Raw genomic sequence first — 72,089 nt, forward strand, 5'->3', positions numbered from 1 at the left:
TTTAAACTAAAGTTTCAATTATTATTAACCACATTCACAGTTGATTAATTTTGAAAATTTCAGGTTAATAAAATTAAACAATTTATTCATGATTTTTATTGACTTTAATGAGCTAATTTGTTTTATGAATCTCCAGGAAATACACAAAATATGTAGTTTACCTGGATGTATTTGAGCATAGAATACATTTTGGGCAATTTTTCATAGGAAAAATGTTCTCCAGAAAATGACAGGCTAAATTAATCCAAATAAATGGTGAAATAAAAAAATAAAAGACATAATAAAACATCAGCATACATTCCTGTACATAAAATGATGTACAATTTTTAAAAAGCTTTTATTTTGATTGGGTTGGCTTAAAACAGAATATTTTTAAATCTAAAATCAACAGCATTTACATTAAAAGAGCAAATCAATATAGAATAAAAAGTGTTTCTGAATGTTGAAACGAAATTATTTCTGGAAAAGGACAGACTTACTCTAAGTTTTCTTAATTCTATTTTGTAAGAATCTTACTCTCTGAATGCTGTTCCATCTTTCACACTGTCTGAATTCATTTTATTTCTACATAAGCTTACATCAAATATCTGGCAGGATGATTCTATTTACATGTAGATAAATGTAAGTGGAAACACCTGAAATGAATAGAGTGAACTCTTAAAATTCTATTAAGTTCAAAATGTACAAGATTAGCTGGTAATTTCTGGAATCTCTTGATTTAAATTCATTTTTACCTATGGATAAGTGTAAATCTGTTGGGTTTAGCCTATATCTACTCTTAAGTGCAGCTTCATCAATATTTATACTTTTGAAGAAGAAATGGGTTCCAAAGATTCCATGATCCTTATTCAAATATAAAATGACTGAGCAAGCGCAGAATGCAATTTTCTCTACCAAAGTGTTTCTAAACATATTTAGGTAGGTGGAATGATTATGTTTTAAAGTCAAGTTTATTACACTTGAGGGTCTTCCTTCTGGGTCTTATTGATTCACTGGAGATATGCAACTGATAAAAATTTCCAAAAAAAACAGGGATTATTTAATTCTCCATAGTGATGGCTGAGTCTATGTAGCTTCTGATAAACTGAAAGACCTCTGCAGAATTTGAAATTATTGTGCTTTTAAAATGGCATAAAATTCCACAGTATAGCTGTGCCCAACAAAAGCAAATCAATAGATCTATATTTATTAATGTATGTCCATTTATCCCAAATCAGAAAATAAACAAATAAACAAACAAAACCCCTGAAAGTCCAAGTGGTTTACTTTTCTATATCAGTACTTTAAAATGAGAATTGAAACATGTAATTATGGCACCAAGTGTCTGATATCTCCTGAAGTGACAAATGAATTTTGGTTATACATAGTGTCACTGTTCAATACTGTATTGTATCCTAGTGCAATGAAAACTGAGTTATACTATGCTAAATATTGAATATACTCAGTACCATATAAATTACTGCTATAATAAATAATTGCTATCCGTGGAATCAACTTGTGCCTGAGTCTCCTGAACCTTCAGACAGAATTACCTTTGTAGTAGACAGAATTCTAAGATGACTCCCCAAATTCCTACCCCTGGGTGTGCAAGCCCATATAATGGTCTCCTTACGAGTGCAGGTAGGTTAATCTGATGAGTCCTTTTAAAAGAGAGTCTATATGTTACTTATTTCTTTCTCCTTACACCTCAAAGAAGGGCCTCTTTAGTGGATATTTTGGTCAGTCTGATAACTGCATGACGTGGTGTCTTCATATTTGGTATGAATCTCCCAGGGGTTCTTTGAGCTTCTTGAACCTGTATATCTAGAGTTTTGGCAAGGCCTGGGAAATTTTCCTCAATTATATCTTCAAATAGCTTATCCAACCCTTGCTTATTGTCTTCTTCACCCTCAGGAATGCCGATAACTCTCACGTTACGCTTCTTCACATAATCCCACATTTCTTGTAGACTCTGCTCTTTTCTCTTATTTCTTTGCTCCATCTCTGTGACTGACTTATTTAATTGGAAAGTATTATCTTCTATCTCTGAGATTCTTCTGTTTGATCTACCCCACTCTTGAGACTTTCCACTGTGTTTTGTAGCTCCCTGAATAAATTCTTCATTTCCAGGAGTTCAGTTTGATTTTGCTTCAATATTTCAATTTCTTTAGTGAATTTTTCTTCCAAGTCCTGGATCTTTTTTGTGGTTTCTTTGTGTTGGTTATCCATTTTTTCTTGCATAATATTCAGCTTATTTATGATCCATGTTTGAAATTCTTCCTGTGACATGTTGCTATTTTGAATCTGCTTTGTGTCAATTGGTAGAGAACTAGTAATCCTCTTTGAGGGCAAGGTTTCAGCTTGATTCTTTATACTCCCAGAGTTCTTTCTATTAGAGATTCAAGTCAAAGAGATTCAAATCTGCAACAAATACTGTCCTTTTGGCCTTGACAGAGCAAACTGCCATGTTGTCAACAGGGCCACATGGCAAGGAATGATAGGCAGTCTCTAGGATTTGAAAATGGACAGCCAGAAAGCCAATGGCGGCTTGGGTCCCACAATTACAAGTAAGATAGGGAACTGGCAGGTCCTGCTCCACAAGGAAGCATAAGACCAAAACCAAGTTCTCTGATACAAGAGGTGGTAGAAAAGCCAGCCCAAACCATCTAGAACCAAGATGGCCATGAAAAATGACCTCAGGTTACCCTCACTATTCATTACACCCTGCTTATAATGTATTAGCACACTATAAGAAACTCCCACCGGCACCATGACAGTTTACAAATGCCATGGCAACTCCCAGAAGTTACCCTACATGGTTCAAAAAGAGGAGGAAACCTCAGTTCCAGGAACAACCACCTCTTTCCCAGAAATCTTATGAATAATTCTCCCTCTGTTTAACATAAAATTAAATAGAAGATATAAAATGAGACTCTAGAAACTCACAAGGTGCTATTCTCTGTTGCTTTGAGAGATAGCCATTGCTCTGCCTATGGAGCAAGCCTTCCATCTGTTTCTTTCTTACTTTAATAAACTTGCTTTTGCTTTACTCTGTCAGCTTGCCCTAGAATTCTTTCCTGTGTGAAGCCAAGAACCCACTTGGCCTTCAGGCTGGACTCCAGTTTTGGAATCCACTTTCCTGTATCACAAGGACCTGAATTTGACCAACCAGTGAGGTTGGAAGGGGATGAATTTTCAGATGAGCTCACAGCCATGGCTATATTGATTTCTTCTCGGTGAAACCCTGAACAGAGGTTTAGCTCACCCAAGCCTGTACTCCTGAACTACAGAAATGGACACACAATAAATAGATGCTGTTTTAAGTTGCTAAGTTTATGATAATTTGTTTGACAGCAATAGAAAAATAATATAATTTTGATATAAGGTTTCAAATGATTTGAAGAAAAAAAATACATTTGAAAACAAGAATAAAATGCTATCAATCATCCTGAAATAATAATAAAGAGGAGATTTATATTCTCTTCTTTTTTCTATTTTTTTAGACTCTCCATCTATATATATAAGTAATGTTGCATCTCTCACCATCTCATTATTCCACGTTTATGATTATCCATTCTAAAAAAAATTAATAATTTTACTTACATTTCTTTACACATTCTTTTTCAGTTTAATTATCCATATCAAACCCTGACTCAGCTAAAATAGATGAACAGTTATCCAATTAAAATATCCTCTATAATTTCTAGGAAAATTGCCCCCCAAAAATTCCATGTGGAAATATATTTTGTATTTCTGTTTAATTTGAAATGTTTTAAAATGGCGAGTTAATATAAAAATCCTCTAAAGTTAGTGGCTGTACAATATTAAAATGTGTAATTCAAATGAATAAAAATTTGGTGATAGTTTCTTTTAGAATAAAAGATTTCAAATGTTATGTATCTTTGAGTAAATATGAAAGGGTTTTTTAAAATATACTTAATGTATTGAAATAGGTAATTTTTATTATGTATATATAAAAATGCATACATTTTTGCAATTCATGAGAGATTCCTGTTCCATCAAATGAGAAAAGGTATTAGAAAATATAATTCAGTAAAGATGTTCAAATGGCAAATAAGCATATGAAAAGATACACTATATTATATGTCACAAGGGAAATTCAGACTAAAATAACAATGAGAAACCACTACATACCTATTAAAATGGTCAAAATCCAAAACAATGATACTACCAAATGTTGATGAGGAGTAACATTCTCATTCATTGCAAAATGGTCCAGCCACATTGGAAATTTTTTGGCAGTATCTTGTATAACTAAACATAATCTTACCATATGATCCAGTAATCAATCATCTTGTTATTTGCCCAAAGAGTTGAAATCTTATGACCACATGAAAATGTGTACATGGATGTTTACAGTAGCTTTATTCATAATTGCCAAAATTGGAGGCAACCATGATGTCCTTCAGTAGGTGATTGGATATATAATCTGTGGTACACCCAGCAATGGAATATTATTCAGTGCTAAAAAGAAATGAATTATCAAGTCATTAAAAGACAGGGGGGAATCATAAATTGATATTATTAACTGAAAGAAACCAGTCTTAAAAGTCTACATACTTTATGATTCCAACTATATGACATTCTGGAAAAGAAAAAAACTATGAAAACTATAAAAAGGTCAGTGGTTGTCAGGACTTAGAGGATAGCAAGGGATGACTAGGTAGAGCACAGATAATTTTCAGGGTAGTGAAATAACTCTGAATGACACTATAATGGTGAATTAATGTTGTTATTCATTTGTCCAAACCCATAGAATCTACAACATCAAGAGTCAATCCTAATGTAAGTTACAGATTTGGGATGACAATGACTTATTAATGTAAATTCTTCAGTTCTAATAAATGTACCATTCTGGTGAAAAATATTGATAATAGGGGAGGCTATCTATGCATATGTATGGAAGGTGTTAGATGAGAAATCTCAATTTTGCTATGACATTAAAGAGGAAGAATACACAGGAGACTCAAAAATGTTTAGCTGGAAAGATTCACAATGATGGACAGTAGAGGGAAGGTGGGAGTATATGGCTTATGAAGGAAGCCTGTCTCTTGAGTTTAGACCTCAGGAGTTTGAGATGGCAGCAGAATTTGAATTCAATTTATTTATACACTTCTATTCATTCATTCAACAAACATTTATCTTGCAATGTTGTGTAAGATGCTGAGCATGTGGCCCTGAACAAGACTGATATAATCTATTTATTCATGAAGTTTCCATCACCTGGACAGGCAGATATTACATAAATAATTATGCAATTAGTTATTGAATTTCATATAATAAACTTAGAAAAATTCTGTTATTGAGGAAGCCTTTTTATGAGAAAGAGATATTTTAGCTGAACCTCCAAATGGCATTAAAGTAAGTAAAGAGGAGATTAAAAAATAAACATAACTATGAAAACAAGGAGGAAAGAAACATTAAATGAGTATTAGAATATAAATGGCCTCAGATTATACAGAACCCTTAGACCATGTTTAGATTTTGGCCATTAACATAAAAATATTGTGAATCTATTAAAAGAGCTTTAAACAGATGAATGTTACAAGAATATTTTGATGACATTGACATATTTACTCCAGTAAATACGAAAGAGCAGATTGGAGGTGGAAAATGAATGTAGGAATACTATTGAATAGTTTATCTTATTCCTCCAGATGAAAGATGATGGTATCTTAGCCTAGATAACTAGGTGGATGGTGGCACCATTCTTTGATAGACAGATACTGGAGAATACATGGTTTAGAAGAAAAATCTACTTGTCATAAGTGTGGAATGTGTCGAATACTATATTCCTGTGAAGTACCAGGGAAGCTATTTAATAGTTTGATATGTGACATAAGATACAATGCAAAGCTTCCCATGTGTACAAAAATTATAAAGTATAGTTGGTACTGCTGACAACTCTGTCATTTATCTAGAAGAGACAAATGAAGCTGCTGAATGACCCTTGGGGCAATGACAAAATTAAGATGGAAATCAAAAAGTTTTTCATACTGAACAGAAAACATGACACAAGCATCCAAAAATCTATGGGCTACAGCAAAAGCAGTGTTAAGAAGAAAGTTTATAACCTTAAATGCTTACATCAAAAAGACAAGGAGATCACAAATTAATAAAGTAATGTTACTCCTCAAGGAACTATAAAAAGAACAAATCAAACCCAAATTAGCAGAAGAAAAGCTACACAAGCAGAAAATGAAATAACAAATCTCAGAGTAGAACTAAATGAAATGGAAACCAAAAAAGCATTACAAAGAATCAAGAAAACAAACAAACAAAAAAAGGCATTTGAAAAGATAAACAAAATTGATAGGCCACTAGCTAGGATAACCAGAAATAGAAGAGAAAGGACCCAAATAAACTCTGTCAGAAGTGAAAAGGGAGACATTACAACTGATACTACAGAAATACAAAATATCATCTGTGGCTACTATAAAAATCTCGGCACACATGAACTATTAATAGAAAATCTAAAGCAAATGAATAAATTTTTGGAAACACGCAACTTCCCAAGTTTGAACCAGGAAGAAATAGAAATTATGAACAGACTAATAATGAGTAATGAGATCAAAACATTAATAAGTACTTTCCCAACAACAATAACGTCAACAAAAGCTCAAACCATATGGATTCACAGCTGAATTCTGCCAGACATACAAAGAAGAATTGATACCCATTCTACTGAAACCATTCCATACAAGGAGGGAATCTTCCCTAACTGATCCTAAGAAGGTAGTATCACCCTCATACCAAATCCAGGAAAGGAAGCAATACAAAAAGAAAACTACAGACCAATAGTCCTTATGAAAATAGATGCAAAAATCCACAATAAAATACTAGCAAACTGAATTCAAAAGCACATTAAAAAAAATTATTCTTGGCTAGGCACTGTGGCTCACACCTGTAATCCTAGTACTCTGGGAGGCTGAGATGGCTCAGGAGTTCAAGAACAGCCTGAGCAAGAGCAAGACTCTGTCTCTATTAAAATAGAAAAAATTAGCTGGGGGTGGTGGTGCATGCCTATAGTCCCAGCTACTTGGGAGGCTGAGGCAGCAAGACTGCTTGAGCCCAGGAGTTTAAGGTTGCTATGAGGTAGGCTGATACCACAGCACTCTAGGCCAGGCAACAGAGTGAGGCTCTGTCTAAAAACAAAAATAATAATAATCCATCATGATCAGGAGGGAATAATCTTAGGAATAGAAGGATGATTCAGTATATGCAAATCAATAAATGTGATTAACCACATAAACAGAATTAAAAACAAAGACCATATAATCACTTAAAAGCAGAAAAAACATTCAATAAAATCCAACTTCCCTTTCATGGTAAAAACTCTCAAGAAACTAGTCATAAAAGGAACATACCTCAAAATAATAATAAAAAAAAATCAACAAAAAAGACAAATGCACAGCCCAACATTATACTGAATAGAAAAAAGCTGAAAGCATTCCTCCTAAGAACTAGAATAAGACAAGGGTGCCCACAGTCTCCACTTCTATTCAACATAGTGCTGGAATTCCTATCCAGAGCAATCAGGCAAGAGAAAGAAATAAAGAGCATCCAAAAAGGGAAAGAGAAGGTCAAGCTATTGCTGATGATATGATTTTATATCTAGAAAACACTAAAAACTCCACCAAAAGACTCCTACAATTGGTAAATAAATAAATAAATAAATAAAAAGAAATTATAAGTAAGATCCCAAAAGCAAATATAGCAACAACAAAAATAAATAAATAATACTTGATGAAACTAAAAAAGTTTCTGCACAGCAAAGGAAATAATCAACAGAATAAATATACAACCTACAGAGTAAGAGAAAATATTTGCAAACTACACATCTGACAAAGGGCTAATGTTGACAATCTACAAAGAACTCAAATAAATCAGCAAGTAAAAAAAAAACATGAAAAAGTTTTTCATGAAACTCATGAAATAGACAAAACTCATGAATAGACTATTCTCAAAAGAAGATGGACAAGTGGTCAAAAATCATATAAAAATGCCCAACATCACTAATTATCAGGGAAAGAAAATTAAAACCACAATGAGACACCATTTTACCCCTGTCAGAACCCCATTATTAAAAACTCAAAAAACAGTAGATGTTGGTGTTGATGTGGTGAAAAGGGAAAACTTAAATACTGTTGGTGGGAATGTAACTTTGTTCAACCACTATGGAAAGCAGTATGGACATTCCTCAGAGAACTAAAGGGAGACCTATCATTTGATACAGTTATCCCACTATTGGATATCTACTCAAAGAAAGTAAGTCATTTTATCAAAAAGACAGCTGTATCCAAATGTTCATTGCAGCACAATTCACAATAGCAAAGATATGGAATCAACCTAAGTGCCATCAACTGATGAGTGGATAAAGAAAATGTGGTGATATGGTGTATAGTATATATAGAACACACACAACATGGAAGGCTACTCAGCCATAAAAAGGAATGAAATAATGCCTTTTGGAGCAACTTGGATGGAACTGGAGACCATTACCCTAAGAGAAGTATCTCAGGAATGGAAAAACAGATACCTCATGTTCTCACTTTTAAGTGGAAGATGAACAAAAGATATATATGTTCATAAAGAGCAGTAATGGACATTGGAAACTAAGAGGGACGAGGGTAGGGGAAAGGGGAGCGAGGGATAAGAACGTACCTATCAAGTACAGGATACACTATCCTGGTGATGGGTACACTGTAAGCCCTGACTTAAGCATGGTACAATTTATCCACATAACAAAAAACACTAATACTCCCTAAATTGTTGGAAATAATAAAAGTTGACATAAGTATTTCCAAAGCCATGAGCTTTCTAAAATGTTTGTGGAAAATTATATTAATATTATTTAGCTTTCATTCAAAAGTTCTTTTTAATTCTATACTTTAGTCCAAAAAGATGTTAGACACACAGTGTAATATAATAAAAATTAATAATTAGAATATAGAAAGCAGGTAGAGTGGGGAATCAACTTGTATTGTGCAGTCAGAGAAAAAGCTAGTAAGAAAAAAATGCATGTCAAACTATCCTTCATAAGGATAACTGAATCCTGCTAGATCATATGCTAGGTCCAAATAACCAAAACAAAGCAAAACAAAACAAAACAAAAATATGATTTATATTTCAATAGATAAAAGTTGACAATATATAAAATGCATATATAAATTTAATATACTATTATGTTAGAAACCTTAGTGTAGGTATACAACAGAGAGAAAACTGGAAAAAGCGATTATTTAAGAAATTGGGGTAAATTGAGAAGAAAGCAGTCAAAATCTGTCAAAGTGTATACACATCTAAATATCTGGCTTAATTCAGAAATAAAATCAAGGATCAAGAACAATGGCCTATAATGGTCTGGAATGCACTCAGATATTTTCAGGATCCATCAAGCAGTAAATGTGTAAAATTTCCTGCTACAAAAAAGTGTTGAAAGATGAAGACTGTGATCAATAGTAGAGTACGTATTTTTACATTTAAAAATAATAAGCCCTGGGTGACTAAAACCAAAATCAAACCTAAATAGTGAAACAAATCACAAAACAACAAACAGATCTGGAAGCCAAATGAGGCTGTTGGACTTATAACATCTCCTGCTTTAGAAATGAGGCATAGCTCAAAAAAGAATTCAAGGTTATATTTACTAATAACATTCCTTTGTCTATATATGTTCTGCTTTTCAATTAGGGAAGAATCTACCCTTTAGTAATGTGAATGTGATTTATATAGTTGTCCCATTAAATTAATTACACCAATTGAGAACTCTTTATACAAATATTTGCTTTACAAAACCATCATCCAAATAATTATGGTAAAGTGTGTATTACCTTTTCTTTTTCCCTACATAACTTTTAAAATTTTCCCATATTCGATTTGATAAGGACTTGGCAGATATCTACATTTAATTTTAAGCTTGCAGAAAATTGGCTTCTAAGTATGTAAGCCATCAGGCAGCAACAAAGCATTATTTATGATTCTTGAAAAACTGCTGTGCTTTTGAGTCACAAATCATAGAACTATTGAAACTCCCAGCTGGAGCAAACCTTGGAGATACTCTAATCATTTTATAGATGAAGAAATAGCTACCTAGAAAGATCAAGAAATTGACAAATGGCTGTGCAGTTTAGTAGTGAAGGCAGGATTAGAATTTAAGTCTCCCAACTCCAGAATGAAAACTTCACCACTATCTTCCCATATGACTTATTGCTTCTCATAATATATAACAGGTTAACACCAAGACAATTTTTTGTATTATGTTCTGCTAGATATGTATTCAAAGGTTCTACTGAACTGAATATCTTAACTCTAGGAAATGTAGTTGATTTTCTCTTATGGGAAATCATAGCAATGCTATTTGTAAAGCTTATGTTTATTTCATTACAATATGTTTTTTTAAAAATTTGGAGGGTGAAAAAGCCAAATATTTTCTTCATATGATAGAATAACATATCAATTTGGGACAACACTCCTAAAGCCAAAACTAAATTATTGGTACTTTTTGTTCCCCAAATTCAGCTTCTTTGAGTCACAATGTTTATGTGTTTATATTTCAGGTAAATTTATAAAGGCATTGTGAACATATGGAACATACCAGTATGAAATTTATAGAGCAAAATATCAGAAAAGCAATAATTTAAAATCATTAGTTAAAAGATTTTTTTCTCTCTTTATTCTTTAAAAAAATTTCTAAGCTATAAACATTTTGCTCCTAATCTTAAAAGTCTAACTTCTTACTGAAAGACTTGATCAGCTAATTTCTGATAAATCTAGATTTGGGGGGTTTGTTCTGATTATGTAGCTTTTAAAATTTATTTATACTTGTAAGAAAATTGTTCAAAATTCAAAAGCATAAACAACATAGAACAGGAGAAAATAAATTTTCCTTCCATTTGTACCCCAAACTATTTAATTCTCCTCCCTAAGTCAAACATTCATTTAGTATCTTGATTATTTTTAGAGAGTTTGAATGCATTTGTAAGCATACATATTCATTTATTTTGTATGTTAATAGCACCATAAATTGACATTTTTCTCCTTAATATTTATTGTCTCAAAAACTGTTTTGGAGAGAAAAACATCTGATACACTCTTTTCTATCTTAGACATTAACAAAGTCAATATGTGCTCCTGAATATCTCCCATGTGCAAGGTAATGTAGGATATGTACACACAAATCAGACAGAATGTTCACATCAATTCTTTCTTTTTCTTTATTTCAAAAGAGTATTATAAAAACACTGCTTTGATACTAAGAGACCATCTGTCCTTATACATTTTCATCTGATATTAAAATAAAAATGTCATTTGGGCAAAATTAATTACATTTTTAGGGGTTTATCTACATGTTTTGAAAATTGTTCTTACATTCAGCAAAGATATGGTGGGACCTTAAAAACCCCAGTTTGGGCCTTTTTATGGCAAATAAGCAGATTTGTTAAATTTTTGTCTTCCTTAGTGCAAAGTTTTCATAAACTCACCTCTTTTATTAGGTTCAAATCCAAAACTTCACTAGATTAAGTTATGTATTTGCTACCTGCATGTTCATGAGAATCAGATGGAACCTTAGAAATTATGATATTATTAGAACCTAGAGGAGACTGAATATTAAATATTAATTCATTTACTCAAGGAAAGAATATAGGCCAGATAAATGCAACCCACACAGTTTTATTGGTGACTGAAAAATCTCTGAAACAGTGGCCATTTTTAAGGAAATTTGGAGATAGAGCTTACAACACACTAATCCCACAGTTAGTGTGCTTATGAATGCCTAATATCAGAACTCTCTTTGAGGGGGAAAACATTTTGAGAAGGGTTGAAAAATGTTTTCATCTACTTTGAGAAACTTTAAGAAGAGGCAATAAAAGGGGGTGCTGGAAATGAGAGGAAATAATTTCACAGACGACTAGCCCATTGTCTTAAAGCAAAATGGTGTTTATGAGTACACTGACTAGTAGAAATTTAAATGATATTTTCTTATAAAAGTCTCGGGAATTACTAATTAGACACTGTTAACCTGGCTACTTTATTTTAATGTTTCTAATTTAACTTAATAAGGTATTTTGCATTGTATTCTCTGTGATCGGGACCTAGAATACATTTGTCCTACAAATTCTTTTGTCATTACAGGCCATCCTTGTGGGATTAATGTTCCTAGAATGGACTTCATGAGATGTGGCTCAAGACAGTGTTTGAAACCTGGATTACAGCTACAGAATCATCCTACAGGCAGCTAACACATAGTACTCTAAGGGTTCCCACTTTGATTTTTGCAGACCATCTTTCTTCCCCTAGGTCAGTGACTAACAGGCATTTGAGAATCCTTACAATGAACATAGGGGAGAAAACTGCTGGTTTATCCTTGCTCAGAAACCACAGAGAGCCTTTTATTTTAAGAACCTTGACACCTTTTGTAAATACAATTGACAGTTGGAAGAATGAAGTGTATTAAATTTAAAGATTGTTTTCTAACCACAAGGGTTCAGGCCAAGCCACTGGAAGAATTAGTATATCCCAGTTCTTCAGACTTTTGGTTCAGTGTTTTATCATCCTCAGTCACTTGCTTTCCCAAAGCAGAAAGAATAGGGGGAGAAGTAATTAAATACAATTTTTTCCTCCTCTACAGGAAACCAATATGACAATAGTAATTTGTTAACTTCTGGAAATAAGGGAGAAATTAAGGGAAAAATAAATCTTTGAGGATTTTCCTAAATCTTTCATTCGTTTTACAGCAGCCTATTACCAAGTGCCGGTGTGTGTATACTGGCTTCATTTGGAACGTTGTGTTACCCATATTTGACACATAATAACTTTGGTGATTAATTAGTTGACTAAACAACATTGTCAAAAAGAGGAATAAGGAATAAAAATTAATAGCTGAGCAGATTCCAAGACAGTGTGATTGATATTCTTTGCAGAAACTTAGAGTAGCCAATAGTCCATGTTCATAGAAATGTGAGAAACAAATGAAATAAATAAAAATATAAGAAAAGGCTTATGTTTGCTATAGTCAGGCTTTGACTCAGTTACCTAGGTGTCTATGTTGTGCATCTGTCTTACTGATGATTTCACATCCCTTGTACAAATTCTTGTAGTCAGTTCTGGTAATAAAATCTAAACTTGTTTCCCTCTGCTTGAAAACTGATCCTCTATCTGTCTAGTGTTCTCTAGTATCAATTATGACTTGTTTTTGCTATACACTTTTGCTTTCAATTCATGATTAGAATGTTATATCATATTAAAGATATTTTAAAAAAACTGAAAGAAACAAATATCAGAAATGTTTGGAAATAAGCAAGCATAATTACATCCCAGTCTATAAAACAGATGGATAATGTTTGAGAAAGTAAGTTGTATAATATTTGGATCTTTATATGTGGTGGAATTTAATGGTGAATAAGCATTCTATTATAACTGCATACTTTTTATTAAAATAATATTTTACATTAATACATAGGAATGGAAATAATAGTAGCTATAAATCTTGCTATTTCTTGGCATTTTCTCTATTTACGAGTATGCTTTATATATTTGTATAAACAGAAGACATTTAGACTCTTTTATTATTAACTCTAGATTATTACAAGACCATTATTTTGAGCAATACTTTATGTATAGAGAATCCCATTGAAACTTCAACTAATTTCCTCATCTCCCTCAATTATACTTAAATAAAAAATGTATTAAAACATTGAAATATTTACAATTCACATTTCACATGCAAAAGTTTATATTATTTCCTTTAAACCAAGTGTACTCAAAGGGTAGATTGAAGACTCCTTGGGTTTCTTGATATTCTTTTAAGGTGTATTCAAAGGCAAAATAATTCCAAAATATTAATAAGATGATATTTTCTTTTCTCACTGCCATTCGTTCAAGAGTGACAGTTTCCTGAGGATTCGTAGTGTGTAATGATTTGGTATAATAAAATATTTCAACATATGAAATATCTGTGATTAATGTTTTCCAAATGACTTATGTATGATGTTATAAAAATCATTCAAGTTAAGAGATCCAGTCAAATTACAAGATTGATGGGTACATTTTAAGAAAACAATATAAAAAGTTTTTGTCTGTGGTTTCATACATACTCATTGCAACTACCTTTAAGAAAACACCATTTGATGACTTTTGGTACAGTATCTAAGAATAATATTCTCTATTATCCAAAGGGCTACTAAATGTTCCTTTTTTTTCAACTATAAGTCTGTGGAAGGCTAAATTTATTTCATATACCTCAAAAAAAAAAAAAGTAACAGACTGAATGCAGAAGCATATATGAGAATCTAGGTGTCTTCCCTTAAGTTAGATTTTCCCCACTATTGTTTTGAAAATATCATTTTTTCATTAAAGTATATTATTTATGTTAATAAATAACAGGTTTAGTATTATCATTAAATTAATAGTTATTATAAAAGTTTGTGATTTAAATTTTTCATCTAGTTAATATAGATATGTATAGCCCTCACAAACAAAATTCTTTGGGTTCTTCAATAACTTTTAAGAATGTAAATGTCCTGAGACTAATAAGGTTGAGAACTGTCACCTTGAAAAGAAAGTTGTCATGCAATTTCAGGTGTGTATATCAGTATTCTAATGTGGTTATTTCCCTTGTGTTTAAAAAACACAATTGTTTACATCCAAAAATTTTTGAATTATTACTTTCTGTCAGGCATTTGTACAGCTTTCTTTCAAAAAGAATCTTCAAAAACATACCTATATCTTTTATTTGCTTGTATTGTCAGAATTCAGATTTATAAACTACTGAGCAACCTTCAAATTTTAAGCTACCTAAAAAGTACACTTTTTCATCTCATCCATGTAGATAATTATCTCTACTCTCTATACTACTTGGCTTCTGTAAGCCTTGCTTTATGTAGGCTTCTTTAACCACTCAACAATCAAAAATTAAAGGAAACAATTTCAAGTGGTCGGACTATTGCCTTTTTGCATAGCAACATCTGCCTGATTTTCCCTTGGATACTGCACAAGGCTATTAAAAGCATTTTTTTTTCCTAGTAGCTTTACAGCATCTGCAAATCATACAGTTGTTAACTTTTTACCACTCAACTCTTCTCTATAAATTTTAGGATCTATTGGCAAAAAGAAGAATCAGAGGTAATAAGTTCTTTATAGGAACATTTGACCAGATGCCTTGGGATTCATAATATTTGATATCTAGTGCTTTGTGACTGCAAGTTAAGATAAAATTTAAAATAATCAGATAGATCATCCATTCTAGAGAATAATGACTTTAGAATTTTTTGTGAATTTGATCACATGGGCTATGTATTTCAATAACCGCTCCTGTGTAATTTCATATCAGCTAAGGGGGACTATATAAATTGCTACCAACTACAATTACTCAAATTTAAAATGACACTAAAAAGTTGATGATTGTCTCCACAATGAGTACAGCATAGAAGAACAAATCCTGAGAAGACAAATGAAACTCAGAAAGAAATATTATAGAAATAAAGCTAAATTAACTTGCTAAAGAACTACTAAGGGTATGGGAAAGAGACAAAGGATATAAATAAAGAGGTTGAAGAAAAGTAGTTTAACAAGATTTTAGAGGTAAGAAAGAGGTGAAGGTGAAAAATTCATAAAAACTAGCAAGTCAAATTTAATAGTCAAATGCCAGCAAACTCCTTCAGGTAACATTTTACTTGTGAATTGGTCAACATCAATCTTTGTTACTGTTTGCTTGTTTTACCTACAGAAGAAAGCAGAATATAAACTGACAAAATATTAACTATTTTTAGCATTTGGGTCCTAATAGCTTTTAGTACCTTAGGATCCATTATTCTGGCCCAAAATTTTTGAGTTGAGAAGGGAATTTGGTACATTTCTGTACATGTATTTAACTTAGTTCAAAATAAATATTACTCTTTCCATATGTGTTATGCCACATTCTAATTTACTTGGAACACTTGTTTAAATTAGCTCTATTTTTTAAAAAGTCAAACAACAAAGTTTGGTAATGTGAACAGAAAGGTAAAAGAGGCAAGGGATGGTTATAGTTAGGTAAATTATTCCTTCCTCTATTATTTCACAGTGCTGCACTCTCCAACAAAATGGCTACCAGTTACATGTGGCTACTGAGCTCTTGAAATGTGGTTGTAAGAATCTGAAAGTCATAGCACGTAAAAATAATGTAAAATATCTCATTAATAGTGTTTATAATACATGTTGAAATGATAATATTTTGGATATTTGAGTTATATACATCTGTTCTTAAAATGTATTTCACCTATTTATTTTACCTTTTTTTAAAAAGGGAGCCAATAGAAATTTTAAAATTACATATATATCTCATAATACATTTCTGTTGGGCAGTGCTTTTGTAGGGCTTTATGCATATCCTTTGTAAATATTCATCTTATTGTAAGATGAAAAAGTGTATGTGTTTCTTCTAATACCTCAGAAAGCGATGAGTTTTTTGAGTCATTGATTGCGGCTTATTTATTATTCCCAAAGCACAGCCATATGCCTGGCACAAAATGGATACTCAATAAATGCTCTTGAAGTGGTTTTTCATTAGCTTCTCTTTTAAGGTATCAAAATAAATATAAATACCCATCAAAGCAATTAGTTAATTTCCATCAAAACTATTTCTAAAAACATCTTTAAATTGATATCTTTAAACAAATAAAACTCAGAATTTTAAATTTAATTGCAGACTTCCATTAAGTAGTTGTTTTATGTTAAATGTCCCTGCTTTTGCTAGATTGTACATATTAACTCCCATTGCCACTCTAATGTATTCCATTGGTTTGAAATTATAAAAACAATTTGGCCTAGATTTGGAGCCATCATTCACCCAGAGAAGAAAAATGCATTGCAGGATTCTGAAATGTAGAGTAGATTGATTTTAGAGCACAGTTTGCACTAAAATAGAAAGGTATAGGAAACAGTGAACATATTTGGATTTTTGTATTGTGAGTTTATGCAAGGAAAGTAAAATTATGATTCATATAGAATATTGTAAATATCTCATAATTCTGACAAATAAATGGATTTTACAAAAAGATTTTTATTATAAACCCTGAAGCCAACTAACTCATCTATGAACAGTAAGTGAAGATATGTTTCATTTCCTAGGTAAGTTATTCTCATCATAATTTTCATAATAGAAAAAGTCACTAGATAGATAAATAATCTGAGGACAAACATTTATTCAAGGTTCAGGCTTATATATTAATATATTAAAGACTTTAAATTGTTCATCTATCATATTAAATCATGTTATCAAAATATGCATTGTAATATCCTTCAATTTAAAACAAAATGGCCCATAAAGAAGTCTACTTTTGGCTTCCATGTATTTCTTATTGTAAATTAAATGACTTTTTATTGATGGCATATTAAAAAATGTCAAACCCATCTAAACTTCCAAAGCCCAAAGAAATACGGCCTTTACAATTTGGCAGACAATATAATTTTTCCTGAATTAAAATACATTCAGGAATATAGCTTGCTCTTTTAAAATAGTTTTGTATTATGGAATCAAAGTAACTCCTAAATTTGTCTTCATAATTTCACTATTCATCACTGCAGAATTAAGGTGAAATCAATAACGTGGTGACAGCAAGCAGCACAGGAAATCAGAGAGAAAAGCAAACTAGAGGTGAGACCTTCAGCATTTGTATGATTGACAGAGTTTTGCAAAATAGCTAATCATCCTGAGAAGACTCTATTTCATGAAAATGAGTCTTTAGATTGAGAGCTGTCACGATCAATGAATATGAATTTTAAATTTATAGTCAACCTAATTCCATGTGCAATTTATTTAGAATTATTTCCTTCTAAGATATTCAGTGTCCCTCACTTAATGGCACTACTAAGTTATAATGAATGGCTCTGGATTGATATATATTTTTGTTGCTAATCAACAAGACAGTGGTTGTATTCAACTAATAAATTAGCTATTAAACTTTCTAAGTATTGACTTATTAGGGATAATTAATATGGTTCTAATTTATTCATCTATTTTTATAAAAATTAGTATCATTATGAAATTTAAGACACATTCATCTGTGTACGTTCAATACTTAGAAAACAGGATATGTTTGATAAATCTTTGTGGATTTAATGGATGACAAATCTCAAAATATTATTAGCATCTTTAATCAAATACTTACACAGTGATTTATTTTTCACTTGTCATTTAATTTGCAACTGGCCCTGGAATACGATAATTAATATTTACCTCTGCCTCCTCAATATTTGGCAAGGTTCTTTTTAAATATTTCTTTTTAGCACATATTACTGTGGGACTTTCCCTAAAATACAAAATTATGTTATACATGAATGCTTTCCATCTAGCAGTGTTTTCTCATCTTCTACTCAAATACATCTTTCCACAACTCTGTTATTATTGATTCAGGCTCTTTGACAAACTACCATACTCAACACAATCAGGTTTATAATCTATAATTATATATATAATCTTTAATGTGTCATTAAAACCTGTCGCTAGATTCTTTCTAACTTGTCATTTTCTAATTAAAGCTTCATAAGGGAATACTTGTAGAGTTCAAAGGAAAGGACTTACAACCTTTCAAATTAGATATTAAGCTACAAAAGCCATATAATTCAAATGAGTTAGATATTGCTAAAAATCTTCTATTACTACTGCTAGGTTATATTTCCAAGCACATGAAGTGGCAGGGCAAATTTGTAACACTTGCCTATACATTATCTACCTGGTTTTATGGTGTATGTAGAATAAATACTGCCACTGGCAAGCATTGCTTTATTTAGCATAAATGGTTTAGTTAATACAGGTTTTGATTCTGTTTTGATCTGTTTGCACTTCAATTGAGCCAAAGGAGCTAGATAGGAATTTTTCTACAAGTTAAAATTTGAAGCAGAAAGCAATTAAACATAGAATAGATTCATTTTAAAATGACATTGTGCATGTGTGTATTAGTTTCCTAGGACTGCCATAACAAAGTATGGCAAATTGGGTGGCTTAGAACCAGAGAAATGCATTGTCTCACAGTTCTGGAGGCTAGAAATCCAAGATCAAGGTGTCAGCAGAGTTGGTTCCTTCTGAATTCTGTAACAAAGAATCAGTTCCATGCCTCTTAGATTTTGATGGTTTGCTGGTGGTCTTTGATATTCTTTGGCTCGTAGATGATGCATCATCCTGACTTCAGCCTTCATTTTCACAGAGCATTGTTCCTATGAGGTGTCTAGGTCTAAATTAACCTTTTTTATAAAGACTCCAGTTATTATGGTTTAGGGAGCCACCCTACTGCAGTATGACTTCGTCTTAATAACTAATTACATCTTCTATAACTTATTTCAAATGAGGTGACTTTCTGAGGTACCGGTGGTAAGAGGGACACTATTCAACCCATAACAATATGAAAATAAGAACATATCTGAATGTTCTCTTTTATTAAATAAAATTTATAAAGAGAAAGAGAAGAAAAGCAAAATAAAACAAAAATTTTGCTTTTATGTATGACTTGAATTCAATGTTTTGGCATGCTAACAATCCTTCAACTACTGTAAATGTATTTTTTAAAGTGCACCCTTCATTGAAGAAAATCAAAATAAAATATTTGATATTTGGATAATAGATTTTTTTCTTTTGACTATGAGATAGCCAATTTGCTTCTTTATACAAACAAGATACACTTCTTAGAGCTTAGCAAGTGCCAAAAGGAGTTAATAGCATTTTTGGAGGACTGAAGAGAGAGCAAACTACGCTAATATTGGTCTCAACTAGCTGCTAAGTGGAGTGCTTGAGCTATTTTAAAATCTATTAAATTACAGTTTATTCACAAATCCATGTAAAAGATACAGTGATAAATTTTCTTTCAATGGTGCATTTTTGAATCATTTTACTTATAGAGTTACAGATACGGATACTAAGGTTGATCTGATAACTTCTCCTGCTGTTTTTTAGTAACACTGAGACCTGGTCTCCCTTTGTGACTACTGCCTTCGAAGCATCAAGGTATGTATTATCTATGTGAAAAGCCTACACACATTTTGATAACCACAGCCCCTAAAACTGTGCTGGAGATACCATATTCAAAGGGACTTGAGTTTTCAATTATGGATTTTCTATGTTAATAATGTTCCTTAGGGAATTATTCACATGATTGATATGAATAAATCAATCAGTGTTAAAACTGACAAAAAATAGTGTTTAGAGAATCCCAAAACATAAACTGGCCACTCCTTTGTGACTTCAATAGGGGTATAACAGGTGAAGGCATCTTTATTAAAATAAGCATGTCTCATGACTTTTTATCTCTTTCAATCTAATTCATCTTATTTCATCATTTGTATATAATAATGACATTCTTCTTTTATAATAAAGAGTCTGATTCCATTTTTTTATGTTTGACTGGCATCAGTTTAGAAGCCTAATCCCTATATTTGGTATGGGCTAGAAGTTCAAGTCATGTGCATCTCTCATCCCTATGCTATGCCCTGACTACAATTAAAAAAAAAAGTCATTCTTTCCTACTCCTTTCAAGTTAATTTTGAACTCAGTTGAAATTCCTGCCATTCTTGCCTGAGAAAGGTTCAAGTATGAGCAGTAAATAAATCCTCTTGTATGTGTGTATGTGGCATAGTTACTATGATATCTGAACCAAATCCTACCCTCTTGTGTGTGTATGCGGCATCATTAGTATGAGATATGAGCCGAATCGTGAGAGAGGATACATCTAATTCTGCAATTTATCCTGGTTCATTGAATTATAGACACCTATGAGTGAATAACTATGTCTTTTTATGTTGAACTAAATTATGATGCTCTAAACAATAACAATTATCACCATAGGGCCCTGAATTAATAGAATAAAGTATTAAGGAAGTGGGAAACTGTTCCCAGTGGTTAGCTTTTTGGGAACCTCAGCATCATCCAAATTTTCTTTGTAGACTATCTATGGAAAATTAATTATTTTAAGCTAGCCAAAAATGTTTAATTCAATTCTATGCATGGAAGAAGTAAACATGTTTCTTTTAGAATATAATTCTATGTAAATTAGTTGTAGGTCTGATAGTGGAACTGCTGGCTCTTACAGTTTTCAACAGTTTGTGCCGTTATTTTCACCTACACATTCAGTGATGCCATGCTGGTAGCTTGTTATCAACTGTAGTGGGAGTATTTGCACTACCAAAATTGGAACTTCTACAAAGTAGAGGCTTTTTTTTGAAAGCACAGTTGGATTTTAAAAACGAAAATACAGGTGAATGATTTGATATTGGTCTCAACAATAATGTGTGTCTATTAGTTGCTAACTGGAGGGCTTTTAGCTATTTTTAAATCTATTAAATTACAATTTGCTCACAAATCCAAGAAAGAGAGGTAGTGACAAATTTTCTTTCAATAGATGCATTTGTTAATGCTAATATTAAGGTCCATTGGTGTGCAAGAAGAAAACAAAAGTAGACTGAGGACACATTAGAACCAAATGTTATCTTCCTAACATCAAATTGGCTTGAATTTATTAGCTAGAGAACAGTTTCCTTCAAATGCGTCTTTCACAATAAAAACGATGGATAATGTTTTATATAAGTGGCTCTTATGGCTATATATTAAAATTACTCTAAAGAGATATTTACCAATGTGTGAGTACCATCTTAGAAAAAAAAAAAGGAAAAAGAAAATTAATCTCTGGGAGCAGAATCCCAAGAGATCCTAATTAGAAACAAATTCCAAAAACCGCATTTTTTTTTTCCTACAGGCAACATTACTGCCTTTCATTTCTTACAACTCAAACATAACCTTCTGAATATCCTTCATTAAGAAAATCTTACTCTGATAAGAAAGGACAGCAACACCTGTGGAAGTGACTAAAGATATCGAAATCCGTAGGAATCATTTCTGGCTAGTAAGTGAGTAACAGATGTGTAGCCAGATTGCCAAATCATTCTCACATTCATGTAAATGAGAAACTATTAAACACAAGGCATTATTTTGCAAAATATGACATCACCTGATTAATCTTAGGTATGTTAATTAATAGATCAAGTGGTAGCACTTCAAAAAGTGTTTATACAGAGAGCTGTAGAAGAGATCCCTTAAAATGATCAGTATCGTGAGAGAAAAATGTTTATATCTAGGAAGGAAAAGTAACAGAAAAATTCCTGGAGGCTTTCAGTGAACATGAAGAAGTGAATAAACAGATACTTTTTTGATCAAATTAAAGATCTGTGTTCTTGCAGTTCGGTTTTGGAACTTTATCAAGTAAGAATATACACTAAAATTTAACGAAGAATCAAATATCCTGAATAACAGTTGCACATGGCTATTTATAATTTGCAAATTTATTATTTATCTTAAAATGGTAAAAGGAGAATCCGTAGAACACCTACTACATGACTCAAGAATTAGGACTACCTAAGGCACATGACATATATTAATGGTACAAAGTAATTTCTTAAATACCTCATATTAGGAAACAGTCTCAGAAGCGTTAATGCAGCTGCTCATGTTGACTCAGCTAGTAAGTGGCATACCCTTATTTAAATTTAAAGCTATCTGATTGCAAAGTGTATCTGTTTTTCTCTAAACTTTAGTACCTGGTGTAACTTGCATCACAGGCCTTTCTGCTTTTTATTTTTTTTATTTTTTTTCACAATTAGGAGTAGCTACACTCAATGTCCTCTTTAGTTCAAACGTGATGCAGAATTTTTATTCATTTATTTATTCAACAAATATTTTCTGAGTGACTTCTATGTACTGTGATAGATGCTATGGATTCAAAGATGAATAAAACAAAATAGTTGTTATTGTTGAAGCAGGAGACTAGTTATTGAAGCTATTCTTTTAATATTTTTAGACTTCCTAACATCAAATGTAATTAAGGAAGAATATAAATCCAGATAGATTTGATCAAGTAGTTTTATCTTCTGGCTGCCCCTGAAGCTAGTGGGTAGTTCTGGTAGGGTAGGAGGTCATGGCTAGACTCGTGTCGTCTTTGACAGATTGGTGTCAGGGTGGGAAGAGGTATTTGGCTGAACAATTCTTGCATATCAGGCTCTCTACAGCTCTTCCGGCAGGGTAAAACATCCTTCATAACCCTTCTCCACAACACCCATGACAGGAAGAACATAAACTGGACATCACCCCCATCAGTTTATATTCTTCCTGTCATTACTAGACTCATGATTGATCACGAGGCTTCAGGAAAACAGAATAAACCACCATTTTGGAACCTTGATTTTTTTTTTTTTTTTTTTAGAATTTCAGGACATTAAGATTACCAATTCGTACATATCTCTTTCTTTGTCAGTCATGGACCAAATCAACTCCTGTCAAAGTAGATTTTCAAAAAGTGTAAACATGATCTTGATATACATATAGAATACACACAAGTGAAATACTGATAAAAGATCAATAGTGACAGAAACAGTAAGATTGTAAAGATGCTTTCTTTACCTCTCAGGAACTGGATATTTATAGGAATTTTAAAATTTATGTGAGAATAAGATTACTAGATTAGGTGCAGAACTGGATAATATAGAGGAGGACAACAAAACCATAACCTGTGGGATCAACTTTTCTATTAGGCAGAGATCTACAAGTTAACATTTCACTTCACAGTGTCTGGGAAATAACTCATTAGAAGAAAGCAAAGTGAAAGTAAACATATTTTCCAAGAGAATTAAATAATCCTGGAGTAGAACTATTGACATATGCTACAGGGTAACAATCAAAGAATACTGTATTCTTTTTTGCTGTATTTCCAAAATTTGGGTAGTTTTTCTTAATTCTTCACATCAAATTAATATCTATTTCTACTATATTCAGAAATATACCTAAATATAAACTATCATCTTTAAAAAGTGTTGATGCTAAAATTTATTAGACCATACATTACATATCATTTACATTGTGCTCAAAAAACTAAAATGTAATGCTGCCAAATATTTGGAATCTCAGCATTGTTTTTTGATACTGTTTGCATTATTTTTGTCTTCCTACACAGATAAACTGAAAACAACTGAGTTCATGTGCATGTTATAGAGATACAGGATGTACACTAAAAATAGCTATATCACATTTCAATTGATTCTATGTTTCACCAATCTTTCCTGAGGTTTCTAAGATGCTTAATGGACATATTTATTTCATATTCAAGCATATGTCAAGAAACAAATTAAGAACTTTAAAACACCAAAATATGAAACTATGTGTGCCACTAATCTTCTCATACTGTTTTATTTCTATATCATATAAATGATATTTTGCATAGTTTCCTTTTAAATGCTTACTACTAAATTTGCTGAAAAGCACACATTATGCCTCAGAACTTGTCAGTACCAGGGTCCTACTAAATAGTTTTAATCTACTTAATTTGCCTTGCTCTAGCTCAAAGGATTCTTTCAATACATATTTGAAAGTGTTTCTATCTTTAAATTTGGAGGGCCTTGAATTTCTTTGCTGAATAATTATATATTAAAATATGCAAATATCAGCAGCATTTGTATATCTACTTTTCTTGCCATTTTTCTTAACCAGTGAGAATCTTCTTGAGCTCACGAGTGATAGGAACACACAAGCATTTGGAAAAAGCACTTCTCATTCACTTCCTTCTTCTTTTGCCTGGAGAGAAATTATGGTGAAGAAATCTGACATTGGCAACACCAGATATTTATATTTTCACTGCTTTCTATTTTTAAATATCCAGGTTTCAATCTCTAACTTTGAGGCCAAAGTCAACTTATCTAACACAAAATATGTCAGCTTCTCTCCATTTTTAAAAATTTACTTAAATTGTAGTTTCTTTCAACACAATTTCAACTTCTATCTCCATGTATCCATTACCCTTGAATCAAAATTAAGTCTCTCTTTACAGCCATGAGCCTTTGTTGACATCATCCTCCCTCATTGTCATAAGCTGATGATCACTCTAAAGTTACAGCTATGTTATTTTTTATAAAAAATGAATTTTTTTTCTGTCCTGTCCTTTCCTAGGAGCTGCTGACTATCCTTATCATCTAAACCCGAATTCTCAGATGTTTTTCTTTTAATGGTACAGAATTTGCACCATTTTTTAGGTTAGGTTTAAGATCATTTTTGGAAAAATAAATAGTATTATTAACACAGAGTAGAAATTGTTATTAAAACAAATAACTTTATTGGTCCCAATGCAGCCAGACCAGAAGGTAAAACTAGCAAAGAGAAGGATAGTAAAATATCTCAAGGAGTCTTAGATGGAAATAGATATCCCTAATATGCTTCCACATATAAGAAGAATATAGGTTTTCTGAATAATTTTATGGTTAACCAAATTGTGTGCCATTATTTTTGCTCTTGCTTAAATTATTCTCTACATGGCCACATACCAATACTTAACACCTACCATTAATAATCACTATGTGTTTTTATTATTCTTGGCATCTCTCCTTATCCTGTAATAAAATGATATGTAAAAATAAACTTTCAGAGATTCTACACCTGTGACATCACTGACCTCCAGCAGATGTGAAGATATCACACATTTGTGTTTCATTTTCCTGTTTGTTCTATCTTTAAGAGATACGGTTCTCACTTTAAATACAAGTTAAAGCTATGTGGGTTTTAAGAAAACCAGAGGCCTCAAGGCATCATAATTATCAAATCACACTTGAATGAAGTATTAACACTGGAATTCAAAATTAGAAAACATTACATAAAATCGTGGTCTGAGAAATGCTTATCTGGGATCTGATAATACCCCCCTATCAAGGGCTGCACAGCTGAAAGCCCTATCATATCATTCTATAGGATCACATATGTCACTGTTTTTACCTTGTATGCTAGGATTCAACTCTGTAGTTAAAAGCCTCTAGGTTAAGTCACAATATTTTTATTAGTTTTATTTGAATACTTAGTGATAGAACTATTATCCTTATCAAACAAGTATTTACTATATATGTATAGATTTACTGGAATCACACCCTTCCCTTCCAGGATAAAGACATTTTCATAGATAAGAATGCTCACACTAGGAATAGGAAAGCTCTTCCTTCCCTCCTTCCTCTTTCATTTAAAATGGACACTATCATTTCCATTTTTATTTATTTGATATCTCATTTCGTTTAAAATCTAACTCATAATAGATATTAACCAAGTGTTTCTGAAGTTATAGACAATTTTTATTCCTATCACCCACAGTAACCCTAACTGGAAACCTGAGATGCATCAGTTTCTTCTGCATCAAAATGGGATTAATTATGGTATCTATATCAATATCATCCTTATCATCATCATCATCATAACCATCACTATCCTCTTCCTCATCAGGTCTAGAACATCCACTATGTAATTGTCTTAAGTTCATTGTAATGCTCCCATATTTTAGTCCAAAGTATACTTCATGTTGATAAAATTTTTCAAAATTATACATAAACCATCTTCAGCCAGTATCTCAAAAGGAAATAAAATGCTTTTATAAGATTCCTCTAAATAAATTGAAATGTTCTCTTGTAATTCATACAACTTCAAGCACTGTATGCAAATAGGTATTCAATAATGTTTTTGACATTGGTCATTAAATACAATTTTCTTTTCAAAGCTCATTTTCAATTGTGTCACTTTTTAGAAAGAATTTGACCTTTTAAAGACTAAATGAAGATATTTAGAGTTTTCACATTACAGATCTTAATTTTTAAATACTTTGTTACAAATGTATTGTAACATGTATAATTTTCAAATGATAACTTCAATAACTTGGGATGATTTTTTTCATATGTTGCATAATGAAAGCAAAGCTATTTAGTGCCAATTATGACCCAGGTACTGTTGTATATTCCTTACATATATTAACATTTTAAATCTTCACAATTCTTTGAGTTTAGGTTCTGTCATTACTCTCATTTTGTAAAACAGGAAACTGAGACTTGGAGAGGTTAAATATTAATACACAGGCTTTCCTAGAACAACTTAATCCACAAATTTATTTCATAGACCAAAATGGCATATGGTATTTGAACTGAATTATCTTATTATTGCAACTCATGAATCAGCAAAATCATGCTTAATAATTTATGTAGGAGTCCAAGGATTAAGCTCCAAATTTTCAGACCTACAGAATTCTGTATTATATTTAAAATTCTAAATATGACGTCTATGGAATTGCCACTATGGTTATATAAAGCTTGCATTCAGTTTTTTCTGTGATAACATGTAATGTCCAACTGCATATATTAGACCAAACTCCATTAATGAAATGGAATTTACCTTATTTATTAATTTTTTGTATGCCCCACCTAGGATTTTGTACAAGGCCTTGCACAGAATGGGTACCTGATAAATATTTGTTAATTGATGAACAGTGAAAGGTTTATTATTATGTTATTACAACTTGCAAAAAAAAGTTGTAATAGACAATTTTGCAAGTAAAGGCTAAGAATAATAGATATTCATTACTTTGTTTTTGAAAGTAATCTGAATGCAGCACATAATTTACACTAATAAGCCTCGAATCATTCTTCGTGGAAACCCCTGCTGTTCTAATCAAGAAAGCCAGCATTAAGGAAGAGAAAAAATCAAAGATGTAAGTATATTGACTCTGGTGTAAACTATGTCCCTGATGATTTCTTCTGCCATTTAATTTAATTATATCCAGTAGTCTTATGATCATATTACAAGTTCCTTTAATGAAGACAGTAAAGCAATCTACATCTTATTATTTTTCCAAAAAATAAGAATGAAAAACAGATTAAGGAAAACTAAGTAATCACTAAGATATTTGATCAAGTTGTTATATTTTTTTTATTTAACATCCCTCTTCTCATTATATATATTTTCTATATTTGTTGTCCTTTACATTTTCATGTAATTTACGTTTTCCTTCATAAAAATGTTTATTATACTAAGAAAATTACCAGCCATAGTTTTACTTTTAACCAATGTTGTTTACACTTTATGAAACAACTAAGACTATCAAAAGATTTTTCAGTAATGCAAGGCTAAAATTAGATGCTCTAAAACAGCAAATTGACATTATTCATTTTTTATTTGTGCATTCATTCATTTACCAAATTTTCCTTTTTGCTAGATGTTCAGTAAGGATTTAAGATGGTTCAAAGCTAGTGCCAGGATCTAGGATCTTATTACAGTCACTTCCCTCAAAAGTTAGAGCTTAAGAACGTGATTTGTCCAAACCACAGAGGGAGAAAAGTTTCCATTGTAGGATTGCAAATATCAAAATACAGATTAATTTATATGAATTATGCTACAATAAATGAGTCAGAAGAAAACAATATATAAACTTGAGATGAAACAACACAACAGATCAAAAGCTGTGTTTAGAGAACTACAATTTTTTTAAAAGCACTGTCTTCAAAGATATGCCTATTCAATTTCTCTAAACATGATTTATTAGTTAATAATTGCAAGAGTTGGTCAACATAAGTATGCTGTCATTTTTTCTCTTTATGTTTCAAATTTATTCAGCACAGCCTTTAGGAATTCTAGATACTACTCAAAAGAGGATGGCACAACAAATTTTAAATATTTTGATAACTACAAAGATTGAAATGTCAAAAGGAAAATGAAAAATAAAATAGTAGGAAAAATGAGAGAAAAAACTAAAAATGAAGAATGCAATGGTCAAATTAGGAATAAAATAATGTTTAAACCATTTAAACCACCAATCATCAACAGTTTTATAGCAGCTCAAAGTGTGTCTGATTATCTTATTTTTTCTCAACATACATTTAATTTTAATTCATATTAATTTAACCCAGAAATCATCCAGCTTGGGAGGAAGTCGTGAAGAAGGGAGAAGAGGATAGTGGGCCAAGGAATCATGTGAACTGTTAAAGAAGACTACAGTGTCAGAAGTAGCACGGAGCCAGAAGTTTCATTCTGTCTAAATTTGGGTCACTCGAAGTCAAGACAGTTGGTTCATGTAAAAAGAGAACAGGGAGGTGGATAAGAATGCCTGCTAATGAAGAAAAATAATGAAGACGCTCTGTTTTTAAGATCTAATTTCACCTATCAGGAGAGGTAAAATAAATATAAAGGAGATTTTTATTTTGAATCTTTAAACAATATATTTTACTATGTGTAAGACTTTTATCTATATCTCTCATCCTCTCATTTTACCATATCATATCCTCTTCTCTCTAATGTTTCACATTTTATCATACTGGAAGGATATGAAATTGATGTAAAGGGACATACATAAAGTTTATAGAAAGTTTTTAAATAGTTAATAAAATAAATGCCTGAAAAGACAGTATCAATAATATTGTCTCTTCAGGCAAAGTTTCCACAGAAGATACTGAATGACTATTTTTAATTCTGAGTAGAAACATAGCAGATATGACATATCACTTACTTCAGCAATCAAAATGATAAATACACAAAATCTTTTATTAAGAATATATTTAGAAACAAAACTCATTTTGATATGGAAGAAAAATGTACATGGAAGAAAAAAGTGTACAATTTATCTTACAAAATAAGGACCATTATTTTTTCACAATCTGATATTTCTGACTGCTAATGGAGATATCTTTTCCTGATATGAGTTAGTGAAAGAATACATTGTATAACTTATGGAGATACCATTTCTCATTGTCAGAATTTGATGAAGAATTACAAATTTACATAAATAAAATGGAATATGCACTTAGCTGCTATTTTTAAAGAGTATGTATCTACCCAGATTATTAACTTTATTATAAATTATAAACTATCATGAAGGGTGTCATTTATCTTTTTATTATCTGTCTTAAAGAGAAGAATTTGCAGGATGCGAATGTAAATTAAAAATAACTTTAAATATATATGATATAAAACCAGAAGCTTTATTTACAAATATAGCACAAGTGTAATAAAATGATCTGAACATGTTATCCGACTCAACTTCCTTGTGGTTTAGGATATCAGAGTGCTTCCTCACGCTGGGTATCATGCAGATGGTGCAGGGGAGACATAGTTTTATCTGTTTGTGTATTCAATCATTCATCTATTTTTATTGATAGCATTAATTGAACAGTACCAGGAACTAGGATACAGTTCTGGTCCTCTGAGATTCAGATGGCCAGATGGAATTAGAAGGACAAGGAATGCATTGAGAGCATTGAGAGAATCAAGGAAAGATGAAGGAGAAAGGAAACAGAAGGTAGAGAGAACTTTCAATCTGTGATACAGGTCTCATACCTGCGAAAGAACCAGAAAAAAAAAGGAAAATTGAACAGGAAAAGAATCAGAATGTAGAATAGTTCTGGGGGAAAAAAAATCTCAGCAAGGCTGATAGGGAGCCTCAGAACTAAGAATGCCCATTAGAGGAATCTTGTTCAGGCAGCAATAGCCTGGCTCTCATACCCACTGTGATCAGTTACTGGCAAGGAGCAGCTCCAGGGATTTGGCAGGGAAGTTTGCTGCAGTGGATCCCAAAGTTACAGCAGCTGAAAGCTTTCTATTAACTACACAGCAGGTTCTTTCTTGAAGGCATATCAGAGAGGAGCCCCTCCGGGGATATCACAGATGCTAACCAAAAAGTTTCAACCCACAAGTTCACAGTGTAGTGAGGGCATCTTAGAAATAATTATATTAGAAAAATATATGAATTATGGTAAAATACTGTGGGGATCCACGAAATGGATTCCTTATCCAGATGAAAAAGAGGTAATAATTCAGAAAAGTCTTACTTTTTCTGAGTTGGGAAGGATGGGACGGACTTATCCAGATTAGCAAAGGATAGGGAAACCTTTGGCAGACAGCACCAATAATATATCTAAAGGCTGTAGCGTATTAAAGAGCAAGGCAAGTTCTAAGAATCGCACAGTTTTCAATTCTGTGTCTCTGAAGGAAAAACAAAAACAAAAAAATAGTGTGCTATATTAAATATGCCTACAGATATGTTGTTTCTCCTTCTACTGAGAGGGAAAACCTAATTCTCCTCTCTTTGAAGACGGATCGGCCTTACTGATTTCTTTGACCAACAGAATGCAGAATGCAGAATAACAGATGCAACGTTATGGGATTTTTGAGGCTAGGCTATAAACATCACTATGGATTCATCCAGCTCTCTTAAAATGCTTTCTTAAAATGAGGGAAGCCAGCCACCTTGTGTGTGGAAGAGGTCCTGCTACCTTGCTGTAGCCATGCAGGAAGGAAGCCCAAGCTAACTACGTGGGAGGCAAGAAAGAGAAAGAGACACAGAGACAGAGACAGAAAAAGAGAGAGAGATCTGACTATTCCTAGCTAGTCCAGCCATCCCAGGATACTTGCCAGACATGTGAGGTGGGAAGTCAACTAGTCATTCCAGGGCCAAGATCCCATGAAAAAGGATGAGAAAATCAGATGAAAGCCAGACGGAGAAACAGGAATCATACCAGCTATTTCCAGTTGTTTGAGGCACCTTAGCTGAGACTCTGGTCATCACGGAGCAAAAACAAACCGCCCGTATTCCTGACACTACCACACACAAATGTGAGCCTATTAACACAGTGGTTGTTTTATGTCATAACGTTTTGTAGTACTGTGTTACACAGCAATAGATAACTGAAGCAGACAAGATGGCAAGAAGAAAGTGTCTCAAAGGTCACCTAAGGCTACATTGCTAATGCCTTGTTTCAAACCCAAAGAGATTTGAGTTCCTTATGGAAAGCAAGGGAGAGATATTAAAGGATAAACTAAAGTATATAAATTTGAAAGGTCACTCTCTATATAATCCACCCATAATCAATTAGAAAGAAGTGAATTTGAAAGGGAGACTACTCAGGAGCCAGTTCTTGCTTTCATGTCTACTCTATGAACGGCAGTGAGTTTGGTGCCAGATGGAAAACAGAAATCAATTTTAAAAGCCTCTGCTTTCAAAAAGCATACACTCTGACAGGAGTGCACAGCAAATCTTTCGCAATGGTACTTCCTGCACAGCAAAGAAAGCCTTTGATTAAGTGGAATTTGTCAAGTAAGGATTGAAGAATGTGTAGAATAAGGTGACAGCTGAATTTAGGGTAGCATTAAAAAGAGAAGGAAGATTTGAGTAAGAGAGAAAACGGCTGGACATGGTGGCACATGCCTGTAGTTCCAGCTTCTCTGAGGTTAAGGCAGGAGGATTGCGTGAGCCCAGGAGTTTGAGACCAGCCTGGGCAACATAGGGAGACCATAGCTTTGAAACACAAAATTAATAATAATAATAATAATAAAGGAAATGAAATGGTTTTAAAAAAGAATAAATTTTAGAATACTTATTCAAAAATTACTTTCAGTATTTTTAACCATTTAACACATTGATTAGAAATGAAATGGTACCAGAGAAGCTAAAATATGAAATAAAAAACATATTATCTTAAAATAACATTGGATAACACATTTCTGCCACATTGTTTTAATTTTAAAAATGAACATAGCTACCATTCAGTTTGCTGAAGAAGAATTGACATATTTGATTGGGGCAAAGAAGGTTTTTGTCCCAGAACAGATTTGAATTATTTATATTCCTGTTTTTCTGTGCTTAAATTACCAAAATATATTCTCTAGTAATATTGGTAAGAAATTGAAGTTCAATATGTTCTCATGTAGAAGGCAAATTAAGTTAACTTTTTATATCCCTTTATATATAAGAACATTATTATAGAAAACAAAATATCGTAATTTTGCCTACATGAAAATCAATACAACAAAATTTCAGCTTCAAGATTATGCGGATGCATCGACTGTGTATCACAGTATATTTTCTTTTTAACCACTGTAGTTCAGGCTCTGTGTTGGACTTATGCACTTACAGGGGACAATTGTAGGTAGGAAGTTGAAGTTGGACACCACAAACAACAAAGGGAAAGAGAATGAAAGTGTGATAGAGGTGGGGTCTACAAAGTAGAAGCTCCTTTTCTTTCTTGTATGTATTTTTCTTTGCCTTTTAATTTAGGACAATTGTTTGTCTTTGGCTGGCACACTGACGTGGTGATGTTTCCTTATTACCTAAAATTGTCATAAAAAAGAGAACACATTTCCTACCTTAAATCTCTAAGGTTATTTAAGGGAAGGGACTTAGGTGCAAAATAGTCACCTCTCTCATTATTAATGCCATCAGTGAGGGAAAGGCGTGAAGAAAGGTCAACTGTTGTGTTCTCTGTCATTGTCAATTGGTGTTGTAGGTAGAGGGGAAGAGAACAGAGAGCAGATAATAGAGAAATTCTATGTATCACTATGTATACATTTCTGGGAGTGTTTATGTGTGTGTGTGTGTGCACATGTGCATTTTAGTGGGCTCTGTATTTTTTTTTTTTTCCTCTCAAAGTCTCAATGAGTTTGTATTTGTTCCTGTCTTCTCTGAGGTCTGGCCCATTATATCACTTGATATAAATTCCTATCTACTTTATTTTTCTTGTTTTATATCACAATGGTTTTCTTAATCTCAATATCTAGTATAATGTCTGATACATATGAGAGGATGGGGAGGAAAAAATATTGCATATATAAATGTATGTCTTCTTATCTAATGTATTATTTCACTCATAGTTTCATATTTCTGTCTTCGATCAATCTGATCTTAGTGTTGTAAAAATGACAGATGGTGCAACTGACTCTACTATCTCTCATTTAAGGAGATGTTAGTGATATGTTAATAAAAGCTAGAATTCTTTTCTCTTTGTGAAATCAATCACCATTATGAATTGTCCCTGGGGACAATAAAAGATTTATGGTTTCATTAAAAATGGCTATACTGCGTGGGAGTATGAGTCAGAGTATGGGCTCAATGTTCTCTTGGAACATGGCCTCAGTACTGCAAACGTGCCTTTGAGCACAAAGGTCTGTGACTAACAGCTGGAAACACTGGATGCAAGTATTGATTGTGTCACCAAGTGTCTAAATTTGAACATGTTAATTTTAAACAGATCTATTTTTTCACAGTTTTAAAGACAAAAAATCTTTGGCCCTATTGTTTGAAATGGATAGTGTAAGAAATCTTAAAGTAATTGTTTCACTAAATCTGTTCTCAATAAAGATAGATTATACATCCACTGTATATTCCAAGAAAAAAACAAGAACAAACACACATAAAAGAAAAAACATGCTCTCCATAACACCCTAGAAATATTTACCATCTCTAAAACCTTTTCTTTTGCTTCATATGTTTCAAGAATAAGTGCCCCTCCTAAAATACATAACTTGATGTTCAATTTTGTAAATATAATAAAAAAGACATGATCTTTCTTCTAATACTTGAGATAAATGGTTTGTGATGAATTCTTCGTTCTATAGAGGAGTATGTTAAAATATAATATTTTGGCACGTTTTGAGGGAAGGAAAATCTTGGCACAAATCTTATTCTGAAGCAAAGAAATACAAAAAAAAGCACACACCTATTTAATATTTGAAACAAAACAGTATACAATCCACAACTTATTAATATGTAAGAACATTACATATTACACTAATATTAGTATCATTATAATGTAAAATGTCAAAATTCCTCTTTTTGTCTTTTAAGGTCATTATGAAAATAGAAGCTAGGTGTAGCAGGTAGTGGTTTTAACCACAAGATTTTTAGTTCGTAAGAATGAATCACATTGCTAAATTCAATTCAGCTGGTAATTCCGTAGTCTTTCAATTACTGTTGACAACAGCAATTTTCTGGTTACCTAATCTGGCTTACAGTTACATGCATTCTATGTGAAGAGTTTTACGAAAAGTTCTATATAATGTATTACTATATTTTATAATAGCAAAAAGTATAAATAATCTTTCATTCTAGCAAGAAGAGATTTATTTATTCTATAAATAATAATTTTACAATTTGAGGAGAAATTATATAGCCTTTAAAATCAGCTTGTAAAAAAAGTATTTAGTGATATGTTCCCCATCAAATTGGCAATATTGAGATGTGAGGAAAGTAGATTACAAAGCAAATTAACCTCAATTTATAGAAATAATAAAAGGATATATGAACAGAAAAAAAGACTGAAAGAGTAGACATTATCAAAGTAATTATAGTAATTTCTGAGAGCTACTATTATGGTTCACTTAATTATTATTTTTAATTTTCAATGTTTTCAAATTTTCTGTAATGAGTATATATATATATTGTGAAATCAAAAAGGAATAGTGCTATTTTTAAAAGCAAAAAAATAGAAAAATTAGCCAGGCATGATGACACACAACTGTAGTCCCAGCTAACAGCCAGGCTAAGGCAGGAAGATCGCTTGAGCCCAGGTATTTGAGGTCGCAGTGAGCTATGATGACACCACTGCACTTTTCCTAGGGTGGCAGAGATCCTGTCTCAAAAAACAGACAAACAAACAAACAAAAAACTATTCATAAACTTTGAATTTGAGTTAAACTTGTCCTTTAAAATTTGAAAATCCTTAGCAGTAATAAAATGTCCACTTTTTCTATACTTGTCTAAATGTAAAATTTAGCTTTCCTTTGTCTGTATTTCTTCTTTCAATATCTGAAGAGGTTTTCCTATTTAAATCTAAACCTCCTTAAAAAAGCAAGTAAAAATTAACATGTAGTTATCTAAATACGTAAATACCAGATTTCATGAAAATTTATTCCTTTTTTATCTTTGTTCTGCATACTTCATAGATTCATTCAAAGAAAGCTAAAATGCTTTAAAGTATCAAACAAAAGATTGCCTTCTTGAGGTGCTTAATTTCAAACTTCCTTCAATATATATTGATTATAACAATATAATCCCAATTTTTCTAACTAATAGAGAAGATTTGGTAGGTTTCAGTCCTAAGGTTTATGTCAACAAGAAAAATGTTTACATATTCTTTAATATAGTGAACCTATTTTCAGACTTTCTTGAAATAGAAACTTACTCCTTTAAAGATCTTAATGGTACTGCCAAGATTTGTGCAATAATAAAATCTTTTATTGTGCAATAAAAATAAAACCACATTATTAGTTCAAGCTGTGCTATGTAAAGGTAAAACCGTATTATAAATATAAATATTTTACCATAATTATAAACTTAATTTCTACATTTGTGCTCCTAATCAAAAGCCAAGAAAACTTTCAAAATAAGCAGTTAATTGATATTTCATAATTTTAAAAAACATTTAACATAATTGTGGCAGTCAACATTCTATTGGTGAAGAAGATGATTATAATAGTTTTCGAATGCATTCTTTGAGCCTTGGTGAGGAAACTCTAATTCCAAATATGCTGTGAAAACATTAACTCATTCCTAATATACATAAACTATTAATATAAAATGTAATGACTTATACACTTTTATAAAGACATGCACTATGTTTTTACCCATAAAAATGACTTTTTTTTTAATCTAGGGAATACTGAGCAATGTTTATGTTTTTAGGAGTTATTTAAACTTAAATTTGTTAATCAATGTAATCTGGTGTAAAATTACACCAGTCACTTTGGTTTTTTTCATTAAAAGCCTATTAGGGAGAGAAACAAAACAAAAGGTGAATAGCAAAGAAAGACACACTCATTGAATTATTCGTAGTGCATATGAAAGTTATAAAGATTTTAATTATATGACCATGTCCCTAAACTTTCCTTAAATTATCTCTTCTATAATTCAAATACAGATAATCATTGACCACAGAATAAGTTATGATTAGACTCTTTAGGGAGCATAATTTCATTTACTCTTTTCTACCACTATGGTAAAGATAAAACACCAAATCCAAATTCATGGTGATTTGTGTGGTTTGCCTCTGAATTTATAAACCTTAACTGATGCACAGTACATATGAGCCATTCCATAAATAGCTATTGAATTGTTAGGTAAATAGAATCCCTAAATTCCATTAAATTTAAACTTTACGTATCATCCGGTAACTTAAATAAATCATTATAACTTACCAAAGACTTTGAAACAGTTTGCTAATACTGTAAAAGTTTTTTTTTTATTCTTTAAGCAATGTTATTTTGTCACAATGTTAAAAAGCCTATTTGTAATGAACATGCACTGTCATTTTTGAATGTTTCCTTCCATTTTTTTCCCCTATGTAGTATCTAACCCAGTGGTTACAGCTAGGCTCTGAACTTCATTTTCTCAACCTGAATTTTGATCATGTCATTAGCTGTGAGAACAAGGATAAATGACGTAAGCGTCTGTAGCTCAATTTTTTTCATCTTTAAAATGGAGATAAAACTGTTATTTACATCACAGAACTATTATAGGATTTCATAAGTTATATTATAGGATTTCATGAGTTAACTCATGTAACAAGTACATAGTTGAGTGTCTACTACAAAATAAGTGATCAATATATGTTCCTTGCAATCAAGATGATTATGATGATTATGATGATAATGATGATTTTTGATATCTACATGTCCTTAAAAAGCCTGACCATAAAAGGCATTGGAAAACAGATTGAATTTGGAAAATTTAAATATAAGTTTTAAGATCTGGCTATGAAAACCAGAACTGAGTTTTAACATATGGTTCATACAAAGTACCATCTAAAATCTTTTGGGGATTAGAAGGAAGGCTGTGGACTCTGTACAAAGGAAAATTTTCATGTGCATAAAAAATGATGTGTAAAACTTGTGCTGTTTCACACACCTCAATCCTACCCACAAACTTTTTCAACTTCTGTTCAGAACCAGTGATCTAATAATTCTGAAGCAATTTTCAGGAAGACTGGGGTACATTCCCCACTGTCAACTTTAAATTAGGAAACTGAAAGCCGTTTTTGCTCTCAGTTTCCCAATCTTTAAATTAGACATAGCTATGCTTTTTTTTAGTTATTGCAAGTATGGAAGAATGCATGGTAAGTCATATATGAATACTCTAGAAATCTTTTTCATCTTCTTAATAGGCTATATTAAGAGACAGTTTAAGATTTACAGAAAAATAAAGCAGAAAGTACAGAGTTCTCATACCCCATTCTGCTCACTATTCCCCCCATTATTATACCTTACCTTAGTGTAGTACAATTGTTACAATTAATAAATCAGTATTGGTACATGTTACAATTGACCCTTAACGCAGGTTTGAACTGCTATGTCCTCTTATATGTGTTTTTTCACCATATCTCTTTATGCATCTACATCATTTTAGGTACATTCTTTGAAAATCTTCTGAATGGAAAAAAGAAATCCATCAATCACCCTTATTACATCCAATCTGTCTATCAAAGATTTTAGACCCTTGAAAATAGGATAGTTCTACATTTATATTTCCATTTCTCCTTAATAATTAATTCCAAATCTAGTACATGTCAAATAAGTGGCCTTCATTCACTTGTTCTTCTTCCATTAAGTAGAAAACCTTGACAGTTTTGAGGCACACTGGAAAAGTGTGTTGTAGCATGCCCCTAAATTGATATTTGCTTGTGAGTTTTCTCATGAAAAGACTGGGATTACGGGTTGAGATGAGTCTAGAAAAGTTAATTAACTTTTTTCTCAATACAAGATATCCATTACTGCTTCCCTATTATTTTCAGAAAACATGATCGAAAATAAAATATTCAGGAGCTGCAAAACCCATGTATACTGGAGTACTTTTCCAATGTGGGTTCCACAGGGCTGACTGCAAGGCTTGAATATGCATGGACTTGAGTATACATGAGCTGTCCTAAGACGTCCCTGCGTATACCAAGAGACAACTGTGTTAACTAAGTCCGTAGTTAATTTAGATTTCTTTAACTTTTACTTAATGTCCTTTTTATGTTTCAGGGACCCATCCAGTATATCATATTAAATTTACTTGTTTAGTCTCCTTAAGCCCTTCTTGGCACTCTTGTTTTTGATCACCTTGACAGTTTTGAGGCACACTGGAAAAGTGTGTTGTAGCATGCCCCTAAATTGATATTTGCTTGTGAGTTTTCTCATGAAAAGACTGGGATTACGGGTTGAGATGAGTCTAGAAAAGTTAATTAACTTTTTTCTCAATACAAGATATCCATTACTGCTTCCCTATTATTTTCAGAAAAATCAGGGTTTTTAGGATTAATAAAGTAATTTTCTATTTTAAGACAATATTTTAAAATGTACATTAAAACAATCTTTAGGGACATAGTAGATATTTCTAAACTGAATTAAAATTAATGCTAATAACTACCATTTTAAAGAATCTATTAAATACTATGAACTTAGTGTTTCTGTTTCTAATACATTTAATCTCCATAATGATCTAAAAACATAAATACATTTTTTCCTATTTTCAAAAAAGATGAGAAAATGGGAACTTCAATGTAGGTAGTTTCCTCTTGTTCATAAAGCTCATAATTGATAGAGCTGAGATATAAAATAGTTTCCTTCTGTTTTCAACTACATTACCAAGCTTTCAATGTAAGCAAGCTTTTTATTTCCACTCAAAGTTCTTCTGCTTACCCAATATTTAAAACTCATTTAATCCTGAATTTATAAGGATATCCTTCACAGGTAATGGGCAATGGCTATGTGGTATAGTTTTCCTCCTCAAGAAGAGTTTTATTACTCTCTAGAGATACCCCTTCTCAGTTTTCTACTTAATGGAAGAAGAACAAGTGAATGAAGGCCACTTATTTGACATGTACTAGATTTGGAATTAATTATTAAGGAGAAATGGAAATATAAATGTAGAACTATCCTATTTTCAAGGGTCTAAAATCTTTGATAGACAGATTGGATGTAATAAGGGTGATTGATGGATTTCTTTTTTCCATTCAGAAGATTTTCAAAGAATGTACCTAAAATGATGTAGATGCATAAAGAGATATAAAAATAATATAAAGAACACCAAATATCCACCAAATGATGATGAAAAAGTTATTAAAAATATACAGTTCAACAGTTTTCCATGGTTGTATTATTCTTCCTCTTCATGCTTTGTCTAACTCCACCCAAAGAAATAGCTTCCAGTATTTGTTATCTTTCAGACACCTTTCTTTCTAAATGTGCTGTAGCTTATGTATTTCAAAATTTTTATTTTTGCATATTTTAACTTTTACAGAACTTCTACATCTGGTGCACTCGCTCTCTCTCTCTCATTCTCTCCATGTATACACACATCACGTAATTCTGGATCATTAATTTTCACTTGTTATTTATGATTATATTTAATTTATGCATTGTCCTCGTGGTGGACATTTAGGCTTTTACAAATTTTTGATATAAAACAATTTTATAATAAAAAGGATTGCACATCATCTCGTTTTCATGGAATAGAGTTCCTCTAGGTCCTAGGATTTACCCTGAAGAATGGAATTGCTAGGATATCTATTGCCTCATATCTTTGCATGTTTTTGGCTCTACCATATATTATAAACCTACTTTTCAAAATTCTTATTTAAATCCTCTTCAAAATGCCAAATTGCAGTGCGAACGGAAGTGAGAATTGCTGTTGGTTTCTGATAGTCTATGCTCTTTCCTAAACTTAGAAATATGAGGTAATTTTGATTTTATTTTTTATAAACTCAGTCTAAAAATTATATACATTGCATTTTTCTGATACCTAGTAAAGTTGAGTATTTCATCATATTTTATTAATCATGTGGATTTCCTATTTATTGAACTGTCTTTCATATTGCTTGGCCAATTGGCAGAAGGGAAGTTTCTTTACATCATAATTTTAAAGAGTTCTGTGTATACCCTGCTCACTAAATCTCTGTTGCTTACACTCTATGCAAGTAAATTCTTTAGCATTTCTTTTCACAACTGTATAATATCAGTTTTAATATAGTCAAATTCATCCATCTTTTTATGGCTTGTGACTTTATAATTTCCAATATTTGGTGCTAAAATACAAATCTAGCCACAATATATTATTATACATCTTAGATTTGATTTGCTAAAACATTTGTCAGATTTTTTGAGTCAATATTTATAAGTAGGTTGATCTGTAATATTTCGTTACCATATTTTCATAATATAGAAACAATAGGCTCAGACAGTGAATTTTAGAGTATTTCCTATTTTTTTTTTTTTTTCTCTTCTGGAAAGCTTTGTGATAATATACCATGTGATCAGAACTGGCTGTTGTAAACTGGATTTGGTCAAAGTCAACAAGTCAAATGTAGGCTTGGCCACAATAAACTGGAAATAGTGCATTCAAGATGAGGCAGAGGGCCGGGCACAGTGGCTCTTGCCTGTAATCCTACCACTCTGGGAGGCCAAGGTGAGAGGATGCTTGAACTCACAAGTTCGAGACCAGCCTGAGCAAGAGCGAGATCCCGTCTCTACTAAAAATAGAAAAAATTAGCAGGGCACGGTGGTAGGCGCCTTTAGTCCCAGCTACTCAAGAGGCTGAACCACAGGGATCGCTTAATCCCAGGCGTTTGAGGTTGTTGTGAGCTAGGCTGACAACATGGCATTCTAGCCCAGGTGACAGAGTGAGACTCTCTCTTAAAAAAAAAAAAAAAAAAAGGTCAGGCAGAAGCGGAACCAACGACACAAGTAAGCTGTATGAGCAGATAGCCCCCATGACATCCACTATTATCACATTGTGGTTTTTGCCTCAGCTTAGGGTTATATTATGACCAAGTAATGGAGGAGAAAAAGGCCAAGTTAGCTTAATACATATGTTTACTCAATATGTGATGCAGACTAATGCAAGACTGCTGCTGCACTAACGCCAAAATCAGTAGCAGTCCTGAAGGACAGAAGTAAGGAAAATCCTCCCAATTAAATTCGCCCACATGGTCTGGAAAGAAGAGTGGACCAAGATGTAGTGACATATATGAGTGGTGAAGATCATGGTGGCACAGATGGAAGCTATTCATGGATCCACCACAGGATGAGATTTTATTCACCAAGGCTGATCTCACTATAGCCACTACCGGTCACCTATTCCGACAGCCACAGAGACAAATGCAAAACTGCTCCCCTGGCACTATCCTTTGAGAGGACCAATCAGTTTTTGGGGGGCAAGTTGATGATATTGGGATCATTTCATTTTTGAAAAGGAAGTGATTTCTATGGATTGGAATTGACCCACATCATGGATATGGATTTGCCTTTGTTGTCTGCATGTGTTCAGCTAGAATTTCTATCCACGGCCTTCAGGGTGCTTGTTCTACTGTACAGGATCTTGCACAGTATTGCATTGAATCAAGGAACACATTTTACATTGAATCTTTATTTTACATAAGACAATCAAAAAAGGAACTGTATAAAATTAATTACAGACTATTTTAGTTATAAAAATAATGTATAATGCTTATGCATACAATAAGTACACATTATAAAAGTACATATTTGTTACCTTTGTACGGTTTTTAATCTAAAAACTATATGTAATATCATTTAGCATTGTCATAAATTTATTTCAAATGTAGAAAGATTATATAGGTTATAACTCAATTGACCCAATAATGTCAAACATTTCTGCTTTCAGAATCTCCTCTTAAACTCTTGGGATTTTTTTCTTTCTATTTTACCTACTTTGAATATAAATAGTCTTTTAGTGTTGCTTGTAAGGTATTTGTTATTTTTGCTATTATTTAACATTTTATTAAAGTGTAACATACACAAAAATAAAAAAGTGATAGGTATATGGCAAATGAATTACCCCATAGTAAAAACACTCATATAACACACACACAGGTAAGGGAATAAAACATTAACAGTTCCCTAGAAGTCTCTCTAATGCTACCTCCCTCAATGCCAGCTCCCTTTTCAGACTCAAAGACCATAGATTTCCTATAAGTGTTCAAGTGTAGAAACTACATTTCATGCTTGATTGTGACCCTCTACCTCCACCTCACAGCTTACACAGCACTTTGTAAGACTCACCACAGATATCCAAGTAGGACAAATACCACAACTTGAATAGAACTGAATTTATACCACTATAGCTGATGGGTCCCTATTTTTATTCTAAATTCACACTACATATTTTCCTACCTTTATTCAAAGTTCACCTTGAATAATAGTATTTCAAATTTTGAAAAGAAATTCTGTATAGAAAATTTTATTACAACAATATAATTAAAGTGCAATGTAGCAAAATTTTATTTTTAAAGAGAAGTAGAATCTAAGATAAACTTTTCAGCAGCAAAATCATACATGGCCACCACGAGTGACAAACACTGTAAAGCTAGGTACAGAATACTAGTATCTCATATGTGAGAAATGAATAAAATCATGTGTTATTGAGAATAATATCAGAGCCTTATTTGCTTTATCACAAGTAAAGGTTGTGACACCATGTACCAAAGGACAGGCATTTTGAAAGACCTAAAACCTTTATCACTTATCAAAATGTAGTGAATTGTCAATTGCAAGTTAATGCAGTAATGAAAAAGAGTAATGCTGGTGTATAATGTCAATGATCCTCAAACTTTCCCTTTTGTTGATATTGTAGTCAGTACTCACATTCCCACTTTCAAGTACTGGGACATACCTGCCAACTATACGCCATCACCATCAATATATGTTTTCTAGCCAATGACAATACAATTTCATGCTAATAAATAGAGAATAAAATGTATATGTACAGGCTAACGTGAATGTAGGTAAACACGTAGGAAGATACATGTAATTAACTATAACATTAACTTTTTGCCACAATAATTAAAAATGCAAGTTTAATTTCATTTTAGTTTTAAATAATAAGAAATACGTCTTCTTTGTTGAGTTTTTTTTTTAAATTCAGTAATTCATTTAAGAAACTTTCAGTAGGTCATTTCAAAATGCCCTGGAATCATGAAAGATATATTTAAGAACAAACTCAGGTACTACTTAGGGAGTAATCTGAAAATTTGAATAAAATACTTACACAGAACAAAAGCTAGGAAATTAATCTTTAAGAAGAAATCAAGGAAAAAGTGTAAGTCTGTAATGACCATTGAAAACTGTGAAATTAACAAGGCTTCCCATGATTAAACATTTTATAAAAATTTTTTTATAGCTAGGTCAAGAATGTACATGTTACACATTTCAAAACTAGATTAATCTGAAACCCTTGGATGTTCCAGGCAAGTAATCGTCTTTTTCCCTACTATAACAACAAACAAAACTTTGTCATCATAATTGCTTAAGAAGTAGCTAAAATAGCTAGACCATATTTATCCAAAAGCACCTCTACGTTTACACTTTCGAAAAGAACAGAACAATAATGAGTTTCACGAATGATAATTATGGTTTTTTCTTAAGTGTTTTAACTGTAGTGTTTGAAAAAGTGTAATTCTATATAGTGTGATTTCAGGGCTGCTGATAAGATATTCTTGTTCCCTAATATGCCTCTTAATCCACTTATTATATAAAGAAACTTCATAAACAGAGTATCATTTGTTTTCCTTAAGACAGAAATCTTTACTTGGTACATTTTAAAATCAATTATATCATGGAAACACCAGAAACCTTATAGAAGGAGGAGAGAGATTTATGTTTTTCGAAGTGCCAATATCTGCCACTTTCAAACTTCTTCAATTTTGGGGTTATTTTTGGAGAAAGAGAAAAAAAAAAAAAAAGCAGCATGGTTAACAAAATAAGAAAAAAGCCCATTATTATTAATAATACAATCAGAACATCTGCTTGTAATGGAAATTGCCCCAGTATAAAATTAATTTTGTCAATTAAAATATTAAATGTTATTTTGCAATTTTTTAGTCTGGATGGCATTTCAGGAGACTTTCCTTAATAGTCATTAATTGAAAAAGCTTCTACAGTTGTGTTTTTTATTTAATATTATAACACATTCTCCAGAGATACCCTTTGATTTTCTGTCATAGATTCAGTGCTCTGTTTCTACATAGTAACAGTCTCAAGACTAGTAGCATTTGTGATTTTATTTTAACAATTTATGATTACTTCAGTATTTTAAGGATTTACTCTTCATTGGAGACATTATAACAAAGCACTGAAGAAAAATACTTCAGTTTAGTTGCAAATCTATATCTCAATGTCATTGTTTCCCCTAATTTACTACATTATACTCTATTTATCAGTAAAATGAAACAAGATTAGCTATTTTATACAGTTGTTGTAAGGATCAAATTAAATATTTTTAAATATTAGGAATATAAAGTTTGCAATAAAAATTTACATCATATTATTTTCTAAAATATATATTCAAAAAAGTTGCAAAACTTTTGCTTAGAATAATCTAGAAATCATTTAAAAAAAAATGTGAGGCATCATGGCCAAAAAAATCAGTGTAGAATAGAATAGACCTGGATTCAAACCCCAGTTTTGGCACTTAGTTGATAAATATATCATGCATCTATAAATTCCAGTGTCCCCAGGGGCATACGTGGGTATACCAGGTCACTGAAATATTTAGTTAAGATAATATATATGAAATCAGTGCTCAGCACTAGGTAGGTACCCGAATACTGTGACATCAATAACTGAAAGAGGTGTGAATTGAGATGTTATAGGAGCAGAGTTTTTATATGTTATTGAAGTTAAGGTGTTATATATTCAAATTAGAGTATTATAATTTTGGAATGTTAAATAGAATCCACATGGTAACCACAAAGAAAATAAGTACATATATAAGAAGACATGAGAAAGGAATTTCAATGTTTCACTATGAATTATCAACTGAATATTTAAAAAGACAGTAATACAGGAAATGAGGGATTAAAAATCTATAAGACATGTAGAAAATAACAAAATGACAGTGGTCTCTCCTTATTAGCAATCACTTTAAATATAAATGGCTATTCTTCAAGCAAAAAAAAAAAAATACAATCCAACTATACGCTGTCCACAAGAGACTCAATCTAGATTCAAACACACAAATGGGTTGAAAGTGAAAGGATGGGAAAAGATACTCCATATATAAAGTAACCAGAAGGAAGCAGTGGTGGTTATACCAATACTAGACAAAATAGACTTTAAATAATACAAAAAAGTGTACAAGAGACAAAGGAAGGCATTATATACTAATAAAAGGTTCAATATTCCAAGAAGCTCTAACACATATAAGCAGTTACATAATTAATAACAGACTATGAGTATATATGAAAAAACTGGTAGAATTGAAGGGAAAAATAGGTAGCTCTACAATAATAATTGGAGACTTCAATATCTATTCTCAATTATGGATAGAACAACCAGACAGAAGATAAGTAAGAAAATAAATAAAAACAGAGGATTTAAACAGCACAATAAACCAACTAGGTTTAATAGATAATTATAGAACATTCTACCTAACAATGGAATAAACATTTTTCTCAAGTGCACACGAGACATTCTGCAGGATAGACCATGTTAGGCCACCAATTAAGTCTCAATAGATTTAAAAGATAGATATTATACAAAGTATCTTCTCCAACAACAACAAATTAAGTTAGAAAGCAATAACAAAAGAAAATCTGGGAAATTCACAAATTTGTAGAAATTAAACACCAAAACTAACAATGTATCAAAGAAGAAATAACAAGGCAAATTAAAAAGTACTTAGGGAAGAATTAAAAACAAAACCAAAACATATCCAAACTTAAGGAACCCAGAAAAAGCAGTGCTAAAAGAGAAATTTATAGCTATAAATGCTTACATTAAAAAGCAAGAAAAAATTTTTTAAAAAATTTACAAGAGCAAGAAAGATTTCAACCACCTAAATTTACAACTTAGGCAATTAGAAAAACAAACTTATTGAAAGTAAGCAGAAGAAAGGAGATAAAGACTAGAGCAGAGATAAACAAAATAGAGGATAGAAAAATAGGGAAAAACAATGAAACCAAAAGTTGGTTGTTTGAAAAGATCAACAAAACTAGTAAACCTTAAACTAGATGAACTAAGGAAAAAAAAAGAGAAGACTCAAATTACTAAAATGAGAAATGAAAATGGGGACATTGCTATCAATTTTATAGAAATAAAAAGGACTATAAGAAAATATTATGAAAAAAACGTATGCCAACAAATTTAATAACTTTGATGAAATGGACAAATTCCTAGAGACACAAAACCTACCAACACTAAATCATGATAAAATATAAAATGTTAATAGACATAACTAGTAAGAAAGTTGAGTCAATAATCAAAAATCTTCTGACAAAAAAAAAATCCTGGACCTGATATCCTCACCAGTGAATTCTATCAAACATTTAAGAACTAACATCAATCCTTTTCAAACTTTTTCAAAAATTTTGTTTTAAGGGAACACTCCTAAAACATATTCTATAAGGCAGCATTACCCTAATACCATAGCAATATCCCTTATAAGCACTGATGCAAAAGTTATCAAAAAAAATACTTGCTAACCAAGTTGAGCACCATATTAAAGGATTATACACAATGGGCACATGGGATTTACTCCTGGATATCCAAGATGATTCAACATATGAAAAGGGTTTAACATGATACAGATTATTAACAAAATGAAGTATAAAAAACACTTGGTCATCTCAATTGATGTAGAAATAGCATTTGGCAAAATTCCACATCCTTTCATGATTAAAAGAAAACTCAATATATGAGGAATAGAAGGAAACCACCTTAAAATAATAAAAAATATATATATAAATGACCACAGCAAACATTATACTCAATATTGAAAACCTGATAGCTTTTCCTCAAAGATGATCAAGCACAAGGAACAGATGCCTCATTTCACTACTCCTAATCAACACAACACTGGAAGATCTAGTCAGATCAATTAGGCAAGAAAAAGAAAAGGCATCCAAATTGGAAAGTAAGAAGTAAAATTATCTCTGCAGATGATATGATCTTATTTATATAAAACTCCAAAGTTTCCACAAATATCAGACCTAATAAATGAATTTAGCAAAATCACCACACAAAAATCAGGTGCTTATCTACACACTAACAATGAATAACCTGAAAGTGAAATTCATAAAATACTTATATTTGCAGTGGCATCAAAAAAGGTAAACTACTTAGGAATTAACCAACAAGGTGAAACACGTGTACAATGTAAACTACAGAACATTTATGAAAGGAATTAAAAAATATAAAAACAAATGGAAAGACATCCCATTTATGATTGGAAGACTCAACACTTATAATTTCAAGACTACAGATTCAATGAAAATCTACAAATTCAATACAATCCCTATCAAAATCCTAATGATTTCTTCCTGCAGAAATAGAAAAATCCATTCTAGAATTTATGTGGAACTTCAAAGGACCCAAATAGCCAAAACAATCCTGGAAAAGAACAAGCTGGAGAACTCACACTTCCTGATTTCTAAACTTACTGTGAAGCTACAAAAATCAAAACAGTGTGGTACTGGCATGCAGACAGACACATAGACCAATGGAATAGGTTAGATTGCCCAGAAGTAAACGCTCACATATATGGTCAAATGATTTTTGACTAGGGTGCTGAGACCATTTGGTGGGGAAAGGACAATATTTTCAATAAACAGTGCTGGGAAAATTCAATATCCATAAGCAAAATAATGAATTTGGACCCTCACTTAAGGTCATATACAAAAATTTAGTCTAGGCTGGACGAGATGGCTCATGCCTGTAATCCTAGCACTCTGGGAGGCTGAGGTGGGGCGATCACTTGAGGTCAGGAGTTTGAGACCAGCCTGAGCAAGAGCAAGACCCTGTCTCTACTAAACATAGAAAAATTAGCTGGGTGTGGTGGTGCACACTTGTGGTCCCAGCTACTTGGGAGGCTGAGGCAGGAGGATCATTTGAACTCAGGAGTTTGAGTTTGCTGTGAGGTAGGCTGATGCCATGGCACTCTACTCAGGGAAACAGAGTGAAACTCTGTCTCAAAAAATAAAAATTAAAAAAAAGACCTTGTCTCTCTCTATATTTTTTTTAATTTCTAAAAAAAAAAAATTAGTCTAAATGGATTCATGAGCTAAATAGAAAACCTAAAACTATGAACTGTTAGAATATGGTAGGGAAAACACTTAAACACTTCAGTACTTTGGATTTGGCAATAATTTGTAATAGCAATAATTTTATAATAAGCAAAATTAGATAAATGAACTTCATAAACAGTAAATAAAATAAAATGTGTACATCAACAGCAAATATCAACATAAAATCTATTTACATAATGGGAACAAATATTTGCAAATCATATATCTGGTAAGGGATTGATGCCCAGAATATGTAAAAAACTCCCAAAAGTCAATGACAAGAAACATCATCAACAACCTGATTCAAAAATCGCATTTCTCCACAGAAGATATACGAATGACCAATAGGCACAAGAAAAGCCGTTCAATATCCCTAATCATTAACAAAATGCAAATCAAAATCACAATGAGACACTACCTCATACCCATTAAGACGGCTGCTACCAAAATAACTCAGAAAAGAATAAGTTTGAGGAGAATGTAGAGACATTAAAACCCTTGTGCACCGTTAGTGGAAATGTAAAATGGTAAAATTGCTGTGTAAATTAGTATAGTGATTCCTCAAAAAATTAAACATAAAATTGCCATATGATCTTGAAATTCTACTTCTAGGTATATAGTCAAAAGAATTTAAAGCAAGTTCTCAAAGAGATATTTGTATATCCATATTGGTAACAGCTTTATTCACAATAGCTAAAATGTGGAAGGAACCTAAGAGTCCATTGACAGTAGAATGGATAACCAAAATGTGTTATATACATTCAATATTATTCAGCTTTAAGAAGGAAAGAAATTCTAGTATATGCTATAATATGGATGAATTTTGAGGGCATTGCACTAAGTGAAATAAACCAGTTACAGAAAGGCAAATACTGTATAATGTCACTTCTATGAAATACTTAAAGTAGTTAAAATCCTATAGTCAGAAAGTGAAATAGTGGTTGCCAGAGGGGGGCCACAGGTTGAGTGGTTGAGGGAAGGGGGACTTTTCAGTTTTTCAAGATGATAAGAGTTCTAGAGATGGACAGTAGTGTTGGTTACACAACAATATTAATGTACTTACTGCCAATGAATTGTACACTTAAAAATGGTTAAGATGGTAAATTTTACATCATGGTTATTTTAGTACAATAAAAATTATGTAATATTACAACATAAATATAAAGAAATACAAAAGCAATCAAAATAAACTGAAGAGCCTGGTTTAAAATGGTAAAATTATGAGTTTGTCTTTGAACTAGCTAATTGGAGATGTTATTCAGACATCAAAAAAGGAGGTCAAGTATCTAATGGAAGACAATGAGTTTAATGGCACTTATTATTGTTGTTGTCATTTACAGATTGCAAGGGCAGAAGAGAAGTTTAAACAGAAAATATAAATTTTTGAGTCATCTGCACTCAGCCTTGATCTCAAGGGATGCTCTGGAACTAAAACAACCTCATATCATCCAGCATTGGGCAAAGACGGCCAGGTCTTTAAACCATGGCCTCCCCCCATTAGTCATTGATTGCATGTGGTTTTCCTGGGAGAGGGTAACTTTGAGCAAAGCACTCTCTGATGCTGATGGAAATCTCTGAAGGAGAGAAGGGTGGAGGTGGTGGTGGAGCTGACAGCCAAAATATGTCTGCAGAGAGCATTCTTTAATGCTAGAGCAATATGCCTCCCGTGAAGAGGCATGAAGGCAACAAATCACCTTGTGCACCACTTTCCTAGTTATGCATCACCATATCTACCATACCCCTAGGTAATATGTTCAACTTGGTCCCTCCTAAGCTACTAATGACCTGGGTCTATGAGACGTTGAGATGTATCTTTGGGAAGCACTATCATAAACATTTATTTAAAATATACATATGGTTTATGGATCATGAAGACAGTAAAATTACCTATGCAATAAGATGCTTCAATGCCTTCTAAAACTATCAAACAAGATGTGACAGATCTTTTATTGCAGATGGAAATGTAGCAAGATAAACCTTTAACTTCCCATGTCATGTATTACCATCCTTTATACGTTACATTTAGTGTTATGTTCCTCCACACTCTGTCCACTTCCATGAAAACAAAGGCAAAAAGTGTTCATTTTTTCACTTGTGGAAATTTCCATCCTTCAAAAAATTGTTTTAAAAACCCCAAAACAAATAAATATTTTCAAATCATATCAAAGGCCAAAAAAATCATTTATTTTTTTACATAATTTTATCAAAAAAATCCAGAAACCCAAATGTAACACTGCCATCTGAATATCTTCAGAACATTTTACTCTGTTTCTGAGGAAATGAGGGAACTGTTCTGTTCTACAGTTCTGAAAGTTGTGCTAGTTTTCTCAAAATAATCTATTTCCAGAAATAAGAAAACACAAACCTTAGAAAAACACAGTAATGATATTTAATGTAAACTCATTCAGAGAGATCTTGTAAACATGACCCTATTTCTGCCGATGTCTATGAATCATCACTAACACCAGTAAGTGTATTTTAAACTAAATATTACACTTCGAGGCAGAGAAAATACAATAATCACTATTCAGAAAATAGTTACCTGTTAACACTGCTATTTTTATAATTAATAGTGCTAAATTTTTTCCTCCATAGTGCAAAAGTACTGACAAAAACCAAAAGGCAGGTATTTGTTTCAAGGTGAGCAAAACAGAGCTTTTTGTTCTCCAACATGGGATAGTAGGAAGATTTTTCATCTTAAATTCTTACATTTAGTTGAATTATTTATACCAATATTGCATTTATAAATAGTTCCAATTGTTTGTTAAAAATACTAGAATTATATATTGCATTTTTTTGACAGCTTTATCATCTGTAATAACTATGTCTAGAAAAGACCTGGTAAGTAATCAAATACAACTACTGTGAAAGAGAGAGACAAACACTGTTAAGAGGTTCTTTGATAATTTTTAGAAAGAAAATAATTTTATATGAGTTAATGCTGCTTTCTTCAAGTTTTGGAACTAGTCTGTTGGACTAGAGGCACAGTTTTTCATTTAAATGTTACTGTAAATAATTTATTATAAAAATATTTATTTATTTTTAAATTTAAGATTCTAAGAGGTTTGCTGTATTCTGATATGACATTTTATGAGGCTCAGGAGCCAATTTTTTTCTTTGGGAGCACATCTCTGAAATTACATTGTCAGTCAATTGGAAATATGGCTTGATATTCAAAGAGCATAAAATCTGATTTATATATGACTTTTAAGAATGCCTCTTTTGTATAAAGCAATATATATTATTTACTTATTCTCGGAATATAGTGATTTATACTATAATGTAGAATTTACTATGAGATACACACACACACACACACACACAAATAAATATATTGGCAAAGTAAAAAAAAATGTTTTCACATGCTATTGATTTCCATCTAGACTTAATACAAAGCCTGACTTTCTGAAAACAAACTTAGTTTTTGTCAATGCTTCTTTATTATTTGATATAAATTATTTCTTCTTTCAAAATGTTTTCATTTCTTTTCCTTGGCCTTAGCAAAGGTGATAATCATTACTTTTAGTTGCCCCCCATGTTAAGCCTTTTTTCAAAGGACACTATTATAAAAATAATAACAAAAGCAAAATCCTCTAAATATTTTTCATAAAAGGAAATGTGAATTCATTTACAAGTACATTAGTTCTCATACAAATACTAAACATATATCTTAAATATAAAAAGGTAATAAGTAAACATTGTTATTAATAGAAAATACTTTGAGAAGTCCACCATAAAGAATTCCTTCTACATAACACATCAATGTGCACCATAGAAGCCACTCATAAAATACTTACTAGAACAAATCTCTTCAAAGTAGTTACTAATTTTTCAAAATCAGTTATTACGTTAAAAAAATTATATTTGAAGTAGTACTTTGCCTTTGCTTTAGACTGAAATCATTGCACATGTGACAACTGTATAATCTGAAATACAAATGTAGGAAGTATGAGTTACAACTTGATAAACACTAAGACTGAGAAAGACAGGAATTGGACGTAGACATTCCAATTTACACAAACCTGAGATTAAATAATCTAGGCCAATTTGCCCTAGATTCTGGAAAATTTATACCCTATCATTTTATGAATTATACTTTTGCAGAGCAGTAAGAGTATATGCAGGGACCAAAAATGATACACGTCTACTAGGGTATTCTTTATCTACCAATTGTTTTGCCATAAACCTCTTTAAAATAATTCTCATTGTAATTAAAATATCAGTTTAATTGCTTTCAATATTTTATTAAGTTGTAAAATATTTCCAAGGAATGATTATAAGAAAAATGCTTGCTCTGTGCTCTCTTTAGAGCAGTATTCCATCTTAGGAAGATGATTTTGAGATCAGCAAAATACAACTGCTGATATTTGTTAGAGACACAGAATAATGTTTAAAGAATTTTACTGGTTTCTTTTGGGCCACAGGCATTTTGGAGCTATTTAAAATTATATTCACAAAAGGAATGTCTTATAATATTTAATATGAAATGAGTGTAATTTGTATTAAAGTATAGAATGCATACCAGATACCTGAAAAGGTCCAGTACATTCTATGTTCCTCACACTTGTTTTTAGTTCTGAAACTAATATAAGAATTTAGAAGGTAGGACCTTTTAATGCAATATAAACCATATAAAGGCTAGTATATTAATCTATGATAAATTTTAAACATTAATTAATTAAAAAATAATTATTCAGTGCCTTCAATATGCCAGACACTGTTCTAGGTGCTCGAAAAATGCAGTGACCAAAACAGAATTCTGTTCTTTTGGAATTTATAGTCCATGTAGAGAGGATGAGGAGAGATAAACAACAAAGAAACACACAAATACAGAATATGTTAGATAGGGATTTCTGCTGCGATAAAATATAAAGCACAGAAGGGAAACAACAGTGATGCAGGTGATGAGAGCAATATATCATGTATTGTGAGCAGGCAAGTCTCACTGTGAAGGTTCCATTTCAGCAGAGAGCTGAATGAAGTCAGGTGAAAGGCATGCTGATGTTAGGGAAAAGAGTGTTCATGCAAAGGGCAATGATGAAATTGAAAAGGTCTAATATGGTGTGGCTAGGTGTGCTTGAAGAACAGAAAGACAACTAGTGTGGCTGATGCAGGGAAGGGGTACATGGTAGGAAATGATATCAGAGAGGTAACTAGGGCAAACACATTGCTCTTCTGTGTGCAGTGAAACCATTCTTAACATTTTCGTAATTATAATATTATTTTTACTCTATTATACAACATGACAAGAAGAATGAATCATTAAACCGTAAGAGGAAAACACCTGTTTCAAGATAGGTAGTTCTATGATAGATAGCACCAAGGGAACACATTTTGAAAGCATTAATCTGCAGCTGCAGGAGTAATGAGTTTCTGTATTATTGCTTCTTCATAACTGAAAAGCAGCTGAAAAAAAGTAGATGATAAAAATTCCAAAAATTTTAAAGCAACAAAGGTAAAAGCAGTTAAATGGCAGGAGGATTCAGCTGCCAACTGGCAATATAGCTGTACTTGAAAGAAATTGATAGATCCTCTACCAGTTCTACTCCCTTATTTTGCAGCAGTGGCTGCCTATTAAATACTCAGTTGAGTAGGAAGTGAGACACCTTGATCTGGCTTTCAAGATGAAGGTTATTGAACCATCTTTCTCAATGCTATTAGCTCAAATGGAAGTTCCTTGTTTCCTTCAACAATTCATTATTTTTTTATTGGATATTAGGAAATTCTGTTATTTGCAACAACATGGATTCATTGAATTTTATGACCTTATTGAAAAGCTATGATATCTGAAAAACAATTAAATGTAAGAGTTTATTTGAATGTTGTTGACACTTTAAAGGTTTATACAAAAGACAATCATAATTAACATAATTTTCATATGCAATATCAAATTATGTAGTAACTCAGGTAGTATATATTTCAACAGTGAAGCCAGTAAAACATACTTACTGTTTTTGAATACTTTCATTTAAAGGTGTAACCTGCTAGTAATAAAGTTTGACCCATTGTGCAAAAGAACGTATATGCTATATCTACTGTGATGTTTCCATTTGTTGTCTGAAACCAAGGATTTGTAACATTCTTTTAATTATTGTCTATCATTAAGATACATATAAAATTGCTTTTAAATACATTAGTAAATAAGCTAATATTTCATATTAATATCATGAAATGAAAAATATGTTAGGCCATACCAGGGTATCCTTATTAATAAGAGGTAACATTGCTGTGAAATTTGAAATTTATCCTTGATGTTAATGTTGCTTACAAAAAAGTAAATTCTCACCACTGCACAGAGAAAGGGACAGATCTTGTTTTGAACGTTAGTTTGCCATCAGCAAATACTAACCTTGAATAAGTTTCCTTAATTTTAAAATCAGGAGGTCGATTCCCTGTGTCATAGTATAAACATCTGTACAAACTCAAACTCAATAATATTAGCTACTCTGAATAGGTAAAATAAATGAAGTTAAATGATTCCGCTTTATTTCTAACTCTAATAGACATTTCCACAACAAATTCAATAGCTGTATATTTAGATTTTGAAATGTTTGCTTTTCACATTTTTGTATTATTTGGAGAATTTTTATTACACACCTACAGCTTAACTAAAATACAAGGAAGAATGAAACAACTGCATTCCAAGTTAATATATTTAATGCAGCATTTTCACTGTAAGATCCAATAAACACTCTTGGGCTAATATATGCTAATATATGCTAATATATGCACTGCCAAATGATTCCTTTATCAAGAGTTTTGGCAAGATATGGATTGAATAGTTTTCTTTATTGCAGAACTTTTTTGAGTTTTACATATCATATTGTACAAGAAGGCAATGCAGAAAGTAGTAAATGGACATAGAATACTTTTCTCTGACTGAATCTATTCATATCTCCCTGAAATACCATTCCACAGAGCAGGACAGGGAAAGAGATGTCCTAATGTACCACAAATGTCTAGAGACCACGCCACAGACCTTACTATCCTAACTTCTTCCTCCTTAGAACTTTCCTTTCCCAGAGTAGGCAATGAACAAATTTGGAATAATCAATGGATATCAAAAAACAATGTCAGAGTGTCTTTCCAAGCCTCCTGCTACTGGTAACATGAAGGCTATTCTAGCTAGAAATTGGGAAACACTCTATTTTCCCCTTTCTAATCTGAAGTCTATTATCAGACTCAAATGTATAAAATTCCCAAACTTGAATTAAGTAACAACTTAATTTCATGGTACTTTATTACAAATTATAAAACTAAGATTGTAATGAGAAAAGAAAGAAAAAGTGTCATAATAATAATTTTGACAGCACCAACAATGTAATGGTCAATAAAAATGTTATGTTGTTGGGTCAAATGTAGCTGCTGCAAGAGGCAACCTGCGAACTCTCTGAGTGTAGGTACTATACAAACTTGGCTAGAGCAGTACCATTTCTTCTCATTGTTGTATTCCCAGCTTCCTTTATAGTACCTCACTAATAATAGGCTTTTAGTAACATCTATGGAAGATTGAACCTAGAAAATGTATTATTATTTTCAAAGTAATTGTTTCTATATATACTTCCAAGGGCAAAACTCTGTAGTGATAAAAGGTATAATTCATCCAAATTTTACTCAACTCAAAGCTTTTACTCATGAAATCATTATTCTTTCTTTGCTCTCTGTTTTGACCTCTGGTTGTAAAGATTACAGTGGAAGCAGTTAACCACCATTTGTTGTACATGATCTGAATTAGTCTAGTAATATAAATTCCTATAACTTCCCAGCTCATTAGTATATGAAAGAGTTGAAGTCATATCGATCCACATCTGATATTTCCAAAGCAAACATTTCCAAATGGCTCTTCATTAATATGTTGGCTTTACAATCTTATAAGGACTTAAAACCAGAGGCAAAATAAGATTGATTATATTTTCGTAGAAAATCATGCAGGTTCAGTTATGTCAGAAACTGCTCAATATAGAAGCTTTTGTCAAATAAAAGAAGATATTTGAAAAAAAATAAAGCTTATTCTCCCATGTTTGAGGTGGGGATGGTAAATTTGGTAGCCAAATGGTACCATTAATTCTCCCACATACTGGAAAAAACATAAAATAATTAAGCAATTTCCAGAGAAAAATTATGTCCATAATTTGAAGTGAAGCACCTATAAAGAGTATTCTCTCAGAGTAGTCTTTTCCTAATTGAAAAGCTGAATTGTCAATAAATGTTCACATTTTCAAAGCTAGAATTGCCACTTTCTGTTCAACTGTCAAGTGTGCATGACCATAGTGCAATTTCTCTTCAAGATCTTGTTGTCCTTTCCTAGTAGTATCAAAAACACATTGAACTTTAAAATTGTCAGACACTTGAAGGAACACGTGAACAATTTCCTTTGGATTAGCAATGAACATACTGGAATATCAGCCTTACTTCTTCAAGGTACTTAGAAAAGGTTATTCATTCAAAAAGAACAAAACCAAATCAGATTAGATACTCTCTGAGAGGAGATTGCTTTGCAAGTTATATTTACATCTTCAATATTTAACATGCTCGAGAATGAGGCAATCCAAGATAGTGTGCTTCACACTGAATTATTCACTTTTATTCTACTAACCACCTCATTGAGTACTGTTAGTTTATTTGAATTGCATACATTTGAACAATGTGGGGGCCAACCCTCAGTGCAGTCCAAAATTTGCATATAACTTTTGACTTTCCCAAAATTGAGCTACTATTAACTTACTATAGACCAGAAGCCTTACAGATGATATAGTTGATTAACAAATATTGGGTATGTTATATGTATTACATACTGCATTCTTACCAAAAAAAGATAGAAGAAAATGTAACTAAGAAAATCAAAAGAAAGAAAAATTATATTTACTATTAATTAATGGAAGTGGATCATTATCAAGGTCTTCTTCCTTATTTTCACATTGAGTAGGCTGAGGAAGAGAAGGAAGAGGGTAGGTTGATCTTGCTGTTTTGGGGTGGCAGAGGCAGAAGAAAATCCTCTTATACGTGGACCCATGCAGTTTAAACTCATGTTGTTCAAGGGACAACTGTATTACAGTTTGTGATAAGGATGATGTGTGTTGTGCATTTCATAAAATGCTACGTGCAAATTAATACCTCAAAATGTGTTTGATGTTAAAGTCAGTAATGGAAAAATTTTCTAGAAGATTTGTAATCAGATTAAGAAAATTCACTCATCTACAGGATGTTTTTAGTTTCAAATCAATATGGACCATTAGAAAAAAAGTAAATATTCCTGATAATAATATTAATTTTTTCATAATCTATCTTTGTATACCAAAACCAAAATAACAGACATCTAAACAAATAATGCCTAAAAATGAAAACATGCAGTTCAGCAAGAATAACAAAAGCACCATTATATGTTGTTGAATGTTTTACTAAAACTCTATTTAAATATGACTTATTCTCATCTCATCTCCAAAGCAATTAATTTTTTTTAAATTCATCATAATATAAAACTATATGTGTACATAGTTCTAAGTATATTTTAGAACAAGAGTTCAAAAATTGTTTTAAAAGGATTTTGAAGTTCATGTTTAAAATTGGCCAAATTTATTCTTCAGATTTTATTTTTATGTATACAAATATATTAAGGTCTAGAAATATTTGTAGGTCCTTACATTTATGCAGTAGGTATATATTTAACATCAGTCTTAATATAATATTATACTAAATTCTGTGAGGAATACCTAAAAACAGGAAGAGTAATTATTTTAAGTTGATCATTATATAGTTATCCTACAAATATTTATTCTAGCCCTATCTCCTAGAAATTATTAGTTCAATTAAGATCATGTAAAGTATTATAATCTGTGCAGTAATTATTTTGAAGATTCTTTTATAGCATTAGGTTTTATATAAAAGGGAAAAACACCATCCTTATGGGTAGCCACCATACTCATGGTGAAACACAAAGCAGAATGAAATATATTCAAATTAGAAAAGTGTGACTTATCAATGGTTTGAATAAAAATTGATTTTGGAAATAAAGATCTATGTCTAGCAGCATTCTTAAATTTGAATTAGGTCAGTAACTTGTTGACATCTTGTATACAAAAATGAGAATCATAAAGAAGAATCCTTTGACAGTAGCAAAGTCAAAGACTATTGAATATCTCAGATCATGAGAAGAGGGAAATTTAACCATATTTTTATTTTTCTCAATTGTTTTATTATTATAAAATTTTTATCCAAGCCATATAAACTTATTTTCTATTATTGCTATTATTACTTTATTTATTTTTTTATTTCAGAATATTATGGGGGTACAAATGTTTTGGTTACATGAATTGCTTTTGTACTGCTCGAGACAAAGTTATAAGTGTGCCCATCACCCAGTTAGTGTGCACTGTACCCTTTGGGTAGGATTTCACCCATCCCCTCCTCCCCCCTCCCACCTACTTGATTTCCATTGAGTTTTACTTCCATCTGTGCATATGAGTGCTGTAAGTTCCAATTTAATAGTGAGTACATGTAGTCTTTGTTTTTCCATTTTTGTGATATTTCACTTAAGAGAATGGTCTCCAGCTCCATTCATATTGTTACAAAAGGTATTAATTCATTTTTACGGCTGAGTGGTATTCCATGGTATTTGTATACCACATTTTATTAATCCACTCATGAATTGATGGGCACTTGGGTTGATTCCACATCTTTGTAATTGTGAATTGTGCTGCAATAAACATTAGAGTGCAAGTGCCTTTTGATAAAATGACTTTTTTTCCTTTGGGTGAAAACCTAGTAGTGGGATTGCTGGAACAAATGGTAGGTCTACTTTTAGTTCTTTGAGGAATCTCCATACTATTTTCCATAGCTAGTATCACCTTGATATCAAATTCCGGAAAGGCCATAACAAAAAAAGAAAACTATAGACCAATATCCCTTATGAATAAAGATACAAAAATTCTCAATAAAATTCTGGCAAACCAAATTCAGCAGCACATCAAAAAAATAATAATAATCCACCACGACCTAGAGGGTTTCATCCCAGGGATACAAGAACTGTTCAATATAGGTAAATCCATAAATGTGATTCACCACATAAACAGAAGCAAAAACAAAGATCATATGATCATCTAAATAGATCCAGAAAAAGCATTCTGCATGATGTGAAGAGAAAGAGTCATTGATGGATATTTCACTAATGATAAAAAACCATACTTAAAATTGAATGCAAATATTAGATTTTGATAGTTTAAATATATAATTGGTATTAATACATACCATGAAATATTACCATGAAATATTGTTAGGCATTTAAAATCCATTTTATTAAGTTATCCTGAGGCAACTGACATAAATTAAGTGATGGATAAGCACATTCTTTCTGCATAATTTTTTGACCATCACTTTTATAATACTAAGATTTATTTACCTTTTTTCTCTAAATAATCAATCTTTACTATAAAATGGAGTTTACTTCTAATTGAAAATCATGAATCTCCATGAGTGATTAAAATGGAATTATAAAAATTTAACATTCACTCTGATTATTTTGCACATTAATCACAGTGTCCACATAATGAATATAATAGGCATTAAAACAAATCACATGTTTATAGTAAAATAAAAATATTGAGGCCAGAGATTAAAGTTTTCACAGGAGAAATTATGCAAATGTAAAGAGGTTGTATCTTTAACACATTCCATTAATTTAAATAGCTTCAATAGCCTATAACCTGCCCCCTAATGTTTCTCGTTAGCTGCCAGTTCCTGCAGTTTGTAAAGTGAATGTTCTATTTGATAATAACTCTATCGAGAGAGACAATTCCATGATGTCAGTTACATAAACACAATCTTTTAACCACTTTTATAAAAAGTACAATATAAGAATATTCTAAAATTATTTAATTAATATATTTTGAAAAGCAATGTTATATATATTTTTTCTAAAAATAAATGCTATCTTTATTATTTTTGGCAGGAGGGATGGAATTTGGTTGATTTTATACCTGTTAAATGTCTTCAAGACCGGGCCTGCTTCAGAGGAGCAGGAGAAATCATATAAGCCCAATGGTAAATGTAAAAAAGTTCCAGAACTAGAATTTTAATTCGAGAACTTTCCTAAGAAAAATCAATTAAAATTCCAGTACTTCACTTTCTCATCTGTAAAATAGGTAGAGATATACAAATATAGATAGATACAAATGCCGTATATTTATTATTAGGATTTTATTGAATATCAGAATTGGACATACTTGAAACCTGATAAAATGTTTGGCTATAAATACAAAAGTAATTATTGTATTAGCACATAAATTATATGTAAATAAATAATTTTTAGGCACTTGGAAGTAATATTTTGAGTCATAAGCAGTTTTTTTACTCCTGGGAATTTTTGACATTATTAATTTGTTACAGAAATCCTGATTGCTTAGCAAGGAAAATTTTATCATGGTCTAGTCAGATGATGGATAATTATAAGTTATATTATTAATGTTATTTATAAACTAACTTCTGTTATCTATATTTATGGAACTTTTGTAGACTTTTTTTTTCTTTCCTATGACCATCTGGTTGATAGTATCAGTAACTCTTTGTGACTAACTAAAAAATAGTAATCATACAGCCTCACAGGACTACTGGGAATGGTTTTATTCACTCTTCCTGGGGGTAAATAATTATTTGGATGACAGAAACCAAAATGTCCTTAATTAAATTCAAAGCTTTCTTGGTCTCTCAAAAATCAGATTCTCAGCTACCCCTTTCTTTACAGCCTCAGAATACGATAAACACATTTTAACTAGATACCAAAATTCCATCACCACACTTCACTTCTCTAGGCATAATTTTTCAATTGGAAAAACTGTTCCATTGATTTTAAATAGAATACAAACATCATAATTGAGGAGAATTCGCTTGACAAATTATACATAGAAGTACTATTCTGTTAGTCAATCATTGATCTTAGTCTGCTATTCTCACCTATGGGGTCGCTATTGTAGCACAGATCATCTCTACATTTTGGACTAAACGAAAAAGAATCTCTATCAAGGTCTTTTGGGCCTGAATTCAGCCCAGTCTGGCTGGTAATCATCATCATCATCATCATCATCATCATCATCATCAAAATAGTAGTACTCAAATTTGACAAATGCTTTCTATATTCCAAGTCTTGTAAAGAAAGGGTCATTTCATTAAATTCACACAGAAATGCCATGGCAGGGGTACTATGATTATCCTCATGTAATAGATATAGAAAGAGACTCCAAAATAATTCACTCAAGATTATATGACTCATAAGTGGTGAAGCTGGTTTTTTGAACTTTCTGGTTTTTGAACTGCAAACTCCAGAACTCAAATATTATTTTAGATTGCATTTAAAATAATTTGATTATAGACAAAATGCCTTGCCTTCGTTCCTAGGATAAATGCAAGCTGCCAGTTTCTGACACTGCCCTGGGCCAGTCTTCTAACTGAAACCCAGTGGACTCAAAATCTATTCTGAGTACTTGACTTTCTGCTGAAAATTCTCTCATCTATAAAATTGAAGATCATGATAATTGCAGAGACACCAGAAAAAAATTATAATCATTAATGAGCTAAGCCATTTGAAAATATAAAGCAGCATTAAATGTTGATATTACTAATCTTAATTAGATAAAGTAGCAAATGTATCCAAAAAAGTCTGTGACTAACTTCATTACTTTTTCATTTATTTGTAGAACTAAGCTTAAGTTCTATAAAATGTGTGTTTTAAGTTGATTAAACATATAGGTGGCTGCACTTATAAACACCCATTACTAATGTGCTATACTATGGTAAATATGAATATATTTTTGTGGTTATAACTAGAGAATAACATCCTTCGGTCAGAAAATTTACATCTCAATAATTATATGCTCTTCCTCTATTTTTATTTGTGATAAACATATTTATTCATGCATTTATATTGTTATTGAATAAAGAATATGAAGTGACTTACACTGAGAATATAGGGATCCCTTTTGACAAATAAAATCTGAATCTAAACTACATAATCAGGTTAAAGTTGGGAGCAGAAGTACAATTATAATAAAGGCCAATGTTTTGCCACTGTTTAAATTAAAATTTGTTTTTAATCTTTCTGTTATCTTAAAAATAAAGACTTCATTACGTACATACGTCTTTGTTGTATTGTTAACAGAGAGGAAACATCCTAATATGAAAGTTTTTCATACATTATACATTTTATGCAAAAGAAGAAAATTGTACATTAGAGATAAACTTTATTTTAATCACAATTCTTCAGTATTAATATGCTCATATGGAGTATCCACAGAATGCATAATTTGTCAATTAAATTATTTTCAATTAAGATGTTTGTATTTTATTTAAAATCAACATTAATGGTGACAATGTTCATATTTAAGGTTTTTAAATTAAATGGGTTCAAGGTTGCCGTATTCAGTATTATTAGTAGCAGAAGTAGGTTCTGGTACTCAGATGTTTTTTAGCCCCTTTCCTTCAGTGTTTCCATTAAATGCTATGATCTCAGAATTTACATACTTCTCACTATCCCACTGCCCTTGTTGCCTATAATATTTCATTAGTTTAAGCCTTCAGACATAATCCTGGACATTCAAATACCAATACACCAAAAATCTCATAGCGTGAACAAAGGAAAAATTATTTGTGAAGATTAAAAGAAAAAGGAGAATTCTCAGTTTTAACAGCTTTAAAGAATACATTTCACAATGGTGCTTTGATAAAAAGATAATTTATATCCATTTACTTTGAAAAGAAGCTTATTGATTGCTGAAGATTTTTCAACTATTTTAAGTATTCTCCTTAAGAATTTCTTGTTAAGAGGTCATTTGTTAGCTTTCAAGTTCCTCGAGGCCTGGATCTGACAGAGTACCCGAACAGTAGGTGCTCAGTACATGTTTGTTGTATTGAACTGAAATAATGTCAATCATATCAAAAAAAGGATAAGGAAAGAAAAAGACATAAAGCAGAGCAAAAGAACAGCTTTGATTTTGACACTTGTACAAGTGCTGAATCTACAGCATATTGTCAAGGTATAAGCTATTATGTGAGTGGGAAGGATAGATTAATCTGGGCTGACCTTTTCTAATAGGCAGAGAGAAACTTGGACCCTCTATTTTAAAGCACTTAATACTTTTTATGTAGGAGGTGTTCTGTTACTTGGTCTTGCCTTGTCATAGGCCTCTGGCTCCTTTATTAGCAAATGCAAAACTGGGGCTATGTTTTTTGACTATCTGGTAGATATTTATGGCAAAGACAGCAATAAAGTAAGAACTCCAGAACAAAAACTGCTAGCAGCTAAGACTATTTTACTTTTCTGAGTGGGACAAAACCCCCAAACTCTCAGATTTGTAAGTTGCCTATTCCTAAAGATTTTTTACCATAGAAAGCTCATATTAATCCAGGATCATCAAGTATTATAGATGGCCCACCAAAATACTTTATGGATGGTGGTTTGTAAAAAACAATATAAAGGAAAAATTTTAAAAAAACATACACAGAAGAAAGCCTGAAAAATGCAAGAGGCTCATGAGACTGTGTGCTTTAGCTCTGGTATGATACTAACAGTTTAGTTTAATATAAACTCATAACTTCATTAAGATAGGAGTCATCATCATCATGTGCCATGTGAGAACATTTGAGGAAGATCAAATAAGGGAAACAAGACAAGACACCTAATATTACAAAACCTTTGCCACAATATAATTTCTGAAAAAAAAAATTCTGTAAAGCTAAGGAAAATAGGAGAATTTTAAAGAAAAACATGGGAAAGGTGAATACAAAATTTTGCTCTAATAACACTATGAAAAACTATTAGAAAGAAAGGAATAAAGTACTGAAATCTCACAAAGAGGTTCCATTGCCTTAATTTATCTTATAACTAAATAGTAACATTTACTTTCCCATCAAAAACACAGAAGACAATTTTCTTTTTAGAGATTTTCTTGCCTGGCATTTATATACATTGCTTCATGAAATCTTGAAAGTTATAATAGACATTGTCATCATCCACATTTTTCAGTAAAGAAAAAAGCAAGGAATCAACAATTAAACTTGATTAAAATAAAATCCAAGATTTAAAGGAATATCCTATTTTACCAAATTTTGCTTTTCCTTTTTTAAAAATTTCACCTGAAGAATGTGTGAGTCTGAGGGAAGGAGTAAACAGGAATAGGCTGGCTAGATGAACTGATGTTACAGTGTAATTTCATTAATTTTATAAATAATAAACATAACAGTCAAGTAGAGTATGGTATTTAGCCTTCATTTAACAAAAATTGCCATCAAACTGAGCTGGATGTCCTTTTCCATTGCAAACAATGACATAATACATAATAAAAAAATAAATAAAATTAGTACATGTATATCCTTAGTTTATATTGATTGGATTATATAATGATTTAGATTATTAAAATACTTAGATTATATAATTTATTAAATATGTAATACTCATATATTATGTATAATATATAATGCATATATGCTAAACTTGTTTTCACAGATACTGAATTCTCTCCATGTAAATTACAGTGATTAACATTTTTAAGACCTCACTGAAAATAATAGCCATGAGTGTGACGATCATATAAAAATATACGTAAAGTATTTCAAGTAGGAAAATGAATTCTCTATCAATTGAGGAGTCATGAGAAAAAATAAAAGAGAGAAAATATTTACTGCAGGTCTAACCACTATTCTTCTCAAACCTACTGTGTGCACTCAGGAGGCTGAACGTGTAATGCACTACTTCCCATGCTCACTTATTGTCTGATTTCACTTGGGTTCAGCCAATGCGAAGCCCTAGTAAGAGACGCGAGGGAGAGGTACAAATGAAAGGGATAGTTATGTTCTTGGCTCTCTCCTCCTTCTGGGATTGCTAACATTGACTACGTCCCTTGACCAAAAGTCACAGATTCTGTGAGGTAGCTCTTTCCTCACAGCCCTCGCTGTCTGTGGATTTTGGTTATTTCTTTATCTCTCCCCTGTAGGATCGGGTGCTACCAGTTCCCACCCGTTACTAACTCAGAGGTATTAGACTATGTGGTTTCCTTGTGTGATGCCCAAATCTTTATTTCATATTTCTTAAGTAACTACATTTGATTATATTAACAACATCAGTTTTCTATTGGGAACCTGAGTGTATACCTAGAATATCTTGAAATTTAGGTACTTTGTTCGCTGGATCTTTTTCAAGAATTAGTTTAGGTACTGACGTGATAAGGATTTACCGCAGTATTTTTTGGAAATACCATTAAAACTATGTCAGCCTGTTATTTAATTAGGTAATAAATTTGTTGCTTTTTCCAATAACATTTGCATCCTTTGTGTCTAGCATGCATATTAAAACATATTTGATACAAATTATAATACCAAACACACAAAAATTGGACCATTAGAAGAACAAAACATTTTCTACAGGGGATTTTAAAAGCATAAGTCAAATGCCTCAACATACCACTTCTGGAAATATATTCTAAAGAAGTAATCTTGGATATGGTTAGATTTCACTACAAAGATATTCACTGTAACCATTCTTAAAAAGTGACTACTGAAAATTGAAATCAATCTAAACGTCTAACTTTTATAATTGCTAGTTATGGAATGCTAATGAATAAAATCTGTACATTTAAAATAATATTCAGTAACCCACATATATGTCCAAAATACATGAAATGGAAACAAAGCTATGCTGTTAAAGAGAATGGAATTTTTTGACAATGTGTTTTAATAAGAAAATTATAATATTTAGGAAAACTAAAATATTAACATGCAATATTTTCACTATAATAAAATAAAATTTCCATTGGCTGAAATTATAAGTGTATTTAACATTTTCCTGTTGCTTTTGTATGCTACATGCACTAAACATGTATAATTTATATATCAAGAAAAAATAAGTAAGTTCAATTTTTAAAACCAAAATGAAAAGTCACATTATAGAGGTGAGGAGATAAATATGAGTTACACTTTTTTCCTAATATGATAAAAGAGAGTGCATGGTTTATAGAGAGAGACTTTTTTTCCCTCTTATCCCAGATCTAAGATATAAAAGGAATTTATTGCATAAATCTGGAAATAAGTCGCACTGAATACTATATATATATATTAAGATAAATCATTATTTTAGTTTTTTTGACTAAATAGAAGTATTGTCTGATCACTTATCAACCACTGGGAAAGAAATTTTCAAATGATTGCTTAACATTGTAGCATTCCATGAACACTTTTCACCAAAGCATTGAAAACTATTATCTAAGATTAAGCAAATAGCATTCTACGGATCCTTATATGATGGCATTAGGATAATCTAAAGATCTGGATAACTGGATTGGTGTCTGGAGATGATCATCATCAATCATACAGCTCAGTCTGTGGCAATTTCTATGCATATATTTAGTATTCATTGAAAGAAACATACACATTAGATGCCAGACATGAGAGCAGTGTAAATACCTTTAGAGTGCTTGTGTCTGTCCTAGACTGAAAAACATGTGTTAGGAGTCTGGAATATGAAACCACCTCTTTTCCATTCCTGTCAAGCCCATGCCATTCCAGCTACTGCCTTAACTTCCATAATATATTAATCAATATGAATAATAATGAGCAAATTTATATGAAAATATGCTTCTAGCTTATAGATAGTATTAAATACTCTTTTCAGAAGAAACGTGTGTGTAAATTTTCTAACTGTTGAAATGATTAAGCCAATTTAGTTTTGTTAACAATGTTTTTTTCATGTAGCTAGTGTCATAATAACATATATTCTGTTTTAAAGTGGTTTTATAGCAGATAAGAATGAATTCAGATGTTTTGTTGAAGTTAAACCCTAAAAAGATAAAAGAAAAATGAGACTATAAAGTAAAATGTAATTAAAACATTTCAACTACGAGAAAATTTACCCTATCTCAGATAATGTTGGAGGATGGGGCTGGCTAATTGCGATAGAAAAACTGCTAATTATTACAAATAGTAATTTGGAGACATCAATACTATACAGGTTGTGGCTGTAGGAAGTTGAGATTAATCAATGCACTTGGAATTTTCAGTGCTGCAAAAATTACAACTGTAAACACTTTCCTAGTGAATGGTAAATGAGTCTGAATAAATTATATGGTATCAAAACAGAATTTTTACTATGGATCATAATTGTTAATGTGTTTTATACTCAAGGTTGATATATAAATCAATTCACTCTATTATTTGGTTTGGTAGTTTAAAAGGATAATTCATATTTCCCTTGAGATGTACTCTACCTCACTGGACTGATGATATGACAAGAAAGGTCTTCTGTATAACTGAACTGCAATAATATAGAGATTATAAAAAATTATATATGCACATAACAATATTGGCTTTAACAGTCTTCAGCTTGCAACATTGATTTGCAGTTCTGTTGGGAATTGGCTGCCTTACTTAATAAAACAGGGTTGGCAATAGAATAACCATATATATCATCCACAGATTATTGATTTTTAATCAGTAAAATTCACTGAAATATGTTGAACATAAAAATTATACAAATACAATTTTGTATACTGGGATATCTTTCAGATTCTTTGGAACTTCACTTTAACCATGGAGTAAGATCATATAGCATGGGAAAGGTAGAAGATAATTATAGATTCAGTATTCTGAAAAGTTTATTTTTCTTTGCTTTCTGATTATCTTAAAATGATCTTGAGTTCTACAAAGTGTTAGTATATCTGCAAAGTAAGAGTCTATTTTCTTTTAAGCTTCTATTTCCCTTTAAGTTGAATTTGTATTAATCAGCTTTAGGTGACCAAAATGCTCCCTCAAATTTAAAGCCTTGCATATTATTGCCTTATACTTACACCTGTCCTCATTAAACAAAATTAAAGCAGCTGTTCGCAAATTCAGCTGCACATTAAAATAAACTGGAAAACTTTTTAAGCTCCGGATTACCAGCCCACATCTAAGACTAATCCATGCTGAATCATTGGCCCTAGGACTCAGGCATCAGTATTTTTTACAATTCTTGCAGGTAGAGCCAAAGTTGAGAACCATTGCACAAAATAGTAAATGCAACTTTTGTGTAAGCAAGTTAAAATAAAAAAAATGAGAAGAGAACACTGAATCGATACTGATCGTTGTTACATTTTAGTGCCAAGCCAATAAGCTACACTGCCCTTCTTTTTCCTTGGCCCCATCCTACAGACTAAGCCTGGGAGTTGTGGCAAAGATTTTTTTAGCCATATTTATGGTAGTTTGTTTCCCACCTCATCTGAAGTCTGGGTATAATACAAGAGAGATGTCCTTCTATTGCTTCACTAACCTATATTCAGTGAACTATTTAGGAGCTTTTACAATGCCTCACAGTGTACCATGTGCAAGAATGTCACAGTGGAATTATACACAGCTGCTCCTTTCTGAGAGCGCTCAGTATATCAGTGAGACCAGTTGGGCAAAAGGAATTTCAATAAAATGTTGAAGTACTATGATAGATTTGTGAACGAAATGATGTGAGAATACATAAACTTACATACTGAATCCTATTTAGAGAAGTTAAGAAAGGTTTTTAGTAAGAGATGGTATTCAAATTGAATCTTATAGGAAGAGAAGTAAAATAAGAGAATTAGAAGAGGATTCTATGAGAACAATGTAACCAAAGTCACATTAACAGTTGTGATTTTGGTAAACAGTCAATGCTTAAAGAAAAGAGGTAGACAAAAATAATGAGAGACACGAGCTGGGAGAAGTAGGTTTGAGTTAGATTATGCAGACCCATATACAAGACCATGGTTTTTAAACAGTATGCTGTGACAATTAGAAGTAAATGGTGTTATTCAGGTTGATTGAAATAGCAATCAAGAAAGAGATATGATAGACACAAGATAGATAAATTATCATGATGATATAAAGAATAAAATTAAGTAAAAAAATGTTAGACTTAGGAGGCTGTTAAACAGACCAAAGAAGAGATTATTAAGAGTGAATTAAGATAGCAGGGATAAAATGAAAACAGCATGGTATTGGAACAAAAATAGGGAAATAGAATATTGGAACAAAATAGAGAAACCAGATATAAAACCACCTACCTACAGCCAATTGATCTTTGACAAAGCAGACAACAACATACACTGGGGAAAAGAAGCCCTATTCAATAAATGGTGCTGGGAAAATTGGATAACCACATCCAGAAGAATAGAATAGGATCCGTATCTCAACACTCACAAAAATTATTATAATTCAAGATGGATAAAAGGTTTAAATGTATGGCATGAAGCCATAAGAATTCTAGAGGAAAATGTAGGAAAAACTCTTCTAGATATTGACCTAAGCAAAGAATTTATAAAGATGACCACAATGGCAATCACAGCAACAACAAAAATAAATAAATGGGATTTGATTAAACCAAAAGGTTTCTGCATAGCTAAGGAAACAATCAGCAGAGTAAATAGACAACCTACAGAATGGGAGAAAATATTCACAAGCTATCAATCTGATAAAGGGCTAGAAAAATACATATCAAAAATCTAAAAAAAAAAAACCCTTCATCGTGCAATGTCTTTATTTACCAGTAAACATATGTTCAAGCATATATAGAAAATAAAAAATAATTCATGAAATAAACCAATACTTTACACTATAAGCAATCTTGCTATTGTACACAGAGATTTCATGTGTAGAATTGCTCTGAAAAAGCACTGCTCTGTAAAGGTAAGATTTAGAAAATAAGCACCCAATCATACATTGTTAACTGTAATGCAGAAGCAAGTGGGAATGGCTTTGTAAACAATATCTAAACTCTCATGATAAGGAGCAAAAAATTCAAACTATCCTTATATAATAGGCAAAATAGAATGTGCCTTTCAAACACTGTTGTGCATTTTATACTGAAAACTTCTAGAGCTTTCTGTCAGGTAATTATAATACCGAGAACAACAACAACAAAATTCCTAACTTGAATTTATCACTTGGAGATTTCATGGCAAGCTCTAAAAGCTGGAGGCCAGTCAATATTAGGGACTCCCCTGAAGTGAAGGAAAAGCAGTTTGAATTTGTTTAACAAAACCATGTTTTAAAACTAAGTTTAATTTATGCAGGAGGGCCATTACACTTGTTCCTTTTTAAAGGAAACTTCTTAATTGGAACTAAATCATTCATTATTCACTGTGATACAGGTTTTATACCCTTAGGCCCCGTGTGATTATTCACATGTTCAGCTGACAGAAAGGAGAAAAAGCTATTCTAATGACTTAGCTTGGCTTTGACTCACTGGTTTTATCTCACTTTAACTTCCAATCTCAGTTACAGAGAGTGTTAAAGCTGGAGGAAATAACATTTTGGTAGATGGTAAAGGATAAGTACAAGTCATTTCAAGTTGTTGAAGCTTTCATTAAATACAGCAAGCTATTTCAAATTCTAAAGCTATTTAAATAAAGGGCTGAGACTTTTCTGTTGTATTTACTTAAGAGCTTAAAAGGTACTGTTGAGAATCCAACAGTCAACCTACTGAGTGGTGTGATTAGACATTTATTTTGACAGTGCTCACTGAAAACTCAATTATGCCCCAGAGTCAAACTTGCATGTCATCAAAATGTCTAATGATCTGAGTGGGGTAACAACAACCCACATACTGAACAGTTGCTAGAATTCTGTCACTGCGACATCTAAAGGGAACACTTGGGTGGTTGTCTAATGTACCTAAACTCTATGTGGAATTTTAGCTAAAAAAAGTGAAATTATACCTGAGCACCTCATGCAAGTTAACAAAAGAGAAGATAATCTTGAATAATAAATATCAGTGCTGGAAAGAATGTTTGAGATTATTTAAATCAGGCTTCACATTTTTCTGAGTTTGGAAGTGAAATTGAGATTGAACAGCTAACAAAAAAAAAAATCTGATCCATGACATTGGTCTGGGCAATGATTTCATAGACATGACAAGAAAAGCACATGCAACAAGAGCAAAAATAGATACCTGGGATTTCATCAAACTAAAAAGTTTCTATACAGAGAAGAAAACAGCAGTGAAGAGACCACCCACAGACTAGGAGGAAATATTTGTAAATGATACATTTGTTAAGGGGCTAATATCCAAAATATATTAATACAAGGAATTCAACTCAATAACAGGAAAACAAGTAACCCTATTCAAAAATAGGCAAAGGACCTGGATAGATATTTCTCCAAAGTAGACATGCAAATGCCCAATAGGGATATGAAAAGGTGTTTAATGTCACTAACCATCAAAGAAATACAAATTAAAATCACAATGACATATCACTTCACTACTGTTAGAATTGCTATTGTCAAAAAAATGAAAGATAACAAGTGTTGGTGAGGATTTGGAGAAAAGAGAACACGTGTCCATTGTTGGTGGGAATGTGGAGAATGTGAATTAGTATAGCCATTTTGGAAAACAGTATGGAGGTTCCTCAAATACTGAAACGTAGAATTACCATATGATCCAGCAATCACACTTCTGGGTATATACACAAAAGAACTGA

Source organism: Lemur catta, chromosome 14 (genome assembly GCF_020740605.2).
Source record: "Lemur catta isolate mLemCat1 chromosome 14, mLemCat1.pri, whole genome shotgun sequence".
Classification (NCBI taxonomy): Eukaryota; Metazoa; Chordata; class Mammalia; order Primates; family Lemuridae; genus Lemur; species Lemur catta.